General features: G+C 42.3%; 1 protein-coding gene across 1 annotated transcript; it reads left to right on the top strand.

The window, feature by feature from the left end:
• The first annotated feature begins 25,629 nt into the window (after positions 1-25,629).
• Akr1d1 (aldo-keto reductase family 1 member D1) lies at positions 25,630-64,640 on the top strand. Its single transcript, XM_051151721.1, has 9 exons — positions 25,630-25,829; positions 29,332-29,496; positions 31,979-32,095; positions 50,028-50,105; positions 55,143-55,265; positions 57,826-57,935; positions 58,827-58,992; positions 62,058-62,140; positions 64,420-64,640. The coding sequence occupies exons 1-9, from the start codon at positions 25,734-25,736 to the stop codon at positions 64,460-64,462; spliced, it is 981 nt and encodes a 326-aa protein (XP_051007678.1). The 5' UTR covers positions 25,630-25,733; the 3' UTR covers positions 64,463-64,640.
• Positions 64,641-71,628: the final 6,988 nt, after the last annotated feature.

The following is a 71,628-nucleotide window of genomic DNA, read 5'->3' as shown; positions in this document are numbered from 1 at the left end:
CGGTGTGAGGTTCCGACACACTGAGGTGGGAAGTCATAGCTGCGGGAGTGTGAAGCAGCTGGTCACATCGCATGCAGAGTGAAAATGAAAAAAAAAAAAGAATGCAGTCTTGTGCTCAGCATACTTTCCTCTTTTTCTTCACTGCAGTATCCCAGCCCATGGAATGCCACCACCCACAGTGAGTGGGTCTTCCCACCTTAATTTACCTGATAAAGACAACCCCCCCAAAGACATGCCCACAGGCTCACCTTTCAGGTGGCTCTTCATCTTATCAGATTGATTATTGAGGTTAATCATCATATTTTTAATGTGCTCCAAAAAGACAGCAGATCTTCATTAGGTCCCTGGTCAAAAAAATAAATAAAAATATATATATATATATATATATATATATGTGTGTGTGTGTGTGTGTGTGTGTGTGTGTGTGTGTGTGTGTGTGTGTGTGTGTGTGTGTGTGTGTGTGTGTGTGTTGATGACACTGCTTGCATAAGGCCAAGTTAATATCTTTCCTTTTAAGGTTTATGGATCAAATTTTCCCAGTTATAAAGAGTACATCTGGGTAGTGAATCCATGTATCAGTAATAGCACGTCCTCCCCAATTCTGGGATGACCTTGATTAGTGAGGACAAACTTCTCTGGTTGTGAGAGAAAGACAAGATTGTCACGTTTCCTGGGAATCAGTAGTAGCATGTTCTGCCTGATTCTGGAGTTGCTTTCATCAGTGGAACCAAGGTCCATAAGTTTTCTGGAAATCTGAGGTAGCATATGCCTCCTAATGATGGAGTTACCTTCATCATCAGGGACCAGATCTTTCCTCTTCTGATTCTCTCTGTTCATGTCTCTGTCTCTGTCTCTCTCATCTATGTGTGTGTGAGTGTGTGTGTCTGTATCTCTCTCTTTCTCTGTCTCTCTCTGTCTCTGTCTCTGTCTCTTTGTCTCTGTCTCTGTCTATCTCATCTATGTGTGTGTGTGTGTGTGTCTGTATCTCTCTCTTTCTCTGTCTCTGTCTATCTCTGTCTCTGTCTCTGTCTGTCTCTGTCTCTGTCTCTCTCTCTCTGTCTCTCTCATCTATGTGTGTGAGTGTGTGTCTGTATCTCTCTCTGTCTCTGTATCTCTTTCTCTTCTCTGTCTCTCTGTGTGTGCTTCTCTCTGTGTTCATTTTATCTCAGATATGGAATGAGTTTCTTTCCTGGAGAAGGACCTGATGAGATGCAAAGAAAACAAACAAAACAAAACAAAACAAACAAACAAAAAGAGCCTCTTATTCACACCATCACGTCAGAGGCTCATAGTCACAGCAGAATCTTTAAGTCCCCTTTTGAGCCAAATAGTACATTGTGGGAAAAAAAAAAAAAAAAGCAGTGCCTCAAAAACAGCAGAGCCTTCTGTCCGAGGTCTGCTATTACTTCTTTGATCTGATATAGAAATGCATTTACCTTATTGCATAAAACGGAGATTCCCTGGGCAGTTACCCACCTTCTACAGAAGGCACTAATTCGGATCAGCATGTATGCAGCCGAAGTACAAATGGACTAGATACTCCCCCAAGTAGGAAAGTAGGGAAGGTCCTGTAGCCAGACACAGACACACATAAACCAAGGGAGCAGGGTGTGCCGTGAAGTCCGTCCTCGCCCGCCTTGCAGCTTACTAATGTCTAACTAGATACTTATCCAACAGCAACTCCTAATTCATTTTAGCGATTTTCTAGTGAACTTAAAATGTTCTATGTGTTCCCCACTTACGTTTCTAACTATTGCAAGTCATTCTGTTTAAATTTCATTTCATGTACTAAAAGGTTCTCTTCCGTCTCAAGCTTTGACCAGGTGTCTTTCTATTTTCATTACCAGATTCATTTCACCCAGGCCCTATTACACTCTATAAATGCATTTTACCCACATCTTTCTTAAACTGTCACCTTAAAGTGGCAGTAGCTCATGAAATAAAATGTATGAACATAACTACCATTTTTTTTTTTTTTTTTTTTTTGAGAGAGAGAGAGAAGGTCTCTCTGTGTAGTCTTGGCTGTCCTGGACTTGCTTTGTAGACCAGGCTGGCCTCGAACTCACAACAATCTGCATGCCTCTGCTTCCCTGGGTGCTGGGATCAAAGGCATAAACTACCATGCCCAGCTTAATTCCCATAATTTTCAATGCTTTAAAAAGCTTAATTCCAAAATAACATGATTGAAAAAAATTTTAAAGAACTACTACCATCTTATATATTTATTGTGAAGTTATGTGACAGATCTCTTGGTTGTGAGTAAGCTATGTTAGAAATAGATACAGACATATCTGTGTCTTTACACAATGTCAGAATTTGCTGAATAACAATAAATTCATCACCATATTAGTTTCTTTGGCTGCAATTTGCCAAGTAGTCCTGAGTTCTCGGCCTGATGGCAAACACAGCTTCTTTTACTTTAGTCTTAACTAGTAACATTAGCTCTTAAATTGCTGCAGAAATAATGCTTCCCAATGAGAAATCATCCCATGCATACAGGAAAACAAGGGCACAGTGCTTTACAGATTATGCATGTATCTCATTGTAGTTAATGCCCAAAGAGGAAGTAGCCTTTTACAGAAGATCAACTAACTTATGCACATTTTAGGAATATGCATTTCACATCTGTTGTCATCATTAAATCGCTTGCAGGTCCTGACCCAGGTTACACTTTGAATGACTTAAACAGAGACAGGAGACTGCAAGTCTAGTTTCTTAGGCAGATGGGAGACAAAACAGCAAAGATATTGCCAGAATTATTTTTAAGTACACTAGTGTAGGTGATGGTCTTTTTCCAAAATAGTTGCTACCCCGGGGTCATCCTGTTGTCCACCTGGCAACATTATGATTTTCTCAAAGAAAGAACTGAGGACTTTATGGCAGGACAGGACTTAGCAGTGGTTGTGGCCCTGTGTAGCCCCTTGAGCTGCCTGTTAGAGGGACCTTATTTGATAAGAGCGTGAGGCTTGTGGTGGTTTCAATAGGCATGGCTCCTGCAGACTCATGTGTTTGAACACATAGAGAGTGGCCCTATTAGGAAGTGTGTCACCGTGGAGGCGGGGTTTTGAGGTCTCCTGTGCTGAAGTTACCTCCAGTGACTCAGTTTTGTTCTGCTGCCTATGGATCCAGAGGTAGCACTCTCAGCTCCTTCTCCAGCACCACGTCTGTCTGCACACCCACCATGAGAGAAAGAGTGTGACCTCATCTCGTCTTCAGCAATGTAAGACAATAATTCTCCAAATGTCCAGTTTGTCCACAGTTCAGGCTGGGCCCTAGAAGAGAGCAAGGCATTGGGGGCAGTCTTGCCTAGCTGTTAACATACCACACAATCCAGAGTTGAAATCATCTGCCTTGCCCAAATCTTCTCAGAGACTTTGGGGATCAAACATTAGGATTTGGGGGTCCCTCTGTTTATTACAATAAGTTTATGTATGTTAAATGTCATATTCAGCAGATCTCCGTGAGCTTGAGGGTTAACATATTTGAGTTAAGCAATCTTACCCTGTCTCTAGTTATTAACTCTAAGCTACATCTTGAAAACATAAAACAATGTTATGATCTTATTTTTATGTTTGACTTTAAAAATTGTATAGGAGTCTAAATAAAGCTCAGTCTTGGGGCTGGAGAGATGGCTCAGTGGTTAAGAGCACTGGCTGCTCTTCCAGAGGTCCTGAGTTCAATTCCCAGCAACCAGATGGTGGCTGACAACCATCTATAATGAGATCTGGTGCCCTCTTCTGGCATGCAGGTGTACATGCAGGTAGAACACTGTGTATATAATAAATAAATGAATCTTTTTTTAAAAGCTCAATCTTGTAACTAATTACATGGCTTTTTAGCATGACTAAAATATATTTTTGAACATGTCAAAGGATTTGATCATTTACAATATCTTAAACATTAAAGACTAAGACTTTAGGTTTCATCCCTGTTACCCTGCAGTCTTAAAAAACAATAAAGTGAGAACAACAGTTTCTTGTATGATTTAGTTTATAAAAATTCCATAGCTTTTAAAAGGCCTAAAACTATATTATAGGTTAGCAAAAATAAGGCTAAGCATATTTAAGGCAGTGATGTTTTACCTTTTGAGAAAGGATGCAGGGCATAATAAACAAATGGATGTCTCTAAAATTAATATAATTTAATGCAAAATAATTTTTGGAATTATCCATTTTTAGAGTCAGCAATACAACAGGACCTTGTAGAACAATTTTTAAATTGTATTTGAATTTATTATATCAAACCCACTGGCCAGGAAGCCTTCAGGTGGACCCAGAGAAACTGGCAACAGGAGGAACAGCATTTATTCATTAATGCATCTAAGGACTGATAAAGACATAACTGTTAGACATATATTTTAAATTAGCTTTTTAATTTGAATAGGCCTTTATAACCTTGAAATAGAGCATAATATAAAAACATTTTGACCTAGGGTTGAGTCATATATGTAGCATGTTGTAAATATATAATTTCAAATATATATAAGTGTTTACTTGTTTAAAATGAGACTTGTTGGCTTTCAGTTACCCGTTCCAAAGTGAGATCCACCTGCCTCTGTCTCCTGAGTGCTGGGATTAAAGGGGTGTGCCACCATGCCCGGAAACATTGGGAACTTTTAAGACAGGCCTAGAACTCTCTATGTAGACCTGGCTAACCTTGAACTTGAGATAATCCTTCTGCCTCTGTTTCTCAGCTGGTTAAATGGCATTAATTGATAAAGAGCCTGACACAGAAGGCTGGAGATTACTGGCAAGCCCTATATTTTACTGAACAGTTTACACAAGTTCTGGTATCTTGACCAAGAGAAAAGAAAGTTATCCATGCTGGGTGGCATGGCACATGCCCATAACACCAGTATTTAAGAAGTAGAGACTTAACGAGCCTGGAAAAGTACAAAACCCCCTACTGGGGCCTTAGTTTATATTTTTAGAATCCACTGAGATTTCTGGCCCAGATCTTGTGTGATCCAGAGATGGGGGTGTTCTGAGTGAGAGTATGGACACTAAAAAGGTTAAGTGGACCCTCTTTGACAATAACATGGCCCAAGATCTTTAGCTGTATATGGAAACATATTCCCTAAATCTGGTAAGCCCTCTCCAATTACTCAACCTGGGAAAGCATCTCATTCTAGCACTCTTTTTATGATTAAACTCGCATTGAATTTTTGGCGGAGATCATCAGACTCCACAAAGATCTATTTTTTAAATGTCCAAAAACAAAACAAAATCAAGACTGACATCCTTTCATTAATTTGTAACTATTCTGCAAATGTTTTTGTTGCCAAATACGAAGGAAGAGACAGACAAAGTTCAAGTTAACCTGTTCACATTGATGATATGGAAGCAAAGCCCATTAATATAAATACATTTCAAAAAGCTATATGTTTTTCCATTTAAAAGAAACATAGCCATCCAACTTTTTGTCTGTTTGTTTGCCTGTGGGTTGTGGATATTGTTTGATTTTTGAGGTAAATATTCTGTGTTGCCCTGAATGAGTCTTGGCCTGACTGGCTCAGCATTTCACGTTACTGAAGCTGACTTTGAATTTGTGACGAGCCTTCCAACCTCGGCCTCCCAAGTCCTAGGATTCCCTTGGTTAAATGAAAGGCTTCTCTCCCAATTCCCAAGAACTTTAGGCTTAAATAGTCACTTTAATCAGAGGAAAGCATAATATGCTTAATGAAGCAAATAAAAGACCCTGGATGCATCGCTTAGCTCTGCTTTCCGTATCACTGTCCATCATATTATGAATCTATCAACTCTCCTCCTCTACCTGAGCAAGAATGATTTCTTAGCCGGACATGGTGGCACATGCCTGTAATCCCAGCACTTGGGAGGCAGAGGCAGGCGGATCGCTGTGAGTTCGAGGCCAGCCTGGTCTACAAAGTGACTCTAGGACAGCCAAGGCTACACAGACAGACCTTGTCTCAAAAAACAAAACAAAACAAAACAAAACAAGAACGAGCTCTTGATTATTTCCCTGTGTTTGGAAATGACCTGTAACCTGTCTGTACCTTTGACTAGCCTCTATTTACAATATGTGTTAGTCTCAGTGGAGCTGAGTTGGCCTAATGTTTAATCTCTGAAATGGCTTGGAACATGACATTGACGCTCTACTAACTAAAGGTAAACAATCCTATGTAACCACAAGTCTGAGGGCTGTGTCATGGTACCACATACTAACTAAGTCTGTCAGGAATATTTAATACTAATCATTACACTTATAATTTGCCCATACTTTGGAATGGAACTTGGGGGGACTAAGGCTGGTCACACACTAAATTCTAAGAAGGCCGGTGTAAGTTTGGGGCTTCCTGGTACCAAGATAGTTACTCATGCCACCCAGTGGTGGTTCAACAACCAGGAGGAACAGTGTATCCGGCACATTCAGATGGTGGAGGGTGAAGGACCTACACCTGAGATTACACTTCTGCCTCCCACGGCTACTTTATCCCTCACCTCCAATGACGTGATGCCAGGCATTCGAACTGGGTCCTGCAGATCCTTTTGATAATAAAAAAAAATTTTTTTTAAAGAATTGATAATTTATACTTCACCCAAACTGAAGCTATCGAGCTGTGATCCACTAAGCCAAAGTGACCCCCTGGCACACAAATCTTCAAGTTGCTTCCAAAGTCAGCTGCCCTCATCTGCATCTGCCAGTTACATCATATTTTTAAAAAAGGAAAATATTGGTACAATTGATATTTCTATTAAGTTTTTAAAATACCTCTTTGTTTTTAGGATAGATCTAAACTTTTTCTTGTCAGAGTGTTATTGAAGAACTTTAAAGGCTTTATGTCAGAACCTTCATTATTCTTTTTCAATCCTTAGTGGGGAAAACAATGCAACAATAATGAAGGAATTCTTAAAATTCTGTGTTTCAGTGGTGCTATAAATCCTGCATCCTGAGTCTAAGTGAGGTATCCCATCCCCGCTTATGATACAGCTCCCTCCAGTTCCAAGGTCTGTAGCGACACGCCCCTCCACAAAACACTCTTCCATGTCTAACCCCATGTCTAACTCTGCCAGGCAACAAGTCCTGATGACAAAGTGCTATGAACCATATTAGCAAACAGGTACAAGTGGGTCTTGCAAAGTAGCCAGAAAGGCAAACTTTCAATTACCTGAAACTTGGAGACTCTGTCTTCTGAAAGGAAGACCGAAGAACAACCTGCCTTCAGTGTCGATTGGTCAGACTTAATCAGACACTATGAATAAATAGTTGATGAAATAGTGAAGTTCTAAGGTGGCATTTTGCTTTTGAGAAAGAGTTTTACTGTCCAGTCCAAGCGAAGCTTAACCTTACAGCAACCCTCCTTTTTCAAGCTCCTGTGGGACACAGGAACTGTGCACTGGGGAAACAGGCATGGAGCTAGAGTGAGGTGAAGCCATGTCCAAACCTTGAAAAATCTGAATCTCAAGGATGGCAGGACTAAGGACCGCTCCCTCCCTGTTCTGTGCCTGCATGCCCTGGCATTTATAGCCCTGTGACCTCCACCCTCTCTATTCTCAAGGCAGTCACACAGTCTAGCACCTAGAATTCCTCTCCACGCAAATGAAGCATTCCCAGCCAATGATGTTCACTCACTCAAAAACCCCTCCCCACTTCCCCAGGGTTTGCATAGCCCTTACTCCCCCTATAAAGAGCTGTTGTAATGCTATAAGAGCTGTGATGCTAAAAAAAAAAAAAAAGACTGTAACACTGGAAAGCTGCGTCAGAGAAGGCTTTCTCCCTCCAAGCATTCCTTGCTCTGACAGACTCAGATCATCCTGCAGACACACCCTCCCAACTAAGTTTTGTTTCTTTGAGCCCAGCACATGCGTACATTGGTGCCTGGATACCCCAAGAGAAGAAGCAGACCCTAGACTCTGGACTGACAAGCTCCTCAATGCTGGATTACAGGTGTACACCAACCGTTGAAGACTACAGGTCATTTTCTCATTGGCAGCCCTGAGAGCTAATGCCTGGTTGGGTTGAAACACTAGACATAGGGTCCCAACACTGATCTAACACAACACCAGCCTCAGATGAGGATGCTTCATCACCTCCACAGAATAAACAAAACAACAAACAAAACCCTAATTCCTCTTTTTATTTTAGCTACTTCTGCATCTTCAGATTATTAGGGTGAAAATATTAAAACACTCAATTACAGACTTGCCCTCACACTAAGTGGGTACAAACATGCAAAATAGACTTGTATCCTGAATTTCGCTCCAAATCACTCAAATTCCCCATTTTCAAGCAGGTCCTCTGTCTCCTTCATTCTTCCTCATAGAATGTGATATGTCTGATTGCTGGAAGTTTTTGTAACAAAGCTATTGTTCCTCTGAATGTTCTTATTGGCTGTTGGCTTGCAGCACTGGCAAATTACTGATTAAGTGGGGTTTGAATGCCAACTAAAATACCTGGCATAGGACACAGAGATGACTCAGCAGGTAAAAGCACTCATTATGCAAACCTGAGAACCTGAGTTCAATTTCCAGAATCCACACACAAGTGGAAGGACAGAGCTGACCCCACAAAGCTATCCTATGACTTCTTCCACATGGACACACATATGTCCTCTCCCAATAATAACAATGTTTTAAAATTTAACATTCCTGATGTAAGTTATATCCAAAACGCTAGGCAGAGTGGCCCACGCCTGTAATCCCAGCACTCAGAGAGGCAGAGGCAGGCTGTGAGGTCAAGGCCAGTCTGGTCTACAAAGAGAGTCCAGGACAGCTAAGGCTATACAAATAAACCCTGTCTCCAAAAAAACCAAAACCAAAACCAAAAGCAGATTATACCCTAAAGCTGTTGTTAGAAACTATCACTGTTACTAGCTACCAAATAAATTAAATCAACTTTTATTTCTGACCTCATCAAAAGGAAAGATTTTTCTAGCATTCTATCCATTGAGGCAAGACCATCTAGTTGGCACTATGCACACATTACACATAGAGGTCTCAGTGGACTGTTAGTTAAGACCTGTTTCAATTTGTCATTTTTAGGAGACTGCAAGTATATAAGTAAAGTACCAGCAGGATCACTCCCTCAGGAAATTTTAGGGAGGAGTCCCAGTCAGGGTCCTACTTTCATTGCTGTTTCTGTGGTAAGATACCCTGACAACAAACAACTTAACAGAAAGGATTTATTTTAGCTTATAGCTCTAGGTTGCAGTGCATTGCAGGGAAGTCAAGCAAGAACTTTGAAATAGCTGGTCACCTTGCATTCATAGCCAAGAGCAAAGAGAGCTGAACGCATGCGTGCTAACTTGTTTGCACTCAGCTTAATTTCTCTGCACTTATATGATTTAGAAGCCCTACTGAAGAAGTGGTGCCTCCCATGGTGGGCTGGATCTGCCCACATCAATTAACTTCAGACAGTCTCCCACAAACATATTCATAGGCCAAACTAATATAGACAGTTCTTCATTTAAATGTGATTTTCAGGTGATTCCAGGTTGTGCCAAGTAGGCAGTAGGCAGTTAAAGTTAGCCATCACGGCTGGTAAAGTGTGGCAGTGCACACCTATAATGGCACCATGGATGTGAAGACAGGAGAATTCCTGGGCCAGCTAGGCCAGCTAGTCTGGCTAATTGGTGAGCTCCAGGTTAAATAAGAGACCCTATTTTCAAAAAAAAAAAAAAAAAAAAAAAAAAAATAAGATAGCCAGGCATGGTGTGGTGCATGTCTTTAATCCCAGCACTCAGGAGGCATAAGCAGATGGATCTCTATGAGTTCAAGGCCACCCTCGTCTACAAAGAGAGTTCCTGGGCAGCCAAGGCTATTACACAGAGAAACCCTGTCTTAAAAAACCAAAACCGACCTAACAAAAAAAGATGAAGAGAGATTAAGGAAGATACTTAGCACTGACCTCTGGGCTACACACACACACACACACACACACATACACACACACCAGATACACACAGACACACACTCATACACATGAGCACACTTACACACACATACACACAGATGCACACATGATTCTATCAAGGACCCCATTGTCTCTTTTCAGCTGCCATCCTTGCCATCTCTTCTCAAATTCTTTGGCTTTGCATTCTCCTCACTCCAGTGCCAGGCATATAATCTTCCTCTCTCAGGCTTTCTTTTCTCATGTCCTAAGGACACCGGTTATTGGATTGAAATCCACCCTTATTCAATATAAACTGATCTTAGTTAATTATATATGTAAAGACTATTTCCAAATAAGTCACATATTGTTGGAGTAGACACCAACAATCCAGTACACATCACCATGTAAGATTGTTTTGAAAATTAAATTAGAGGACATGGAATATACATAAGTAAACTGAAAAGTAAACCTCTTTGTTACATTATTTCAGTTGCAAATTTGGGGCTACTCGAGAGAGTATAATTCATAAGCAATTATTTTATTGAATATAAATAGTACTTAGTTAAAGCAATGAAATCAGTGAATGGTTCCTGGACACCAGAGTATTTTTTTTTTTTCAGTACACCAAGTGATTCTTCCATGTGGCTAGGGTTAAGAGTTAACTTCCAATTATGCTGGAGAGCCACTCTCATTAAGTAAATGTATGTGTGGCTACTCACCCACAAACACACAACAGGGAAGAGCCGAAGTAGCAATGCTTAGCTGATGCATCTCTCCTACTTTGAGCTGTATGGCAGACACCGCCCCACTGGTGGCTAAACAGGCCCCTCATAAAACCTCACCTTCACCTGCTCTAGAAAACTCATCCAGTCAGCAGATAAGAGAGACTGATCCACTAGGCACAGGTGCAAATAGAGGCTCACAGTTTCCCAGGAACTGTCTATAGACTGGGAATACAGCAGGAGGAGGGCACAGGCACTGCACTGAGAGCTCTGTGCCCTTAAGGTCAGTTCTCTTAGTGGTCCCACCAGCAGTGGTCCAGTCAAGTGTTCTGACAGATCTGTTGTGGTGAGAGCCCAGGCTTTTGGCATTTGTCCCTCTCTGTTGCTTATGTCTATGCTCATGTTATGGCTGTTTCCAGCTTCTAGAGAGACCAGACAAAGGTGGCCAAGCTACGTGTTAGCACAGGCTTACCTAAGACCTCCACCTTCAGCAAGATTGACAGCAACCTCCCGAACAGAGACAGTAATGAACTTCAGCAAAATAATGAGGAAATGCTAAGGTTGGCAATGCTTATTTCTTTTGTATTTAATATAACTTAATTGTAAGTTTACATAATTAATATTTGGTTTGCTTTGTTATTTTGTCTGGTTCTTGATTTTTCTGAGACAGGGTCTATTGTTTGTTGGCATTTTGGCTAAGACCAAGTTTTGAGATAGTGTCTTGTGTAGCCCAGGTCAGCCTTGAACCCTGGCTTCTCCTGCCTCCAGCCTCCTTCTTATGGAATTGCAAGTGTGTGTTACCATACACCACTCACTTGGTGTTTGGTTTTTACTAATAACCATAATGGTGTATTTTAATTGGACTCACACATGTGAGTATTTAACAACAGTCTCTAATAACACTTGGTGTTTAGATTAATTTGAAAATGCTCAGTATACAAGCCAGACATAGTAGTGCATGCCTTTAATACCAACAGTTGGGAGACAAATACAGACAGATTTCTGCAAGTTAGAGGGCAGACTGGTCTACATAGTGAATTTGAGGACAGCCAGGGCTATATAGGAAGACCTTGTCTTAAAAGAAACCAAAAATAATACAAAACAAAAGAAAGAAAAGAAAAATAAAATATCAGAATATGATTATACAAAAGGTAATTTCAGCCATTTCTGACAAGAAAAGAAACCTGATATTTAAATGTACATTAACAAGTAATACATTAAAAATCAATCTAAGAAATGTGATTTAAGAATTTAAGAAATTCTAATTTAAGGCAGAATAGAGTTGGCATAGTATACTATTGGAGGTTTGTTTGATACTAGGCATTTTAATTTTAGTTATTGCCCCTCAAGATTTGGTCCCTGTTCAAATGAGCACATTCTTGTGTATATCTGTCTTTGTTCTGTAAACCTTGGTCCACCTAACTTAAAGTTGATTGGTTAGTAAAAAAATGCTGAAGCTTGGGATTTGGCAGAAGAGAGGGGGTGGAGTTTGGAGGTTGTGAGGCTGGAGGTCAAGGGACTTGAGGAGGAGAGGAGGAGAATGGACTGATTCCCAAGAAGATAATAACTCAAGTACTGGGGATCTTGAATGGGAGGAAGATAAATTGATAATGGGATAATAGATTAGTTATTATGTTCACCTTTATGCTTAATTTTGAATGAATCATAGTCACAATGTGTGGTTATTTGGTGGAAATTATTGATTAATGAATAAATAAGGTTTTACTAAACATAAAGACTGAATATTAATTATTAATATTCATCAACAAATGGTGCCCAACGTGGGGCTTGCAGCTAAGTTTATACCCTAAAAAAAAAATTTCTAGGTGAAAGTCAGTTCCTTGGTTGAAGAGTGGGAAACCCAAAATGAATGCATTTCACAAAAGCTGCTGCCTGCTGCTGCCCGTGAACTCAGCCCTCACAGACAGCATGGCTGCGGAAACGTGATGGGAGCTGGAGAAAGGAAACTGGAGGCTGGCGGCCTTCCAGACGAAGCTAGGCCTAGAACTGCACCTAAAATGGAAAGCGCCATGGCAGAGGCAGTTGGACCTTTTCTGGCTTTGTTTTGGTTTTGTCATGTACCTGATTGCAATGTGTTTAATGGTGGTCACAGTTTCCCATGATTTCTCTACAAAAATTCATGGAGAAAGTGGGAAGAAAGCCAAGGGATGAGGCACTAAGTGACAAGCAATAGAAAGGAAGGAAGGAACAGGACTCTTCTTGATAGAGTTGATGGTGGCTGGAGCTCAGAACTCTCTAGATGAGAGATGTTTGTTGAGTATTTCCGGGAAGGACCCACCAGGACACTTTAACAATGCCTAGATCCCAAGGAATAATGGACAGAGCTTCACTGTTATGGTCTGAGATGGCACAACCGGCCCAAAACTTAAATTTTTGTTTCTTTGCTTGACTTTTGCTCAAAAGTTTTTGTTTTTCCCTAAATTGAGAAATAGAGAGGAGATGTTTATTGTTTGGCCTTGCTAAAACAGGATATTCTTTTAAAGGTTTTAACTGGATTTGAGAGCTTTTAAAAAATTGAATAGAGTGACTATAGCACACACCTTTAATCCCATCAGAAAGGAGTCAGAGACAGGCAGATCTCTGAATTCTGGGATCAGCCTGGTTTACACAGTGAATTCAGGCCAGGGAACCCCCTGCTGATACAATAAGCTGCTTTTTGAAGCCCTTGCTGAGGCAGGGTGGGGCCCGGGGGTGGGGGTGGGGGAGAAAGGTCATTTAAAAATCACCTGTCGTCATCAGCACAGACTGATGCTTCCATAAGCCTGCTGCCATTGGCACAGGTAAGTAAGCTACATGCCATCGCACCCAGCTACATTCTTGGGAAGTCTAGGATTCAAAAAGACACATTTTTTTTTTCTCTTAAAGTGACCATGTAAGTTTGTTCTTAATAATAGATAATAATGTCCTTACTGATCTAGAAGATTCCTATCAATCCTAGGTTTATATGAGGAGAAATGATGTCATACTGCCCTAAAAGGCCAACAAGTCTCCTTAGGAAATAGAGCTATCATGGGAAAACTGATGCCAATAAATATTTTGGCCCCAAAGTGATATTATATTAATCAGCATAAGGTCCCCAAAACACAAGGCTATAAAGACATAGAAACCCTTTCCATATGGTAAAAGCCCAGGTACAAGACACTAGGGTATGCTTAAATTCTAAAGGTAGAAAGGAATTTATATAAAGTTTGGCTATAAAGGCATAACTGCCCGTTCCATATGGAAAAAAAGGAAAGACAAAAGTAGCCACAACAAAAGTAGAAACCCAGGCCAAAGCCTCTAAATAGATGCAAGGTGCCTAGGGTGTGCTTTAGCATTGAAGGTAGAAAGGAATTTATATAAAGTTTATTTAAAAGGTAATGCCTGTTCTGTTGCTCAGGGCAACCAGCTTGTCTCTGTAAATGTGAGGCCTTCTCTTGGGAGACAGGTAGTAGCTTGGCCTAATACAACAGATACCCAAGAGCCCGGAGGAGGGTATTTGAACCTATACAACCTTGTTTTGATTTCAACATGATCACGAATTTATATGTATGGCCAATAATTCTTGTTGGCTACCATGTCCCCATGACATGTATATGCCATCCTTTGATATGGCATGAATGACGATTTACAGATGCCTTTTCTTCTGCTCATACAAAGGGCAGAAAATTATCCATAATTGATCTATGCATCCTGCACATCTCATACATATATAATTTTAGGACTGTAGACTGTATAATGCTTGTGGGAAATTATATGTTTTCAGAACAAAAGAACCAGACACCGATATGCTGGATCAGACCTAACAAGATTGATCTTCCAGCATGCTAGAAGCTGACACTTCTATTCCAGAATCCTGCATGTTCCGGCTTCAACTGATGTCCCTCATCAGAGCTGGCTCCCAGGAGAGCTTTGAAGAAAGCTACTGATTTCAATTGATCCAGCATTTCAGATTGTTCCAAACAGGACTTATAGTAAGCCTGAAATTTCTCAACATTTAGAGACTGGACCACAAATGCTATTGCTAGTTTAGCCATTTTTCCAATTTTATTTGAGCCCCCCAAAAGATGTTCTTTGTCCCAAAATCAATGAAGAACAACCTTGAGAATTATGCTCCACTTTCCTTAAGGGGGGTTGGATAAGTTTTTGGTTGTTTTCTTAGACTATGGATATTTATTATCATTAGGAGTTGGTCATAAGTTATTAATGGTCTTATTCAGAGAGAAAACAAGGTTAGACTAAAGGGTTTCTTCCCTATCTTTTTCTCTTCTCCATCTTTGTTTCTTTATTAGGTATGGAGTTAGGGGTTGAAAAGAAACAAAGGGGAATAGAGAAAATATATATAGAGAGGTGATAGGACAAAGGGTAGATTATTGAATCTATTCCTCAACTTAAGGCTCTAATTATTACTCTCAAATAAGGTTATTTTTAATTTATTGGTATAGAATTTTGTGTATTTATAAGCTTATTTTTGATACATTGGTATAAAATCCAAATTTAAGGTTCTCTCTCTCTGTCTGTCTGTCTGTCTGTCTGTCTGTCTCTCTCTCTCTCTCTCACACACACACACACACACACACACACATACACACACACACACACACACACACGTAGGCTTTGCCTTTTCCAATCCTACTTTATTTGGGGGCTCTTTAAATGTGTATTCCTCCCTTCCAACTCATCTACCCTAGAGGGGAGAGAAAAGAGGTTAATGAGAACAGGAAAAGTAGACCTTTTTGAATTTAGTTGCTGGGAGTGATTCCCCTGGCATAGTCGGCAGGATTTCAGCAGTCCGGCAATTCCACCAACGTTGCTCCTGGAACCTAAAGCAACCGGAACCCAGACCCTCAGCCTGAGCCCAAAGCCTCGAAGCCTTTGCTGGTGCAGTTCTCTCTAGGAGCATCTCTAAGTGGAGCGATGAACAGCCAAACACAGCCAAGACCCTAAAAGCTCCTATTCCTTTTGTGGGCTCATATCTATCTATCTATCTATCTATCTATCTATCTATCTATCTATCTATCTATCTATCTATCTATCTATCTACCTACCTACCTACCTACCTACCTACGTATATCTCCTCTCAGAGTCTGTATTAGGATGTGTTTCAGCTGGTAACAACCAAGTGTCCCCCGCCACTAAAGTGGTTCAATTTCTAAGTGAATAACATCACCTGCTCTCTCACAAGTCTGTTCCCCATCCCATTCTTGGGATCCTGGCCACCTGGCACGTGGAGCTGGACACGGCAGCAATTGTGGGAATCACTGGCTCTCAGTTGCCAGGTGTTGTTCCTTTACCAACAGTGCTTTTTGTTTTCCAAATGCTTCAACCTTCACCTGCAAATTCTCTAGTTGTACGGCCAACCCTGTAACCCTTTCCAGAACAATAAAACTTACTGACCCCTTCCAGTTTTCATATCTTATCCTTCTTTCTTCCAATCTTTTAAAAAAATGTTATACTATAAAAAGACCAAGAAAAAAAAAACCAAAAAATTCCCTCTAGGTGTAAAGCAGAAAAGAACTTTGCAACAGCAGCTACAATTCTGCTGACACCCTGAAAGAGCATCGCTATATCTTGAAAACCTGTATCTTCCTCCACAACATTAGGAGTTAAGTTACCCATTATGCTCAAAGCATGTTGGCCCAACCTGTAGGCTCCAGCTTTTTCAAACCTACTTTATTTGGGGTTCTTTAAATGCTTATACCTCCCTTCCAACCCACCTAACCTAGATAGATAGAAGAGAAAGGAGACTTAGGGGAACAGGAAAAGTAGACCTTGTTGAATTCAGTTCCTGGGAGCGATTCCCCTGGTGTAGTTAGCAGGATTTCAGCAGACAGTAATTCCACCAAAGTTGCTGCTGGAACCTGGAACAGCAGTTGGAGCCCAGAGCCTTCACTGGTACAGTCTCTCTTGGAGCAAGTCGAAGTGCAGCAATGAACAGCCAGACAATACCAAGAACCAAAAAGCCCCCTCGTCCTGTTTTGCGTACTGTTAATTGGATATAAACATGTTTTTGTTTTAGCACCAGTGTGCAGAATGGGGCAGAGAAAAATACAAAGCCAGAGAGGTTGCAAAGATTCTAGAGGAAGGGGAGAGAGCACACAGGCCAAAAGGGCTTTGTTGTTGTTGTTTGTTTGTTTTGTTTTGTTTTGTTTTGTTTTGTTTTGAAACAGGGTTTCTTTGTATAGCCTTGGCTGTCCTGGACTTGCTCTGTAGACCAGGCTGGCCTCGAACTCACAGCGATCTACCTGCCTCTGCCTCCCGAGTGCTGGGATTAAAGGTGTGCGCCACCACGATGCCTGGCAAAAAGTACACTTTTAATAGTTGAGCTGGGGACTTTTTGAAGTTATGAAGCAAGAACAATACCCCGATTAGCACTGGCTGACGTAACGATCACATGGAAGCTGGCCTGGTGATGGTTAGCATTGGCTGAGGTAACGATCACACGGAAGCTGGTCTGGTGATGATTAGCATTGGCTGACGTAACGATCACACGGAAGCTGGCCTGGTGATGATTAGCACTGGCTGACGTAACGATCACATGGAAGTTGGCCTGGTGATGGTTAGCTTATTGTACCCACTTTGCCCTCAGCCTGCTGATATGATTTAATGAAAATTATTAATGAGTAGATGTGGATTTAAGGTAGAAATGACTGTTTTAAATATAAAAGTTTAGATTTGTGATTCTTTTAAGATTTTTTATAAGATTATTTTTAAAGATAATTGATTCTTTCTTTGCAGCCTGCTAGTAAAGGAAGACTGGCTGGAAAAAAAAAAATGCTTGCCTGCACTTTGTTAATCTATAACAAGTTGCTTAATTGCAAGTGTATGTGGGTTCTTGGGAATAATTTGTTTTCATGCATAATGCATAAAATATTTGATCATGTGAGGGTATTGAGGAACCTGTTTTTCTTAGGTATACTCATTGTAATAGTTCACTTAAAGAAAAATAGAATGTAATCACATTGTGATTTTTGTACTGTTTGAAAGGTTTTGCTCTGATATATAAGCTGTGAGAAAAAATAGAGTTGTTGGAGCTTGCTTGCTGGAGTTTTGTTCTGTCCACAAAAATGTTTATATCTGCAAAAATACTTGGAGCCTTTGAAGTTTGCTCCATCCACCCAATAGTGTGTGAATATGCACGTGCATGTGTGAAGTTGTTGACACTTGTTGGAACCTGTTCATAAGGGCTTGTTTTGCTTCGTGTGTGTGTGTGTGTGTGTGTGTGTGTGTGTGTGTGTGTGTGCGTGTGTGCGCGTGCTATCTCTTTTCTCCTTCTTTCTTTTTCCCTAGTCTCTGGGTACCATCAGTAGCAGTCTACTCCAGCTCTGAGCCTCCACCAGTTACAATCAGTTCTGGCCTACACTTGCCACCATCAGTAGAAGCCCTCATTGAGAAAAGCTGAAGCTGGCCTTCAACACCCAGGACAACTAAAACTATCATGAACACTGAAAGAACTCCCTGAAGTATCACCATCACTGATTTCAAGCTGTACTACAGAGCAATAGTAATAAAACCCCACATAGTATTGGCGTAAAAATAGACACATTGGCCAGGAGCAGTGGCCCATGCTTGTAATCCCAGCACTTGGGGAGAAAGAGGCAGGCAGATCTCTGTGAATTTGAGGCTAGCCTAGTTTACAAAGTGAGTCCAGGACTCCACGGCTACACAGACAAACCCTGTCTCAAAAAAACCAAAAAACAAAACAAAAAACAAAAACAAAAACAAAAAAAAAACCAAAAAAAAGAAGGAGGAGGAGAGGAGGAGGAGGAGGAGAAGAAGAAGAAGAAGAAGAAGAAAAGACACATTATCAGTAGAATCAAATCAAAGACCCAGACATAAATCCATATCTTTATGAACATCCGATTTTTGATAAAGGAGCCAGACAGAAACATACAATTGAAAAAAGAAGACATCTTCAGCAAGTGGTGTTGGTCTAAATGGATAGCTAACTTGCATGTAGAAGAATGCAAATAGTTCTATCCATATTAATCACCCTGCATAAAACTCAAATCCAAGTGGATCAAAGAGCTCAACATAAACCCAGACACACTAAACCTGATCGAAGAGAAGGTGGGAAATGGCTTTGAACATGTTGGTACAGAAAACGTCATCCTGAACAGGCACAGCACAGGCACTAAGATCAACAATCAATAAATAGGATCTCACAAAACTGAAGAAGTTCTGTAAGGCAAAACACAACATCAATAGGACAAAATGACAGCCTACAGAGTGGGAAAAGATTTTCACATACTCCACATCCAATAGAGGGCTAATATCCAAAATATATAAAGAATGCAAGAAACTAGATATCAAAACAAACAAACAAACAAACGAAAAAAAAACCCAACCCACTTTAAAAATGGGGTACAGATCTAAACAGAGAATTTTCAATAGAGGAAAACAAAATGGCTGAGAAACACTTGAAGAAATGTTCAGCATCCTTAGCCATCAGGGAAATGCAACTCAAATCCACTTTGAGATTCCGTCTTACACTTGTGAAAATGGCTAAGATGAATAACACAGGTGACAGCTCATGCTGGGGAAAATGCGGAGCAAGGGGACTACACCTCCACTGCTAGTGGGAGTGCAAACCTGTACAACCACTATGGATAACAATATGGCAGCTCCTCAGAAAATGGAATTGATCTATCTCAAGAACCAGCTATACCACTCTTATGCATATACCCAAAGGGTACTCCATCCTACCACAAAGACACTCACTCAACTATGTTCACTGTAGCTTCATTCCTAATAGCCAAAAAACTGGAAACAACAGAGATGTCCCTCAACTGAAGAGTGGATAAAGAAGATGTGGTACATTTACACAACGGAGTGTTCCTCAGCTGTTAAAAAAAAAAAAAAATGTCATTTCAGAACTGGAAAAAAAAAAAATCATCCTGAGTGACATAACTCAGACCCAGAAAGACAAACATGTTATGTACTCATTTATAAGTGGATATTAGCTGTTAAATCAATGGTAATCATGCTACAATCCACAGACCCAGAAAGACAGTTTTAAGATACATATGTCTCCTTGAGAAGGAGAAGTAGAATAGATTTTGTGGGTGAAGTGGGGGGCAGGTGGGGATGGGAACAGGAGAGATCAGGCAGGGGGAGGAGGGAGGACTAGAATTGGAAGGCATTTGGCTGGACAGGGGTAAGGATGAGGGAGGTGGAGAATGAAAGCCTGGTCCAGGAGAAATTCTCAGGACTCTATAAGGGTGACCCTAGCAAGGACTCCTAGTAAGGGAGGGAGGATTCGGAGTCTGAACCAGCCACACCCACAGAAGTGGGCCTGGGACATCAACCCAGCCACAAAACCTTAGACCTATAATCTATCCTGCCTGCAATGTGTATTGCGGCAGTGGAGACACAGAGCGTGTGAGGGTAATCAACCAAAGATGGCTCTAACTTAAGGCCTACACTACCAGAGGGAGCCCAAGCCTGACACCTCCTAGATGACTAGAACTGGAGGCTCGGTAACCTATGATAGCAACAAAGATCAATAAAATGATTCTTAATGATATTCTTGTATACTCACAAATGGGTGCCTAGCACAATCATCATCAAAGAGGCTACCTCTGGTAGCTGATAGGCGCAGATGCAGAGACCCAGAGGCTACCGTTAGGGGGGAAAGAGAGCCCAAGATGGAAATTTCCATCAGGTCCCTCCCCTTGGACCTCTAGGAACCCCATGGAAGACGGAGAAGAGACGTAGGAGCCATTGTGATGGAAGATTCCAGGAGAACAAGTGTCACAGACTTCTGAAAGAGAGAAACCTGTTCTTTAGGATCCCAAGTGTGGGATCGAACGGCCTAGTAAGAGAACAGGTGATGTTAATTCACTAGAAGAGCAACCACCTCGTGCAAGAGCTTAATTGCTACCAGATGAAAAAGATCCTGTGAATAGACTCTGGGAGGAGATATATAAATGAGCCCAGAACTGGCGGCTAGGCGGATTGGAGACTTGGGATAGATTTAGTTGTTCATCGCTGCCCTTCAAGACGCTCCTAGAGAAATCCGCTTGAGGGAAGGCTTCAGAGCTCTGGCTCCTGCTGAGGCTCTGAGGTCTTATTACCCCCCCCCCCCCCCCCCCGTTCCAGTGGAAGAAATCCTGCGGCTCCCAATCAGAGAATCGTTCCTTGGGACTGATATCCTTAAGGTTTTGTTGTTGTGTCAATTAATCTTCATTTCCTACTGTTTTGGTTAATCTGGTTATAATTGACGTAAGCTCAGTCAATAAGTTGTTAATAAAATAGTTTGGTTAAGAAAATTGAGTCTACAGACTTCAACTAAGGCGGGCTCATAGGGGCTCACAGAGACTGAAGCAGCAATCATAGAACTTGCATGGGTGTGTGCTAGCTCCTCTTCATAGATGTTATGGTTGTTAGCTCGGCGTTTTTTTGTGGGACTCCTAACGGGGGGAGTAGGGGTGTCTCTGACTCTTTGTCTTCTGTTGGGACCCTTTTCCTCCTGCTGGGTTACCTCGCCCAGCCCTGATGGGAGGGTTATGTGCCTAGTCTTGTTGTATCTTTTTATGCTGTGTCAGTGGATATTCTGAAGGGAAACAAAGGAGGAGTGGATCTGGGAGGGAGGGAAGCTGGGGTGGGAGGGAATGGGAGGAGTGGGGGATGAGGAAACTGCAGTCAGGGTTATTGAAACCAAACAAACAAGCAAACAAACAAGAGTGCATGTTTGCTTCCCAGCACCCACATCAGGGGCCAAAACTGCCTTTAACTCCAGCTCCAGGGAACATGATGCTCTCCTCTGGCCCCTGTGGGCACCTGCCTCCTCTCTGTCTGTCTGTCTGTCTCTGTGTCTCTGTGTCTGTCTCTCTCACACACACACAGACACACACACACACTGAAATAATCTTGAAAGCAAAGCAAAGCACTAGAGAGTAACAAGGAGATGAGGCAATGGAGGGTTTAGGAATGCGATCCTCCGCATGAAGATGTCTTTGAGAAGTCGCAGCAGGTGGACCACTGACTCAGCCTGGCTATCAGTGCTGTGTGCGCAGGATAGGTTGAAAGGTTCCATCAGGATTTGAGAGCAGAGCAGGTGGGGAACCAAAGTGCATAGAGAGAAGCCAGTGGCATTTGTTTTTTTGTTTGTCTGTTTTTTTTTTTTTTTCCAATACAGGTGTTCTTTGTACTCTGCTGTCCTGTGTAGAACAGGCTACCCTGTAATTCTTAGAGATCCTCCTGCCTCTGCTTCCCCAAGTGCTGGGATTACAGGCGTGTGCCAGCACGCCTAGTGCCCATGGGATTTGTAGTCTACAAAATGTATAGTGTATAACACTTAAGAAGGACCCAGACTTACAAACCTAATATTCAGAAAGTCCTCAACATGATCTAAGTCCATATTGACTGTGAACAAGGAGGAGAATCCAGCACCCAAATGCATTGGGTAAAAGAGAAGAGACGCCAATGCTGAGACACCCCAGATGGTATTCTTCTGGTTGGTGATATCTTCAGAGCAGCAATGACGAAAGTATCTAACCTCCTCAATGCCAGAACAAACACAGGATTCTGCAGAGAGGCCTGAGAACATAAGTCATCCAGTGAGCACTACTTAAGAAATGTCTTCAAAAAAATCATATTTGACCACGTCCCCTGAATGGGGAGACCCAGTGGCATTCAGAGGAAGGATAGCAGGCTACCAAGAAGAGACTTGATACCCTATGAGCATATACAGGGGGAGGAAGTCCCCCTCAGTCACAGTCATAGGGGAGGGGAGGAATGGGAGGATACAAGGGAGGGGACAACCAATGAGATGTAATATGAATAAATTAATAAAATAAAATTAAAAAATAAAAAAAGAAATGTCTTCAAAGAAATCAAACATTTATCCTAATTATGTATTTTTAATGTACTTATTGTGCTCAAGAGATGGCTCGGTTGGGGCTGGAGAGATGGCTCAGTGGTTAAGAGCACTGACTGCTCTTTCAAAGGACCTGGGTTCAATTCCCAGCACCCATAAGGCAGCTCACAACTGTCTGTAACTCCAAGATCTGACACCCTCACACAGACATACATGCAGGCAAAACACCAATGTGCATAAAATCAAAACCTAAAATTTAAAAAAGAGATGGCTCAGCACTCAAGAATACCGACTGCTCTTCCAGAGGTCCTAAGTTCAATTCCCAGCACCCACATGGTTGCTCACAGCCATCTATAACTGTCATCCCATGAGATCCAAAGCCTGTACATGCAGATATAACACCTACATGCATAAAATACACAAATAAATAAATCTCCTTTTAAAATGTATTCATTTATTTAGTGTGCTGTGGGTGTATATGTGGAAGAAGTGTGCATGTACGTGAACTTGTGGGAGCATTCAGGACAAGGAGTTTGTGTGTGTGTGTGTGTGTGTGTGTGTGTGTGTGTGTAAGTGGAGGCCAGGGATCGACCTCAGATGTTCTTTGTTAGGAGCTATCTACCTTGTTTTCTGAGGATCTCAGGGTCTCAGTGATTAGGCGAGGCTGGCTTACCAGCAAGCCGTAGGGGTCCTGCTGTCTCTACACCCCCAGTTCGGACATAACAAGTGGGGTACCACCACGTCCTGGAACGAAACTCACTCAAGCACTTTACCAACAGAGCTATCACCCCACCCCTAATTGGAATTTTGAGAATGAAAATCACAATAATTAAAGTTAAAAAAAAAAAAAAAACTCACTGTAGAGGCTGGAGAAACGGCTCAGTGGTTAACAGCACTGGCTGATCCTCCAGAGGAACCTGGGTTCCACTCCCAGCGCTCACACAGTGCCTCATGATGGTCTGCAGCTCCCATCCCAGGGGACCCAGTGCCTTCTCCCGGACTCTTCAAACACTGCATGAACATACATAAATGCAGACAAATCACCTATACATAAAGAAATCATTATAACAGAAACTCACTGCAGAAGAAAAATGCCTAAGCCCAGCAAACACCAGGCAGTGTCAAGCTGGACCAGTACCAGTATCTACCATAACATGACAGAAGCTTCTGGAGAGAAGAGGGAGGAAGATAAAAGAGATGACTGGTAAAGACTTCACACATCAAGAAGCTCCCAGATTTCAGGGAGGATCAGCACAAAGGGATCCGAGCCGCAATGCAGACAGAGGGTCAGACCCAGAGAAGGAAGTGCTACCACGTACAGGAGATATTCTAGAAACATAAATCATTTTTTTCTCCAGATGAGGTGGCCTTTCATCTAGTTCCCAACAAAGCCCTTGTTCCCATTGGGGTCAGACAACAAGCCACCTGTGCTGCACTCAGAGAATTTATAGGCCTGATTTGTCTAGCAGAGAAAAACTTGGCCTGCAGCCTGGCCGTCCCTGGTTGTTTTCAGCCATGCTTGTAGTAAGAACAGGTAGAATTATAGAATTTGCAGTTTGGGCTAGGAAAGGGTGCAGCTGCTCTTGCTACCAAGCAAGGCATGGCCATGGTCACTAAAGAGAGCAGCACTAGAAGAGGAGGGGCGCTTTGAGGGCTGGTGGGGATTCCACAGGACCACAGCCACTGCTGGCTTAGATGCCCCATGAGGAACAGCTCATGAGGATAACAAACACGTGAAATGCATGCAGTCGCTTCTGCTTGGGTTTCAAAAGGCGGTCTGGGGAGCCAGCAGCAGGCGGCAGGGTTGGTGGTGTCACTTCAAGGAGGCGCTGACAGGATAAATGAATCCGCCAGCTCAAGCTGCCAGGGAGACCTTGGGAAGTTGGAAATGCCAAAGACATGGAATGTCTGTCAAGGAAAGCTGAAGGCAGCCACGGGGCGGTTGGGGGGGGGGTATGGAGGGGGAGCTGAAACCAGCAAGGCCATAGTGGTGCGGCTGTCTCAGCTCCCGGGGTCACACCATGTGTCAGACTCGGAGCTACAGGATTGAGTGTGTGCCTTGCTGGGTATGAGTGTCACATTGGTCTCTTCATGATTAGCCTGTTTCTCTCTTGGGAATGGAGGCAATGACTCTGTCCTGGAACTCTTCAGAAGTAGAGTCTAGTCAAAGTGAGTCTGCTCTCTCTCTTTCCAGTTTGGCCACCTTGCAGGAGTATGCTACATGCTCCCACCATCATACACCATGCTGCCACAGGCCCAAAGTAATGATTGCTGAAAGATACGCCTTTCTTCCTTAGCAGTTGACTTATCTTGGATATTGTGTTATAGAGTGAGAAGAGCTGATTACACATTAATTACTTGGTAGCCACCTCAGGCATCTAATTGATCGTTGTAATATTGATTTGATTTGACTTGATTTTTTTTTTTTTTTTTTGAGACAGGGTTTCTCTGTGTAGCCCTGGCTGTCCTGGAACTGGCTCCTTAGACCAGGCTGACCTCAAACTCATAGACCCACCTCTCTCTTCCTCCCAAGTGCTGGAATTAAAGGTGTGTGCCTCCACTAGCCGGCCTGTTGTAATATTAACATGCTTAAATTCAAATAGATCTTACTTATTCATCTTGACTCCAAAGTAAGACAACGGTGATTCTGGTCATTCAAATGCCAAAGAGAAACTGTAAAGTGGTTCCTTTAAGTGAAAAGACAAAAGTGTGACATATATAGGTACAGGAAATAGCATCCTCCATGTGCAGTTTCAGACATTTATTGTGGACCTTGAAAATGCGTCTCTCAGAGATAAATGAAGGACTCTATTTGGAGATGGTGTTTGGGTAGGTCATCAGCTTTAATGAAGCGTGAGAGTTAGGATATCACAGTGGACTAGTTAGTGTTCCTATCACTAGAGACTAGAGAGCCAGCCTTGCCACCTCCCAGCCAATATGAGCTAAGTTCTTTATAGTTTAAGGAAGTTTAGGATGACTCTGTTATTTGCCAATAAACCCCCCTGACAGAAGCCAGAGAGATTGCTTTCCTAAAAAAAGAAAGAAAGAAAGAAAGGAACCAAGTACATTTTTTCCTTTGAAGAACACCAAGTACAACGCATCAAGAGGCTCCCTTCAAGCTGATGATCACCTTCAAAAACAACAGCCCTGCTGACAACTCCATGTTCCAGGGGAACACGGGGAATTGAGAAATCTATTTGTTTATCTTTTTCTCTGCCCCACTCCTCCTCCTAGTACTCAGTTCTTTTTATGCAATCGGCCCTAGGATATCTTCTCAAATAACGCATCTCCCGTGCTGTTCGGAATCACTGCTAAAACTAGATGCTTCAGGTCCCTTCTCTATGATGAACCTCAGTGCCACAGACCACCGGCTACCTCTGAGCGATGGCAACACCATTCCTGTCATTGGGCTTGGTACCTACTCAGATCCTAGACCGGTAAGTCCGTGTGTGTGTGTGTGTGTGTGTGTGTGTGTGTGTGTGTGTGTGTGTGTGTGTAGCAGACTTTAAATCAAAGACTGAACTTTATCTGGTCACATTTTAAAGTTTTTCAATTGCAAACTGAAATTGTTTTTCTTTCTTTCTCCTTAAAAATCAACTGAAGGCTTACAACCAGAGTGGAGTGAGGGACAGGGACTTGTGAATTTATGATTTATAAGTTACTTTAAAAATTTTACTCGAAAATTTTTAGTTCAGTCTAGAGGGTGTTTTATGAATAGGTGCCAGGCAGGCATATCCAATTCTAGATTTTTGAACTGCAACATGGCGTCATCACCTATAGAGCTCATGCCTTAAGAAACTGAAAATAAAATCACAACATTTTAAAAGTAAGTTTGTGAATTTGTGTAGAGATGCATTCATGGTCACCCTTGTTTAGATGTGGTCTGTGGGCTGCAGGCTAGATTCACTTTTAAATATAAGTTTGTAGATGCTTTCAGTATGAAGAAAACTGTCTTGTTGTGTGGGCATGTAAACTCTAAGAGAAAATTGTAGACTCCTTAGCAACCGTAGAAGCAGGGAAAGCGGCATCTGGCTCTAGAACTATGCCCAGTACCAGAAAACAGAAATCAGAAAAATAAAAATCACCACACAGATAGGTTCTGCTTAGAACAACCCTTCTCTCACTGAAATTCAGAGCCACGGTTGCTTACCAGAGTCGCTTTGGTTCTGTGGTAATGCCAACTCTCAGGGTGTTGAGCATGATGGAGCAAAACTGGTCACTTCATGGTGACTGGGATGCCAACTCAAAGCGAGGGTGTCAGAGAAGCAGCTTTCAGGGTCTTTCTGTGGTCATGTCCCACTTCCAGTCATTATCAACAATAAACTCCAGATCTGTCACCCTGCATTGCAAGCCTTTATATGCTAGCTGACTTTCAGCCCAGCTCATCAGCCGCCACTCTCACTACACGCAAATCATGATCTCCAGCTGGGGAGATGCTCACTGACTAGTGCATTTGCTTCACAACCATGAAGACCCGAGTTCAGACCCCTGACACCCACAGAAAAAGCCAGGCATGGTGGCATGTGCCTCTAACCCCAGGCCTGCGAGGGCAGTAACAGGCAGATCCCAATGCCAATGGCCACCCAGTCTAGTCAAAACCTAGAACTCCAGATTCAATGAGAGACCTTGTCTCAAACAAAGCAAAACCAGTCAACCAACCAAACAAAAACATAGTGGTGCAGTATGGAGCTGGCAAATCAGCTCAGTGGGGAAAGAGACTTGCTACCAAGACTGATGACCTGAGTTAAGCGACCTTAATTCAAACCGTGGGACCAGCGTAGTAGAAGGAGAGAGCTGACTCCCACAGGTTGCCTGTCCTCCACAGTTGTACAGAGAGTACACCTGAGATTGATCCTGACCTTCACACACACATCCACAGGTGAGTGTGTGCACACAAATCGATATATACATATAAAATGCGCACATGTACGCACACAGAGATCCAAAACAAAACAAAGAATACAACCTGAGTTCCGTAGCATCTCTCTCACCTCGGTACCTTTGACTGCATTGTCCTCTGTTCCTCTACCTGCCTCTCCCTGTCTTTGTACTTGCTCGTTTGTCTGCTACTAAACTTGGTATGTGTATGTGTGTGGATGTGAGTGGATGTGTGCATGAGTGTGACTGTATGTGGAGGCCGGAGGTTGACATTGAGTGTCTTTTTTTTGGTTGTTCTCTGCTTTATTTTTTTAAATAGTTTTTATTTTTATTTTTTATGTACATTGGTGTTTTGTCTACATGTATGTCTGTGTGAGGGTGTCAGATCTTGGAGTTACTGACAGTTATAAGCTGCCATGTGGGTGCTGGGAATTGAACCCAGATCCTTTGGAGGAACAGTCAGTGTTCTTAACTGCTGAGGCATCTCTCCAGCCCCTTTGCCTTAATTTTTGTGACAGGGTCTTCCATTGAACCTAGAGCTCACCAGTTGGTACAATGTCAGACCAATGAGCTCCAAGGATCAACTTGCCTGACTCTGCTCCGCAAGCCAGCACTGGGGATACAGACTCTCCCCATCATGCTTGGCTTTTATGTGGGTGCTAGGGATCCAAGCTCAGGTCCTCATGTTAGCATGGCAGACAGTTTACCAACTGAGCCATCTTCCAGCCCCCTATACTAAACACCTAAGGATCAAATCAAAGGGGATGAAAGGGTACTTCTTCCCACTCTCCACGCCCTAGCTTACACATGTTGACACACAGCCCCTATTCCTCAACTCTATAGCACTTATCACACTCAGTTGTAACTACTGACACTCCCTCTCGTCCTCAGTAACCTGACAAGTCTACTAGAAAAGATCATTGCAATGATAAGCATCAAAGAACCTCCTGATGGAGATGGCTTCAAATGTGGCAAATCAAGCACTGGGCAAAATGTCCTCGTTCCTGCCACAAACAAAATTCTGCCTAAAAATGGGCAGCTCAGATACAGGCAGAGTCGACGGCCAAACTCTGCCAAGACAGGATAAGCAAGTCCTCAATAGTTCCTGCCTTGTAGGCCAGAAAGCTGAAGATGAGGCTCCAACGTTATAGAGAGTGTTGGGTGATGGCTCAGGCAGTAAACTGTCTCAGTCATTTTGTTCATTTTGGAAGCTGCTAACCTGCACTGCTGGTTCACTCAGGAATTTAAGTCTTGTCCCTTCTCAAGTCTCTGAGGGGTGTTGAAGATCAGATAGTTTAGTTTTACAATTAGGTTTAGTTGGTTAGAGCATTTATAGAACTCATGATTGCCATGTGGTTCTCCCTTAGTGCATGTAGTTTGTTTTATGCATGTGTAATCAAATAAATATATATGAAAAAACAAAAACAAAACAAAAACAAAAACAAAAAAGAAAAGACCGTTGCTTGCTCAACCCTAGAGCCTCATAATAATACTTAAAGCATGTTTAAGCAGTACTTACTAATCTAGTAGACACATTTGTGAGAGGGACATCAGACTGTTTGGAGATATAAGTAAAATTTAAACCATAGCTGAAAGTGTTCTAAACACTTAACTATGCACCAGATCTTCATGCATTTTTCTAACATAATCCTCACATTAAAAAATCAGTACCAGTTCAGCCCACTGACAGACAGGAACACTGAGTGTAGAGAGGTTAAATACACCGCTCCAGATTAGACTGCTAAGGCCCAGAGCTGAGATGTGAAATGAACCCCTATGGTTTTACATCCAGATCTTTGATTCTGCACACTGCTTTGGCAATACCGATGAGTTCACATTTCTGAAGGTGCCGTACCAAGGACAAGCTGAGGTGGATAGATGGAACGCTGAATCAGGCAGTTCTCTTCAGTTTCTCCTAGCTCCATGATCTCCCAACCATAAAAGCATGGAGTTGGGAAGTGCTGTGTGAGCTATAAAACAATGTATCGTGGGATGTCCTTTAAAACTCAAGTTTAAAACCCATTTCTCTTCTCCCCGCACTTACCATCTCTATCACATAAGGTCCCTGGGAAGACCCGTGAGGCAGTGAAAATAGCCATTGACGAGGGATACCGGCACTTTGACGGGGCCTTCCTCTACCACAATGAGCATGAAGTTGGAGAGGCCATTGCAGAAAAGGTAGCAGAGGGGAAGGTAAAGAGGGAAGACATTTTTTACTGTGGAAAGGTGAGTCATTTCTTACTATGTGGATACAGTGAACCTGACATAAAGTGGGGATACGGCTCAGTAAGACAGCCCTTACCTATCATACACAAGGCCCTAAATGTGACCTCAAACACTTGACAAAGATAAAGGAAGAAATGGGGAAGGGGAGGAGGAAGGGGAGGAGGAAGGGGAGGAGGAAGGGGATAAATTAATCTTTGAAATCCTTTCATTTGCTGAAAAGTATACCTGTGTATACATGCACATCAGTTAGACATAAGAAAGCACACACAGCAAAATACGACCACCCATAAACAGCAGGCCAATGTAACTGAGTTCAAGGAAGTGCTGGAAGCTTCGGCCTATTAAGGTCTGTGTTCGCTACAGCTTTGAAAAACACCCAAGGGCACTATGCGGCAGTGAGTGAGTGCACGGACTTTGGTGATAGGTTTCAGTGGTGGTTTAGATAAAAATGACCCCCTCAGTTGTTGAGTTGTTTGGAAGGAGTAGAAGGTGTCCTTTGATTTGAGGAGAGGTGTCCTGGTTGAAGGAGGGGTGTCACTAGGGGTAAGCTTTGAGGTTTCAAAAGTCCAAACCAGGCCCAGGACTCTCTGTCTGCTGCCTGTGGATCAGTTAAGGCTTTCAGCTACTGCCTATGTGATCGCTGTGAAGAGACACCAATGACCACGGCAACTCTTATGATAGAAAGCATTTAATTGGGGCCTTGCCTACAATTTCAAAGGCCACGTCCATAATCATCGTGGTGGTAGTCATTACAATTACCCATGTCAGAAGACATTCCCCCACAACATAATACCAATGTGTTTACAAAAATAACTGTACAGTCCAGCTGGGAGGTGCTTAGCATTTATGAACCTTGGTTGCCCTCTGTAAGATGGGAAAAATGAAACCAAGCATTTTGTAAACATATGAATTAGCATTTACAAGGCACTTCAGCTGTACTGAGCACAAAACTAATATTGTATGTCTTTATTGAACAAGAACAAAAACCACTAAACAGGGCCTGTAATCCAGGCTACTCAGGAGGCTGAGGCCGGGGGGATCACCGCTCAATGCCTGCCTCCTACAGATGGAGTTAAGATAGCCTAAGTAACCTAACAAGCACTCATCTCTGTTGAGGCCTGCTCCTTTTGAGTAATATATTTATATTTTTACTTCAGGCCCACGAGCCCCATTGTCTTAGCTTGTTGCTGATATGAAGATGTCTATACAAGACCAGGTTGGCTATGTTATGATCAGCATAGCCTATGGCCTTATAAATCAGCAAAAATTCCCCCAAACCACAAGCCCAGCTGCCCCAACTGCCAGGCACACTTTCAAGGTTAGCTAGAACTTATTAGCCAAATTACCTGAGCCAGAGCTGACCACCCTGTTCCACCATCCACACCCTTGTATGAGCTAATTGTGAGGTTCACCTTTTAATACGTCATGCAACTTCCTCTCAGGGCTGCGTTTCAGATCGCAAACTGGTCGCCTCTCTGAGCTCAGAAAATAAAGATTTATTTTAAGCTTCTGTGTCTGAAGTGAGTTTTCTCGGCTTCTACTCTGAACCCAACAGTGTATATGTGAATATATGCATGTTCACATACGTGCAGGCCCGAAGCCAACCTCAGCTGTCCTTCCTCAGCGGCCATCCACCTTGCGTTTTGGCACAGGTCACTGATTAGGTTAGGCTAGCTGGCCAGAAAGCCCCAGGGATCTACCTACCTCTGCCTCCCCAGCACTGTAATTGAGCATAGGCCATCAAGACTGGCTCTTTTACATGGGGCCAGGACATTAAACTCAGGGCCTCTTACTTGTATCTCAAGCCTTTTATTGACTTCACTGCCTCACCAGCCCCCTCCCTCCGCCCTCCCATTACCGACTTACCCTTTTGTAAACTTTAATTTGAGACAAAGTCTTGCCAAATTGCCTAATTTGCCCTAGAACTCACTCTGTAGTCCAGAGTGACTTTTGACCTTTCTGCCACAACCTACCAAGCACACATTACAGGTGTGTGTCGCTATATTTGTTTTTTTTTTTTTTAATTTTCTGTGCTTTTAAGACAAGAACAAAACTGGGGGAGTCTAAATTTTCAATTTTATATCCTGTGATAAATATAAACAGTCTCTCCTGGGGGGAAAAAACAACAACAACAACAACAAAAAAGAGCCTTGAGCAAAATTTATGCTACAAAAGGACGTACTAATTTTTGTGATTACCACTCAGATTTCTGCATTAGAATAAAAATCTGACCTTACTCATCCATCATCCAACAGTTTGAGCTCAGAGTGAAGCCTTAGCAAAAGTTGGCAAAATTGCCCTGGGGTATAAGACCCAATGCGACTAGACTGAAAAGCAGTGGACAGCCATGGTGATGTCAGAGGCCCATCAAGTCCCCCTATGCTCAGGTGTAAACACAGGTTTGTGACATGAAAGAAGCAGAAGCCATGTGAATGTGGGAGTAAGAGGATATTATTTCCCAGCCCTTGATTTTTCTTTCCAGTTGTGGGCTACAGAGCATGTCCCAGAGATGGTCCGCCCAGCCCTGGAGAGGACGCTCAAGACCCTCAAGCTAGATTACGTGGATCTTTATATCATTGAGATACCCATGGCATTCAAGGTGAGCTCAGGTGCCCACCGTGGAGGGCTCTGCTTTCGGTTGAGCATTCTTCAGTAGCACAGAATGCTATAATGTTTGCTACCGTAGATGGAGGATAATGGTCTTGTCTGCCTGATAAAAACCCAACAAATAATGCTAACAGGTTTGGGCCCAAGTCTCTTAACGAAATGCCTTTCTATGATACATGTTTTAACAACTGTAGCTGTTTTCCATCAAAATAACGTTATGCTCCACATTTTAGAGGACCAGTGTATAGACATATCCAGCTTTTAACCCCAGAGCCATAAAAAGTCTTTACATACACACACACACACACACACACACACACACACACACACACACTCACTCACCTACCTCTCATCCCCTCCAACAGAAGACAACCAGAAGAGAGGTCAGATCTAAAAGCAAGGATGTCACTTATTCCTTTAATACAAGTGCAGTCCTTTTTGGAACTTTTCCCATCTATAGACACACTGTTTATTTAACACCGTGATATACACAGTTGCTGGGTTGCAAATGCTTTAAACTTTGAAAGAAAGAGAACTCAAGAAACAGAACTGGACTTTGGGAGACTGGGCCCCTCACCTCACCTGGGCAGCACAGTAGAGCTAGCTGGCTGTGGTGGAGGGGAGGTGGGTGAGCTGGCCCCAAGAAATAGAGATGGCTCTGCCCCTAGTCTGCTGTGTGTTGGCCTGGGCGAAGGAGGGATGCTCCACCCTGCAACTGAGGGAGACAGTGAGCTGTCCCAGCCCCTCACAGGCTGCAGCTCTCAGGAGAGTGGGCCCAGCACCTCACCTGGGCAGCACAGTAGAGCTGTTCCTGGTGGTGTATGTGAGAGAGAGCTGGCTCTCGTGGTATGGGCCTGGGACAGTGGCTAAGCTGACCAACTCAGCTTTCACCCAGGCCCAGATCTAGGGCTTTGAGTTTTCCCACCCCAAAATCCACCCCATCTATAAACTGCTTGGGTGCATCAAGGGCCACTTCTGAGGATCCAAAACTGCAGGATCTCCATGACACAGGGCAACAACAGGATATAGAGATGATTTAACAAACAAGACAATATAGCTTAAGTTTGATAGGTTTTCAGTAAATGCACATTCAGTTAGCTCTGTGAGTAATTAAAATTAGAAACCTCTCAGGGTCCAGGTTTCCTGTATCTAATCCTTGCCTGTGTGTTTCTACCTGGGAGTAGAGCACCTACCTTGTTCTCATCTGCTTGCCCTGAAGTTTAGTGGCCTCCACTTATTCTCTGGCTCAAATAACACAAATAGGGATGCAAGACAAAGAATGCATTTCCTGGTCCGTTTGCACCTCACTAGATTGTATGCTTTTGTCCAGCAGGGCAGTTGTGGTCTAAGTTCTTGCCCTCAGAGGACTATGATTTTCCTCAGACTCAACTGCAAAGCAAGTACAAGACATACCAGCCACTGGCCTGGAACAGAGTTGTGACACCCAGTGCACCTTGAGCTACAGTTTGCATTAATTGTACAAGACTGGAAGGAATGAACATTCTTACTCAATGAAGCGACTTTATTACTCACAGATAGGCATCAGGGACACTGGCAACATAGCATTCATAGCAGGCTGATTTACATGTGTCTGTTATAGGCACAGCTGGAGCTGGAAAGCTTCAAAATGCTGGGTTTTATTCCCCCGGGACATGATGCCAAGCTGAGCTAAAACCTTGTGGGACACTCTGTTTTAAGAATGACAGGATCAGGGTCCAGGCTATTCCAGCATGTTCCTCCTGATCTCAATCTGTGGCGGGCTCACTGCGTTCTTCAACTATTCTTGAGAATTCCAAATGGAAAAAGAGAGAAAATCTGGATCAGCCACTGTCATTTAGCCACTTGTCCTGTACCAGTTTAAGTTCCCTGTTTCTTAACCTTCCTGCCTCAGGTGACACTGACTTAGCTAACTCTACAAGGGTCAGCTATGACCTTCTGCCATCTTGCATTGTATCCAAAAACAGAACGATTCAGCGTTAGCAAAACCTTATTTTGTTGGACATCTTAAAAGCCCAACAGCAAACACATGCATTTACCTTCCTTATAGGACCCTAGAGAAGGTTGTGAAAATGGCCAGCAAAGCTTCTGAGGTCCTGGTAATTCTCCTGTTGAGCCTCAAGGCACAACAATGGGAAAAGTGTTTTTACCAAAGGGAGCCCTAAAAAAGGAGAGAAGCTAGGAGGGAAAATGTAGTAATAAACTGAAGAATAAAACGGGTATTGTGGAGTCGCTTCATCTCCTTTTCTCTCCGTTTTGTGAGGTAATGACAATATCTGTGGTTGAGCAATTTATAGTGCACAGAAGTTTGTTGCCTCAGGGAATGGAGGCTCAGAAACCCAAGCAAGATGGCTCAGAAGGTGCTCGAACCTGCTGCCAGGCCCAGTGATCTGAGTTTGATCCCTTGAGCCCACATGGTAGAAGGAAACCAACTCCCACAGGTTGTCCCTTGACCTCCATAGAAATTCCATGGCATAGGTACACACACACACACACACACACACACACACACACACACACACACACGCATGCACGCACATACACGCATGCATGCACGCATGTACATGCACACACATACACACATCAATTAAAAGATTAAAAAAAAAAGAACAGACCCACAGGTGGGCTAGTGAGGTTTAGAAACCTCATGCTGTGCCTAGCACCTAGTGGCTATCCTAGCTACCAATGGCATTTTTACTTCCTTCCTTCCTCTTCCTCTTCCTCCTTATTCCTCCCCCTCTCTCAATGTTTTACATTTTTTTAATTTTGAGAATTTCATATATCTATATACATTCAGAGTGTGTTTGTGTATGTGTGTGTGAAACCTACTGACTCCAATTATTATTGCCTTATTTGCACGAGTCTTGGGTTAATCACTTAGGATTGGGTTCTCACACAAAACCCAAAACCAACCAAACAAATAAAAAACCAATAAAACAAAAAACCTGGTTCTCTCTTCCTCAGCTGCCACTGACTGCTTGTACCTCTCTACTGCTTAGGCCTTATGAAATTTTCTTTCATCCATGTCAGCATGTTGCAAGGGGTGGTCTTGTCAGATCTTGTGCAGAGGACTGCACTTTTCTTCACCGAGGAGTTTCTCCTCACTCTTCATCAGAATTTGGGTTTCTTAAAAGAGGAAGAACTCTGTAGCCTCGAACTGCAGACAGAATAGACTGCTAGAACCCTGATGCCAAAAGCCCTCATTCTCAGCCACCGTTCTTTTCTCAAGAAGGCACACATGGCTATTGTTAAAGACTGGAAACATCCACCTCAAAACAAATGTCAGACAAGATCATGCAAACAATGTGCAAAGGCACTGGACAAACAAAACTACCTGGAAAGTATCACAAGGGAGTAACTGTATTAACTATACTTGACTAATTATACAGAGAAGGCAAGAGGTCCTTGTACACACAGATACACACCGGAGAAGCCATGAAAAGTTAAGCACACAGGCTCATCTCTTCAAAGAAAGGAGATGTTTGCCTGTCTTCTCAGAATGCTGAGAAGGGGTGCAGTTTACAACTGGTGGCCCTTTGCCATTTGAAGAGTCAGGCTTCACCCATAACCCCCAGAATTTGTTTTGTTTATCCCAGGCCCTTTCCCCCCAAATCTTGAGCATTTTGTTGGACCCTAGAGTCCACTCGGGTAGGGGGGTCGTCGCGAGAGACCACTCATGAGGACCACAGTGTCGATGCAAAAGCACAAGGTTTATTGCTGATGCGCGTCAGGGGACCTCAGCACTCACTCGGGAGGGAGGCACACCGAGTCACTGTTACAGGCTACTCTTAAAGGCTAAAACCGCAAAGGTTAGGAAAGGCTGTGTGCCCTATGTTAGGATTGGCTCTGGTGGTCGCTAGGGGTGCTTGTCTAAATGTTATTGGCTATTGCAGGGGTCATTGGTCTTGGGGGCTATTCTTGGCAGGGAGGGGTGTTGGGGAGTTTCCAGAGAATTTCCAGATGGTACTTTCCTGAGAATTGTTTACCTTAGTTGAAATTGTTTATCTCGGTTGGCCACCTTGATCTCAGAAACTGAAACTGGCCTTCAATTCTTTTTGGGTCACTTTCCCAAGCTTGTCTGGGTCACGTTCCCAGGCTTAGGCTGAGAGAGAGAGAGAGCCTTACAGTTTCTTCTAAGTCCTTTAAATCCATCCTTATGAGAGATGCTACTTGTGCTTTACAACAGCCTAAATGACTTCTATGATATTTTAGGCCAGGCTAACCCTGACTCCCACAAGCGTTAGTTTACCTCAGTCATTCTCCCCAGACCCTAAATCTTGAGCCCTGTTTCTGAGGCAACAGAACGCATCTTAATGGAAGAAGCAAGTTGTGCTTTGTAAAGAGTCTCAAAGTAAACATGTCTTAGGTTTGTTTTTCACTTGAAACTTAGTCAATTGTCATCGGGAAACTTTTTCCCGAAATTGTCCTGTGCTTAAATATAGCAAAACAAACAAAGCAAAACAAAACAAAGCAAAACAACAACAACATCCAATGGGGAGTTTGGCTCAGCAGCAGCTGACTAAGTCAGGCTGAACCACGTGTCATTCTTACCTCACTTGGATCATTTCCCTGACAGCTGGCACCCAAATGTGGGGCTCACAATCCTTGGAGAAGGCAAGAACATTTTTCTTTAAATAGAAATTTGGGGTTTAAGAAACTTAGGCCTCAGGCTGGGCGTGGTGGTGCACGCCTTTAATCTTAGCACTTGAGAGGCAGAGGCAGGTGGATTGCTGTGAGTCCAGGACAGCCAAAGCTACACAGAAAAACCCTGTCTCAAAAAACTAAAAAAAAAAAAAAGAAAGAAAGAAAGAAAAAGAAAAGAAACTTAGGCCTCTCACCCAAGGGGTCACAATGATATACATGACGGAGTGAAAATTAATATGGATTCTTTTCAGTCTTTTGAAACAAAGCATTTTGTAAAATTATTGAGATATTTGTTAAGATCCAGAGGCTCAAATTATACAGAGCAACAACAACAATCTACAACTTTATACACATAGGAACTAAAGAAGAGTCTAGGTAAGGAGAGTTAAAAATCCCTGTGAATTATCTTACCAGCTGCAGTACGGTAATGGATTGCTTAAACCCTCTCAGGTGCATTTGAAAAAAATAGCAAAAGCAGATTCTGGTAACTTAGGTTTCCTGGTGGTTGTAGAACCACATCAGGGCTCACCCTCCTGAGGGATCTGGCTAGAACTCAAAGCCATAGGTCCCCTTCTCCCTCCGCCGCCCCCCCCCAACCCCTCCCCCACAGCCTGTTCCATTGTCAGGACCTGGCAGGGCAGAGCAAATTCCAAGGAGTAGTGGGCGGGGCTCTACTACCCCAAGCTAGCCTGTGGCTGCCCCAGAGTTTAGTTTTATCTTTGCTTGTGTGTGTGTGTGTGTGTGTGTGTGTGTGTGTGTGTGTGTGTGTGTTTTGTTTGTTTTCCCTCACAGGGTAAATAACTCGGTGCAGATCAATTGTCCCTTTGTGGGGAAAAATTAAAACAGGCCCAGTTTCCAGCACAGGAACAATTGTAACTAAGAGAGAAAGTGCCTGATCCGGTGCTGCTGGAGTGGTCTGAGGAACTGCTCTGTCAGCGAGCATATGGAGGGTATTCTCCTCGCTGCCAGCCGAATCAACACTTCCACGACTGTAACTTTCATGGTAAATACAACTAAGGAATAAAATTTAAACATAGCTCCAGATAAAATACAAAAGCAACCACCTTATAGTTATTTAGGATCTATTATTACTCAATAACAAGTTTGCCATCAGCCTCTCATAAAACTTCCCACACAACGTAGCCTCAATTACTTACAAAGAATTTTGAGTCATGTCAACTGGTCCCTATCTGCCTTTCACTACTGAGGATTTGGCTCTGCTCTTTAACTTGCTTTCTGATCTCGGTTAAATTCTATAAGAAATGTAACCTCTGAAGCTGAATGGGTTATTAGCTTAGTAAAAAATGCTGCTACTAAAACAGTAGCTCATAGAATTAATCTCTTACTTCCTTATCAGTTATTTATCCTTCCTTCCTACTAATCTCTTACTGAAATTACATACCAACAAGGTAATCATATTACAAAAATCTATGCATATTATAATTCTCCACAACGGTCTGTAGCTCCTTATTTACAGGGAGTTAAAGACTTAATAATGATGGAAAGGACATGTCTTTAACTTACTGGAAAAGAGCCTATAGAAATTATTGTGCCACTAAACAAGATACATGTCAATTACTTGTTCCACACTGATGATGATTAATGAATGGCTTCTCGTTGCTGCTGCAATAAATCCAGTGCAGCAGAATTAAAAAGCAAAAGGCAAGTTTATTTAGGAATTAGTTGCTCCTGGGAGAGTTCATGGTCTCACAGTAGGGCGGCCCATGAAGTCTCACAACTGGGCTGAGTTAGGGGCTTTTTGTAGGAGACGAGTGTGGGAGGCAGTGATGTGTTTGATAAGGTATTGAAGGATTGCCTGGGCTTGGGGGGTTCAGTAGATGTGTCTTGTGCCCAGTGGTCACTTTGGAACCCAGAGCTAAGTTTTCTCTTTGTCCAATGTTTTGAGGGACACCGACTCAAGTCTGACTACTTCCTGCTGAGCTGGGATAACAGGAGGAGATGTCGGGACTAGGCACAGAGATGCAGTGATGTAGGAGCATTTGGTGAAGGACCACTCTGGAATCCTCCCAGATGTGCTCCTGTAGGAGGCAACATTCTACAAGAAACAGTGGACACATTATTACCACTGACCCTGTGAACACAGGCTAGCCACGGGAAGAGTGAGGGCTGCCAGGAAGAGTGGACTGGAGATGTGCCCTGGTTGTATTGGTGAAGTTCTTCAGGCAGTTTCCGGAGTGACTCGATATTAGTTTCCACTAGACCAGATTCGTTGATATAGTAACAGCACTCTTTCCCCAAGTCTCATGCTTTCTGGCTCTGCATGGCCACCTGGGCCACCAAAGTCATCTGGTGCTGGAGGGAAGCCAATAACATTGCTGAGGTATCAACGGCCCTTTGGAGATGGCCAGACACCCATTGGATCCCCAACTGCCACGTATCCTACTATGCCTGAGCTTAAGCTGGTTGCTATTATTAAGGCGACCACAGCAATATCTGCCAGTGCCAAAACTGGGACCACCCAGGCTGGGAGGTGTCAGTAGGAGAAGAGAGCTTGGCCATTTCAGTCTTTCCACAAGGCATTAGGTCCGGTACCAACATCCCTGGGACACATAGAGAGGAGAGACGACCAGGGACAAGGTTTCTTTTTATATATAGAGAGAGCCAATGCATCAAAAGAAACCCCTGGGGATGCCCAGGTGGATACCAAAGCTATATTAGTAGTATTGAGAAGGAAGCAAGGTCCCAAGGAGCAGAAAGGGAATTGAGTGTCTGGAGAGCCCCGGAAAAGGCTTGTGTAGTAGTAGTCCTTGGTTGGAGGTCAGCCCTTGGCCTTAGGAGCAGACTAGGTACTGCAAACAGAGGGATTGACTCAGAGCAGCACAAAGAAAGAAGCTGGAGGCTTTAGTAAGGTTAAGTAGGTTTGCTCCCTTCTGGATGAGGCCCAGCCAGGAGAAAGGTTTTTGTTTGTTTGTTTGTTTGTTTGTTTTAGTTTTCACCTGAGATTGGGAAGAGTCTCCCAGGGGTGATTGGTGGGACTTCTCCTGTTGTTGTATGGCCTGGGTGGTTTGCCAGGTTCTGGAGGGCAGAGGGCAGAGGGCAGAGGATATTAATGTAATGTTGTACTTAGGTGGGGAATAACCAGCCAGAGGTTTGGCCTGTCCTTGTCCATACTTGCCAGCAGTCTTTTTTGTGTTTTTTTATTGCACCAACTTAGGATGTTCTTTTTATAAGAACTCCATAGGCAACACCCATATTCTTTGACTGCCCCCCTTGGGTGTGACAGGCCTTGTCCATGTGGTCATAGGTAAAGCAAAGCATAAGGGAGCCATATCCCTCTGTACCTTAAAAACAAAAGAGATACTGGGATGGACATAACATCATGGCATCCCTTAGGAGGCCTGTCTGCTTGGTCCATGATGTCACTGTGGGTCTCACCAGCTCCAGCAGTCCAAGTTTCCTGAACATACAAACATCAGCAGCATGTTGGAGCTGGCACAGTTTCTCCCAGCTGGGCCAGGATCGGGACAATTGTAAACAAAGAGGTAACCTGGCAAGGGTGTCATCATGCCTAGTGCCTGCAGTGACAGAGAAATAACGTGACCTAGAAAAAGAAAGATATAAAGAAAGGGAATGTAGTCAGGTTTTACCGTTCAGACCTGTTTTTTGAGGATCCTTGCAGAACCTGAGAGTGGTAGGTGCCAGCTGCTGGCCAGACCATCCATCTTGGGCCGGAGCCTTTTGAGCCTGGATAGATGGTGCCAACACTGATATCCTAGGAGTTTGGCAGCTAGGCGGGTGGTGAGAGTCACAGCGTAGGGTCCCATCCACCAGGGCTCTAAAGACTTAGAAGATAATTATTTGAGAAGTACCCGATCCCCTTGGTAAAGGGAAGCAGTTGGCATCGGTTGAGTCCACTGACATGGGGGTGGGGAGATAGTTGTCAGTGTGCCGGCAGAGAAGGGGAGCATAGGGGAGAAAGATAGGGTAAGTGCTGGCCAGTGGGGGAGTTGGGGCCAGGAGATGGTGATTGAGGAGAAGCAGCCTTCCTTACAAGAGCTCAACAGGGCTGAGGCCTGTAGGAGAACATGGGGTAGCTCAGAGGCAAGTGGAAGCAATGCAGCAAAGGGAAGACCAATGTAAGCTAAGCTCAGGTGAAAGTCTGGTGAGTTGCTCTTTGATGAGGCCGTTGGCTCTCTCTACCTTTCCCGATGACTGTGGACAGTACAGAACATGAAGTTTCCAGGAAATGGTCAAGGTTTCAGAGATGAGCTCCATGACCTTGGACGTGAAGGCTGAACCGTTGTCTGTTTGAATGGTCCTTGGCACGCCAAACTGAGACATGATATGTTTAAGGACACCTGGGCTGCCATGTCTGCTGTTTCCCTGGAGGTGGGGAACAGTTCGATGCGCCCTGTGGAAGTTTCAACAAGGGTTAGGAAATAATGGAGTTCTTTGTGGGTAGGCATGTGTGTGGAGTCAATTTGCCAGTCTTTGCTAAGTTGGTGTCCTTGGAGCTGGTGTGTCTGGAGAGCCCCCTGCTGGTTGATCTTGGCACACGTTTAGCTGGAAGCATGGGCCTATAAACTATGGGCTGGGGGGCTTGGTGGGATCAAAAAGGGACTCTAGAAATTGGAATAGGACCTTGGGGCCCATATGTAGGCTCTGGTGGATGTCAGAGATGATGGAAAGTGCCTGTCTGAGAGGAAGAATAAGGCGTTGTTTAGGTAAAGCCATCCATCCTTTGCCTGTGTGGCCCCTTTGTCAAGAAATTTGTTCCCCCCCCACACACACAAAGCTTATACTGATGTTTGTAGGAAGATGTCAGGAAAAGGATGTACCCCATGGGTCTGGAGGAGCTTGAAGCCAGACCCTGGGCCACTGAGTCAGCCCTGGCACTGTCCAGAGCCACTGGATCCCTGGAGGTTTGGTACCCCTAGCAGTGAGTTCTGACCGTCTCTACTGGGAGTTGGAGGGCCTCCAAGAGCTATGAAGGGACCATTGACAACAGGAGTGCCCTTGATGGTGGAGAAATTACTTTGCTTCCACTGATCAGAGTGGGCATGAGCTATAAGAAAGGTGTTTCCTTACCATCAAGGGCACTCTGCATATGCCACCTGGCAGGTTACTGACTTTTCTATAAGGGAATGTCCACCCACAAAAAGGATGAGTTGAGGGTTTGTCAAAGGTTGGTCTAGGAAGCCAAGTAGGAGTGAATGTAGGGCCTCCCCAGCCTCTAGGAAGGGGTAGGAAGGGGTATTGGACGAGGACGGAACAAGAAGAAGGGTTGCCATGTTTAGGCCAAGGTGACCTGGAAGTTTTCCAGGGATAACAGAGAGGTGGTGTGTGGAGGATACAGTAATAGGCTAGAGTAAGGTGATCTTGAGGGTCTCTGGGGTAAGTTAGGCCCCAACTAGGTCTCGCAGACATGGCTGCTATCTGCACACAGTGGAGTCCAACTCTTTAGACAGAAAATCAATGGCTTGATGGGAGGGCCCAATGAGTTGGGCCAGGGCACTTTTTGCTAACCCCAGTCTCTCACTGGTGAAGATGTGGTAGGGCTGAGTAGAGTCTGGAAGGGCCAAGGCTGAAGCTGTTTAAAAAAAAAAAAAGCTTTCCAGAGTAGAAATATATATATTGTGTGTGAAGAATAATCCTAAATTTGAATTCTATACCAATGTAAAATTTATACTCTATTGTGCGGTATTGTACCCGTACAACTCAATGATAATACAAGTTTTACTTCCAATATTTTGAAAGTGCTATTGCAGGATGTTTAGGATAAATAAGCTATACAACTTAATTATTAGTTGACCAAATCATGGTCATGACAATTACTAGTCTATTTTATCACAAGAATATACATCCCAGGTTTAACAGATAGATACGTACAGAATATGGCATTTAAGGATTTTTTATTATTTTAAAGATTCATTGACAATGAGACAGGTTAACTCCTGGCAATACCAAGCCTACTTTAAACAAGATGATGAGCATCAAAGAACTTTCTTATGGAGATGGCTTCAAATGTGGCAAACAAGTCCCTGGGCAAAATGTCTTTGTTTCTGACACAGACAGAATTCTGCCTGAAAGTGGGCAAGCTTGGATGCAGATAGAATCGATGGCCAAACTCTGCCAAGACAGGTTAAGCAAGTCCTCAATAGTTCCTGCCTCAAAAATATGTCTGTCAGATATACTGGTCTAGAAGGCTGAAGATGATGCTCCAAGGTTGTAGTTTTGTGTGACTGTTTAGGCAGCAAACTGTCTCTATCATCTTCTCATTTGGGACATTGTTAACCTGCACTTTGGTTTACTCAGGCAGTTTTTTATTCCTTCTCAGGTCTCTGATGGGGTTGAAGACCAAATAGTTTAGTTTTACAATTAAGCTTAGTTGTTTAGGGTTTAAGATGTTTTTAGGTCTTAATAGATGTTTTAAGTTGATAGAGATGAGATATGATAGATATTGATTTACATTCAGAATTTTAGATGCACCAAGATAGGAAAGATGTTTTCTTCAAGGCTGCCAAATACAAATAGCCAAAACACTTTGAATGTCACATTTATATAATTCCTGATTGTTTTTGTGGTTCTTCTTGCTATAGGTAGTTCATTGTATATGTGTGTAATAATATAAATGCATATGTAAAATTTTTTTAAAGTTTCCCAGTATAGGGAAAAATGGTGAACTATATCTAGGTGAGTGAGAGGCCCATGGGGGGTGGATTTCTTCTTGCCTGCCTGGTATAGCAGCTTAGCAGTGACAGCAAAGCTGGGGATCCAATATCTAAAGAACCCCACCAGGCTCCAAAATGAAAGAATTTTATTTCACATAGTTGGGGCTGTAGATCCCTCAGGGTCTGCACCCAGTCAGAGAGGAGGGTCTTCTTACTTGGGCTAAGCTGGACCCCTGCTATACAACTGTGGGAGAGCATAGCTGTGCTTTGGAAGGAGTATCCTAAGGAACCAAGAGAGTTCAAGAGTTGAGAAGTGGCCTTTTGGGCTAGGGAAAGGGAGGGAACTGCAAAGTAAGAGGTCATCCACACACTGGAGTAGGATACTGGAGCTGAGGTCAAGGGAGGATAAATCCCAGGCCAAGGCCTGGCCAAAGAAGTGGGGGGTATCTTGAAAGCCTTGAGGGAGTATAGTCCAAGTGAGCTGCCTCAAAGACTATGTGTCAGGGTCCTCCCAAGTGAAAGCAAAGAGGAAATATGAGTCATGGTGTAAAGGAACTGTGAAGAAAGCATGTCCACTAGGAAAGTGGTGGACTTATCCACTGCCTAGAGTCCCCTTTACCCTAGGCTTGCATAGGGAAATGGCCTCCTCCAAACTGAGAAGCTCAAAGGCCTGAGGAGTTTGAGATGCCTCCAGTGGTGAGGTTGGGTCTTGATGGTGTCAAACTCCCATTGGGGGACTCTGGTTTCCTGCCTTTGTTGGTGGGTGGGGATTAAGACAGACACTGGACCAGTGGCCTTCCTGGCCATATGGAAAGTAGGCTCTCAGTGGAACTGACTTTGCCCCAGAGAGATGTTGTTGGCCTTAAGGACGCCACCAGGGCTTGGGCATGGTGGATAAGTTTCTGTTGCACCTGAGCCTGTTGGGACAACTATGATACTTTGTCTTGGGTGTCAAGACCTTGAAAACCATCTTAACAAAGTCCTGAAAGGTGTTTGAGGACCATCCTCAACCTTTTTGAGCTTTGTTTTGTTTTATTGAATGTCTGAAGCCAATAAGGGGGGGAGGGAGAGAAAGAAAAAAAAAAGAGAGGCAAGTACTGCCGTGGCACCTGCTGGAGAGGTCGAGGAAGGAGAGTTTATTGAGTCACGGCCTCTTGTAATCTGTTAAGAAAAACTGACAGATGTCCATTTGTAGGGTAACCTGGTGGAGTCTATCAAAGTAACCACCTTGTTAGAATTTGTTTCCAAGTTGGGTGAGATGGTGCATGCCTGTAATCCCAGTGCTTGGGGAGGCAGAGGCAGGCAGATCTCTGTGAGTTCAAAGCCAGCTTCATGTATAAAGTGAGTCCAGGATAGCCAAGACTACAGAGAGAAACCCTGTTTCGGCAAAAAAGAAAGAAAGGAAGAAAGAAAGAAAGAAAGAAAGAAAGAAAGAAAGAAAGAAAGAAGAGAGAAAAAGAAAAAATGTCTCCATGCCTCCCAGGAGGCAGGGAATCACAATGTCCCTCCTGTGGTGGTCCTCCTGTCCCCGCTGGTAGCCTCAGTCAGGGTCCTGGAACAGAAATACATCATGACACCCTGGAGTCTCAGGATCTGCCAGGTGGATCCCACCCACACACTGCCTGACCACCTCCTAAACGTCCTCGCATGTCATGCGGAAGAGTAGAGGACTACATGACACAGAAATGGTGACAGGTTAAACCATAGATTTGAGATAAGTGCCAGAACTCTCTCATGTAGACAGAGGGATTAGTGGAGAAAGAATCCAACCATTCTTTGATGTTAGCAAGATCTTGGAAAGAGAAAGGACACCTTCAACTCTAGGCACCTCCCATAGCGGGTGGAGGTGAGTGGGTTTCTGTTGGGACCATGTGTGGGCAGCCACAGGGAGGCCCCTGGAGGGACAGGCCACTTTGTCATTGGAGACCAAGAAGACAGAAGTCCAGAGGGAGGAGTCTTGAGTGCCCAGGGGAAGGAGGGTGGACACAGTAGGAATTAGGTTATTTGGAAGTTTCTACCTATTACATTTTAACAAGCCTAAACATCTGTTACACTAGACTGTCTACAAAATGTAGTAAAAACTAAAGCTGTCTAGCAAGCTCTTCTTCTATGAAACTGTTATGCTTTGATAGCGCTCACATTTTTGTTTCATTTGCAATATCAGCTGGATATAAACTATCATGATGGCATGGGAAAACTCAGTTGTTTTCTCTTTCAGGATTCTCTGCAATTGTTTCTCAGGTAGTTTTGGATGTCCTGTTACTTAACAGGAGAGTCCTGAGCTCAAAATTAAAATTTCCCTGAAATTTAAAGATCTCAATTTTTTTTTTTTTTTTGGTCTTAAATTTAAGCCTTTAAAAGCTATTGACCACTGTTAAATAAATAGATTTCGGTTGTTCTTTAGTTTTATGCTTGCCTTTAGTCTGACAAATGGTCAGACTCTGGCAAGAAAAAGAGTTTAAAGGAGGCTCACAGGAACCCACCCTCTATTACAGGCATTATTTTACACAGTATAAAGAAATTATTTTATAGCATTCTAAGCTTCTAATGCATATGTAATGGTGAGTGGACATCAGCTTGACATCTGCTGCTGTCTGTGACTGGGGCACACTCTGTCATCATGTATGTGGAAATCTATGCTCAAAACGCACTACAGATATGTACTATGTCTTTCCCTGACTCATGCCTCCATTGTGTCATATCTAAAACTTGACTTTGTCAAACAGGTCTTTGCACACGTCCTTTCTGAGACTCCCATTGCAACTGAAGCCGATAGCTGCCCTTCCTGATGTGTGTGTCAAATAATAAAATCGAGAGTCTCATCAGGGAATAGGGTCCCAACATCATGGCAAGATTATGCTTTTGTCATTCCAGAAAATAAATAAGACCCTATGACTTCCGCATTGATGGGTCTCTGGGATGTGGCCCCGGAGACAAGTGAAGTACCTGAAAGTGAAGGACAAGCTCGTCAAGAGGAGATGTGTGGTGACGTGAAGGAAAATGGCTCCCATAGTGCCATAGGGAGGGGTACTCTTAGGCATCCCATAAGGCCATAGGGAGGGGCACTCTTAGGTATCATGGCCTCTTTAGATGATGTGTGTGGCTCCCATAGTGCCATAGCGAGGGGCACTCTTAGGTGTCGTGGCCTTGTTAGATGATGTGTGTTACCGGCTGTGGGCTTTGAGGTTTCAGATGCTTAGGCCCAATGTCACTATTTCTTCCTCAAATGTAAGCCAGCCTCAATTAAATGTTTTCCTTTATAAGGGTTGCTGTGGTCATGGGGTCTCTTCACAGCAATAGAAACCCTAACAAGATGGAATAGTAAGCCTACCAATAACTTGAGAGAGAGAGAGAGAGAAAGAGAGAGAGAGAGAGAGAGAGAGAGAGAGAGAGAGAGAGAGAGAGAGAGAGAGAGAGACTTTAACTCATTAACTGAGATGTTGGGGGAAACAACAAGGATACTGATAAAGGACGCTATTATGTTTACTGACTGTATTGCACAGCCACTCTCAGCTTGTCAATACAAAATTTAAGTGTTTTTTTTTGGTCAGGGTCTTAAAAAACACACCTCTAAGAGCAGACAGTATGATGTTGTTTGCCATGCTAAAGATTGTTATTGTATTCTTTTATTGCCAGTCCCAGGAATGGTTACAGATATACACCGAGAAGTCTCAAAGATGGCCTATGTGATTAGTAAAACCATTAACATTACAGCAAAAAATATTAGCAGAAATTCATTGAGGACCACAATTTTACAAAATTTAGCCACCATAGATTATTTCTTGCTCAATCATAATCTTGGTTGTCAGAAATTCCCTGGCACGTGTTGCTTTCATGTATCAAACTTTTCTAATACTATTGGTGGTCAAATTAATGATTTGTATAAAGAGGCAAAGTCACTCAAGTCACCTTGAAATGGCCATCATGCTAACATGGCTCTGCCCTTTCCTCGGTCCTCTCTCAGCTATTCCTATCACTTCTCTTATGCATGCCTGTATAATTAGACTAGCCATAGAGACAGTGAATTCAATCATGTCTTCTACTATGGACATTGTTTTTTTCTTTCTTTAAAAAGTTAGAAGTGGTCCCTGTGCATACAGATAAATACCAGAGAAGCCAGGAAAGTTAATCCCTCAGGCTCATCTCTTCAAAGGAAGGAGATGTTTGCCTGTCTTCCTCTTGGAATGCTGGGAAAGGATGTAGTTTGCAACCTGGTGACCGTTTGCTATCTGTAGAGCCAGGCTTCACCCGTACTCCCTAGAACTTACGTTTTGTTTGTCTCAAACCCCTCCCCTGAAGTCTTGAGCATTGCTTCTGAGTTGGTGGGGCCCACCTTTATGGAAAAGGCCATGTTGACTTTGTAAAGAGTCTCAATGTAAATACGTCTTACATTTGTTGTAACTTAGAACTGAGTTCATTGTCATCAGAAAACTTTTTTCAATGTTAATGCCCAGCTGCTGCTCTGGAGAGGTCCAAGGTAGGGTCTCTGGTGATGGATGTGGATGCCCTTCCAGTTTGCTTAATCTCTTGGGTGGCCAGAGCTGATGGCTCAGGCAACCGATCAGGATTGAAAGAGAAAGGAGGGAAGGGGAAAAAGAGGCTAAGGTTTCCTCTCTAGTGACTGGCTATACTGCAGCCATGAGGAGAACTTAAACTGACCACAAGTTTCCTATGGCTGAGGCTGTAAAAGCGGCTTCTGGCTAGAAACTGCACTGGGGTTGTAAAAGGAGGCTCTTTGATCTGTAGATAGGCCTCTTTGCGGAGATCTCCAATAAGTTGGTGTAAACTTAGGCTTATTAGCTGTAGAAGGCTGATGGCCCTGAGTCTGCTAACTTATTTGTGAATCTACAGAGAAATAAGAAGTAAGAGAAAGATAGAAAATAAACCACTCACACACATACATTCAAGAGAGAAGGTGATGAAATTAGACATCTCAACTTCAATTGAAGTCAGTTTTCCCAATCTCAACACATGTATTCAAGAGAAAAGGTTCAAGAGAAGAGACAGATGAAATCAGGCTTCCCAATTTTCAGCACCGTTTATTGTAGATGGCCACACTTATACTTCTGAGGAAAGGGAATTACCTCATAGTCAAAAAAGTACAATTAATCACAAAAACAGATGAATTCTAAAATATAACAGGTTACATGTTTTAAATCTAAACATTTCTTATCTATATATCCATTACATAAGTTCATAGTGAGTTCAGAATGACAAAGGTTGACAGGGTCTAAGGTTAGTAGGGTCTGAAACTCACAAGAGTATATGCCTTATCAATTAGGATGGACCTAACTATACATTATCTGGCTATCTCTTGGTTCATTATAACCTCAGGACAATAATGTTATCTGTATTTCATTCTAAGAAACAGAGTAAATTCAGAAATATCTAGGGAGCTTCATTCCACTTAGGTTCATGGAAAGTTTAAACAAACTTGCCTATATTGATGGTGAAATACCAGGATTTGTGGTGCCATCTGGAGTGGGGCCTTATCTGAAGCCACAAATCTGCTACAAGGCTATCCTTAGTGAGGCATCTGGAGGTCCACAAAGGTATTTATTGCAACCATAAACTAACTTTAACTTTTAAAACTATTTGAATCAAGTCAGGAATTCCATAATCAGGGATTAATTCATCTAAATAACAAACAATACATCTTCAACAAGATCCTGAAGGAAGTTTGCACAATCAGAGCTGGTCAATAACCAGAAAGTAACAGTTTGCACCAATGCCAGATATATTTACTTTTGGTTTTTCAAGACAGGGTTTCTCTGTGTAATCTTGGCTATCCTGGACTTGCTTTGTAGACTGAGCTGGCCATGAATGTAGTCCTGGCTATCCTGGATTCACTTTGTAGACCAAGCTGGCCTTAGACTGACAGTAATCTACCTGCCTCTGCCTCCCTGGGTGCTGGGATTAAAGGCATGTGCCACCATGCCTGGCTCTAGTGCCAGATTTTAGAGAGATGCAGCAAAGCATAATTGACAGGGTAGTAAGAGGCTGGAAGCAATTCTGGGGTACATCACGATATAGACCTTGCAAATACTGGATCACCTCCAGAGATCTCTCATGTCTACTGAACTTCCTCAAATCAATGGCTCCTGACAGCATGTCAGAGGCTGGAAGCAGTTTGGGGGAGCGTTGTGGTATAAGACCTTGCAAACACCAGATCACCTCCTAGACAGCCCACATGCCTAGTGAGCTCCCTTAAAAGAATGACTCTTTGCATTCCAAAGTTGTGGTGTGCTTAAGTACAGCTAAAATAAACCAAGTGATGTCAGACTCCAAGAAGTTTGGCCCAGCACTGTCTAAGTTGGGCCGAGTCGAGTGTCATTTTTACCTCACCTGGACCATTTTCCTGCCAGCTCTGACACTTGCAGGGACTCCCACAATGATAAATATCATGTTCTGTGATTGTATAATTACATATCATATATTATTAATAATATCATAATGTATAAATGGTATATAATTTTATGTACATGAACATGTTTTATATGATATCACAACACTATGTGTACCTATAATATTTATTGGAAAAGTATATAAATTGGTAAACTTGAATTGCAAGGCCATGGTATTTACTATGTTGACAACTTAAATTCTCTATTTTTAATTCTTAGGTATAAATAAATGTTTTGTGTTTTACAGCCTGGAAAGGAAGTTTATCCTAGAGATGAAAATGGCAAATGGTTATACCATAAATCAAATCTGTGTGCCACTTGGGAGGTGAGTTTCACATGGGCATCTATTGTAAAGGGTGGATAGCTACTGAGAAAGGCCTGCATTTTAACCTATGGCCCCTATGATTCCTGCGCAAGCCCTGACAGCTGACCCTTTACATTCAATAACAAGTTACAGAATTTCTATCCACATGTACAGGCATATGAAGTCTCCCCCTGTAGGTATCTAATAAGTCCTAATTTTAGTCTTGAAATTGTGTGTGTGTGTGTGTGTGTGTGTGTGTGTGTGTTATATGTGTGCTTGCACATTTATACCATGGAGGTCAAGGCATACCTTGTGGGACCATGTGGGTCCTGGAGATTGGATTCAGGTCATCAGACTCGGCAGCAAGCACATTTATCCACTGTGCCGTGTCAGCCAGCCTTGGTAGTGAAGAATTCTTAATTTTTCCTTATTGAAGATAGCAGTTCCCAAGAATGTAAAAAGAAATACAGAGAACATGTTCTACTAAAATACTACTTTAAAACATAAATGAGATAATTCACTAGCTTAAAATTGAGTTTTAAAAATTAATGTGATGTCTAAAAGAAAATGAATTCACAATAGCTCATGAAAGCTAAAAATGATTCCACTTCCATTTCTGGACTATCTAACTGGCTCTTTCCCTGGAAGTACAAGAGTGGAAAGGTCAGGAATATGAGAACACTGCTGTGCATGTGTGCAGGGTGGGGATGTTCCGTGCTGGTCTGCGGTGGGTAGCGCAGAAGGTTTATTCTGACACAGTTTACCTCTCCCTGTGCTCACCTCCACCTGCCAAGGAAACAAGGATGAGTGTGAAGCTCTAGTTCCTCCTGAGGGTAACAGCTGAGAGTCTGAGGCACAGAAGTGTCTAGAACGGTTAGAAGAGGGTTTTCTGATACCCAGGGCCTGTATCCAAGAGGTCATGCACTTGCTTTATCGTTGTGATGAACTTGGGGCCTGATGCTCCCTTCTGCCCCAGCCTGCGGGGTTCGACTAAAACTCGGGATGAAGTTCACCTGTTGAAAATGCAAGACACAAAGAAGGAGAGCAAGTCTGATTGATCAAGCTCTCAAAGTTTATTAGTCAGGCAGCAGCTTTTATAAGTCAGAAGGCAGGGAAGCATATTGCTATAGTGACCAAACTGCAGGCCTTTCTCAAAACATAAGGAATTCCAGGCAGGGTCATAATGTCCTGCCACACAGGGCATCTTGCTCTGACTTCATCTAGCTTTAGTCTAACTGCTGACTCACAACAGGGCCAGCTAGTTTCTGGTGAAAGGCAAGCTTGGGGAAAGACAGAGACTTAAAGGTGCAGACTTGGACAAGATGGCTGAACATTGGCCATATGGCCTGTCATCCCTAACACCCTTCTAAAGGACCTGCTTGGAAAAGAAAAGGAGCTAGCCATTTGCTTCAGAAGAAGCATATCTCAATTATATATCCCAGCGTAAACAGAACAGAGGACCAAGAAACTTTGTAATAAAAGACATTAAAAAGCAATAATCAGCTACACAAATAAAAAGCAACAGCAATGAAAAACAAAAGCACTTAGGCAAACAAGCAAAAACACTAACAAGGAAACACTTAAAAACACATGGGAATTCATATTAGAAATAGCCCAGAATTAGAAAGGATATAGTATTTAAGAATCAGAATGAGGACATGTCCTAGCATGAAGAAGAGAGAAAACAAAACAGAAGCCACTTCAACATGAAAGGAAAAGCTAAGCAATAGAAAGAGTAAAATTAGAATCCCAGAGAAGACAGCGCTATTTAGAGACGGAAAGATACTGAGTTGGTCATAGAATACAGAAAAGGAAGAAAGAAACCCACGCCTGCCCGGTGCTGGGAGTAGGGCCCTGGGGCCTGAAGAAAACAACCACACAACCCAAGATACTTCATCAATGCAGAAAAGGTTCCTCCTGCAGAAAGGCGTATCGGTACTAAAGCAAGTAAGCAATCGCATCAGCTTTAGTCCTAACTTGTAGGGTCCCGGGCCTCATCTGATGGACACAGTCAGGCCCAGCTTTACACTCTTATGCGATTGGCTGGCTTAAAAGCCAATGAGCAGTTGAGAAGCATAACCCAGCCTTACACAGAATGTAAACTTGAACATATATGTAGATTCCAGGAAAATTATGACCTGAGAAGAGATTTTTTTTTTTTTTGCTAAATGGTATTATTTTTAGAGTTGTCTTTTAAAACGGGTTTCCCTTGTCTTATTTAACCCTCTAATGGAAAAGACAACACATTTCTTTTAAGTTTTCCGCAATAGTTATAATGAGGTCTCAGAATACTAAAGGAGAAATACTAGGTGAAAAAAAAAAAAAAAAAAAAAAAAAAACCTTAAGCCTTCCAGAATATAGTAAATACAACAGCAAAGAGGAATAAAAGAGAATAATAAAAAGTTAATAATTGAAAAAGAAGGGAGGGAAAGAAGGGAAACAAAAACTTAAACCTTCCAGAATATAGTAAATACAACAGTAAAAGGACAAAGGGAGAATAAATAATTAAAAAAGAAGGCAGGGAAAGAAGGGAACAAATGATGGAAAAGAGAAAATGAATGCCCATTTAGAAGACTTAGTGGTGTCAATAACCGTAGAATATGTGCGTTGTAAGTGTCTCAATGAAAAGGTACAGTTTGCCGAAATGCAGAAAACCAAGTCTCACTATGCGTGCATGTGTGCATGAAACACAATTTTAAGTAAAAGACAGAAGCACTTTGGTTTAAAAAAAAAAAAAGCTATAGAAAAAATATATCAGGTTAGTCTTAATTCAGAGAAACCTGGGGGTGCTGTTAAAGCTCCTAGAAAGATGTTTGGGCAGGAAGCCTCCACTCACAACAGAACAGAGAACGTGAGCAGTGCATGTTTATAAGTAAAGATTTCAAAACCATCTTACTACTTAAGATAATAACTACACATAAAACCTGTGGGATTTATGAGATTCATGCATGTTCAACCTCTTGACATAATATGCTCTCACAGGACACTTCACCAAAATGCAGGACAGGCACGGGAGAGGTGGCTCAGAGGTTAAGAGCACTGGTTCCTCTTATTGAGGACCCAGGTCTCGGTTGCAGCCTCCTCAGGGCACCTAACACCTGTCTCCAATTCTAGCAAATCTGATGCCCTCTTCTGGGCTTTGTGGGCACTGCACACGTGATGATGAGATAACTCGCAGGCAAAATACTCATACTCATAAATAAAAATGAGTAAATCTAAAACAAAACAAAACAAACCTTACAACAGAATGCCAGTTTCTTAGTACCCACAGAAAATGTGACCCAATGACCTGCTTTCTCATCCACAAAACATCTCTAAGTCTTTAAATATTTCACTTATGCAAAGTGTGTGGTCTTATTAAGCTGGAATTAAATCTGAAACTAAGAATCAAAAGATATCTGAGAAAGCATCAAATATTTAGGAACAGAGAAACACATATAAATAATTCATAGGACAAAAAGGAAATAAAACCAACTACACGCAATCCATATGCTATCCTCACACAATTAGAAATTGAATCTCTTAAAAAACAGTATTAAATATTTAGCTAGAAGTTTGATAAAATATTCATAAGCTTTCACCACTGAAAACTATAATGCATAACTAAATAAATCAAGGATCTAAATGAATGGAGAAATATACCACATCTCTTAATATTCAATATGTTATGATGTTAATTTTCACCAGACTTGCCTGAAGACTCAATATACAATCCTGGTTAAAACAAAACAAACAAAAAACTCATTGAAATAAAATTTTTTTTTAAAAAACTAATGCTAAAATTTATATGCAAATACAAATATTTGCAATGCTTTCAAAGAACTTTTTTTTTCATTTTTTTCAAAGAACTTTAAAAAAAAAAGAAAGGAAGGAAACATAATGAGGAAACATTGTATACATGTATGAAATTTTCAATTACTTTCCAAGGATTTTTTTCTTGTTTTTATGTGAACATATGCCATGCGTGGAGGCCTATGAAGGCCAGGAGAGCGTTGGAGTTACAAGCAGCTGTGATCTGTGTGACATGGCTCCTGGACAGTGAACTTGGGTCCTCTAGGAGCCATCTTTCCAGACCCATCAGAAAATAAATTTTAAAATATTAATTAACCCCTACCCAGATCTAGCCAATGGACAGGACATTCTCCACAGTTGAGTGGAGAGTGGGGACTGACTTTCATATGAACTTTGGTGCCTCATATTTGACCATGTCTCCTGGATGGGGAGGTCTGGCAGCACTCAGAGGAAGGACAGCAGGCTACCAAGAAGAGACTTGATACCTTATGAGCATATACAGGGGGAGGAGGTCCCCCTCAGTCATAGACATAGAAGAGGAGAGTAGGCAGAAAGCGGGATGGAGGGAGGAATTGGAGGATACAAGGGTTGGGATAACAATTGAGATGTAATGTGAATAAATTAATAAAATATTTTTAAAAAGAAAATATGATAAAAATAAAAATAATTAAAAAAGAAGTTGAAAGAGTTACAATAAATTTAAAAATTATTACATTGTTACAGAGATTATACAACACAGCACCTGAACCAGTGGAACAGTGCAGGGAAACTGAAATAGATCTATAGAATAGGATGCCAAGATTGTAAAAGGAAGGCCAGAGCAAGTCAATGTCGGGGAGATTGTGTTTTCAGTGGTGTGCTGAAACTAGCTCACACCAGTTTGCAAAACTTGACTCTGTGAATCTCTTTCTAGCTCCACGGTCAGGGATGTCACTCTGCTAGCTTGAATACAGCTTAATGATAAAGTGACAGCACAGGACTTGACAAATCCCATAAATTGGGCTGTTTTTGTTTTCCCTGCCCTGGATAGCTGCATGTTAAATAAATATTTATCAGCACTCCACTGAAGGTGTTTATAAATGAATAGTGTAAATGATTCTTACTAGCATGTACATACAATGGAATCTACCAAAACGCATTTTCTGTTCTTTTGATTTTTATACTATGTGTCTATTTGGGGGTGGGGGCGGGGTGGGTGTGCACACGCACATGTTCATGCTTGCCTCCTGAGAATGCCTTTGTTGACTGTTGGTGTTTACCCTACAGGCACTGGAAGCTTGCAAAGATGCTGGCTTGGTGAAATCCCTTGGGGTGTCTAATTTTAACCGCAGGCAGCTGGAGCTCATCCTGAACAAGCCAGGACTCAAGTACAAGCCAGTCACCAACCAGGTAGGGCAGAGTGGCTTTCACTGTGTTGGGAGGAGGTACCCAGTAGGGTTTTTAAATGATAACAAGGCTTCTAGGTTTTATAGCAGGAAGTCTTCCTGGTGCTCCACAGAAATCATAGCCTAAGACTCTAGACCAATCTTCTTTCAGTCTTAAGAGAAAGGGCCCAATACAAGGCCAGCCTGGGTTACACAGAAAGTTAGGTGCCAGTCCAAGCTGTATAGTCCAAGGCCTGCCTTGATGCTATAGAGTGAGACCTTGTCTCAAAAAAGGCATGGCAGGCACATCTGGAGAAGGGTAAGTTTGAGGCCAGCCTGGGCTGCAAAGCAGGAGAGTGTCTCAGCCAGACATGGTGGTGCACGCCTTTAATCCCAGCACTCAGAAGGCAGAGGCAGGTAGAGCACTGTGTGTTCAAGGCCAGCCTGGTCTATAAAGAGAGTTCCAGGACAACCAGAGCTATTACACAGAGAAACCCTGTCTCAAAAAGCAAAAAACAAAACAAAACAAGAAAGAGTGGTCTCGAAGAAACAAAACAAGCCATTTTGAAAGTTCAAATCTAGGCAAATGTAAAAAATGTAAAAATGTTAAAAAAAATTTTTTTGAAGAAGAAAAGTAATAAGAAGAAAATGAGATTTGCCAAATCAAGACATAATATAGAACATTTAAAATAATACAAGGCTCAGGAAACTGAGGTAGTAGTGTTCCTTCAGGCCAGGAGTTTGAGACCAGCAAATATCAGTACCCTATCTCAAAAATTAAATGATATATAAAGGGTGGAGTGTGAACCAAGATGAAAATTAATAAAAGAAAACAAATACTTAAAGGCTGGAAAAGGTATACTAAAAAAAAAAGCTACTTTAAAAATTAAACAACACAAACTAGTAGCAAAGGTGCGAATCTTTCAATGGTCTGAGAAAAATGGTTAGCTCTTTAGAAACAACCAGAGCTTTTCCTCACAGCACACTCCAAGGTTAAAAGGCAGAAATCTTTTGTAAATACAAGAGAAGAATTTAGTTTTCTGGAACAATGAATACAAAAGGAAGAGTTATAAAGAAAACTTGGAGGCTAGAGGGATGGCTCAGAGGTTAAGAGCACTGCTTTTCCAAAGGTCATGAGTTCAGTTCCCAGCAACCACATGATGATGGTTATCTATAATGAGATTATAATGATTATATATATATATATATATATATATATATATATATATATATATATATAATATGTGATTATATATATAATTATTATAGTTATCTATAATGAGATCTGGTGCCCTCTTCTGGTGTTCACGTGTACATGCAGGAAGAACACTGTATACATAATAAATAAATAAATAAATCTTAAAAAAAAAAAAAAAGGAAAACAAAAACTTGGATGAACGTAAAAACACTGGAAGGAGAAGTGGGATGTAGCCGAGTGGCAGCATGCTCATCCAGCCTGCCCAAGGCCCCGAGTTAAGTCTCTAGAACTGAGGGTGAAAAAACAGCTGGAAACAAAGAGCAAACAAAAACAGAAGCTGAAATTTTTAAATATTATATCATTTTTTATATTTTCAAATATTAAAAAATCCATATATTTTCGAATTAAAAGAAGAATACAAATGAATCAAAATACTTGATGGGGGAAAAGAAGCCTCTAATACTTAACAGAAAATTAGCAAAGTAAACATGAGAATTCACAGAACACTACTCCCAAGAATATTAAAGTTGGAGAAAATGTTCAGTTCACCGTCAGAGAAGGCTTATTTTAAATGTGATTTTTCTATTAGATGCAAACACATTGGTATCAGACTTGTAGAGAACCCAGGTTTAGTTGCCAGCACCCACACAGCAGCTCAGAACCATTTGTAATTCCAGTTCTAGAGAGTCCAACACTGCCTACTGGCCTCCGCAGGCAGTGCACACATGTGGCTCGCTCACATGCATGCAGGCAAAATGTTCATACACATAAAATAAAAATAACATAAGTCCTTTAAAAAGCTATCACACTTAGCCAGGTGTGGTGCTGCATGCCTTTAATCCCAGCATTCAGGAGGCAGAGACAAGCGGATCACTGTGAGTTCAAGGCCAGCCTGGTCTACAAAGCAAGTCCAGGTCAGCCAAGGCTACACAGAGAAACCCTGTCTCAAAAAAAAACAAAATACAAAACAAAACAACAACAACAAAAACCAAACACTATCACACTTTTATTTAATGTGTTTTACAATGTCCCTCTATGTAAGGGATAGGGTATCAATGAGAGCACCTTGGTTCAGCCTTTCTGGGTAACTATTTATGCTTGTGGTTTTTAAATTTTTCAATTGCTTTTTTAAAATTATTATTAGTGTGTGTGTATGTGACATGTGTGGAGGTCAGAGAACAACTTGCAGAAATTGATTCTATCCTTTCACCATCTGTATACCAGGGGTTGAACTCAGGTCACAAGACTTGGTGGCACGAGCCTTTACCACTGTGCCATCGCAGCAGCCCCCGAATAGCCCTTTGAAAGCTATGTGAAACTGCATTTGATTGTGGACATTACTCTTATTCTCTGCTTTCTAATGCAGCTCTCTAATATAACCACACAGGTGGAATGCCACCCATATTTCACCCAACAAAAACTCTTGAAATTTTGCCAGCACCATGACATTGTTATCGTTGCATATAGCCCCTTAGGGACCTGTCGGAACCCACTGTGGTAAGTAATACTGCATTCTCTTCAAGAATTGTCTCCTGGGAGGATACAAGGGATGGGATAAACATTGAGATGTAACAAGAATAAATTAATTAAAAAAAAATATAATCTAAATAAAATCCAAGCTCCACATGATCTGAAAAAAAAAAAAAAAAAAAAAAAAAAAAAAGAATTGTCTCCTATGTGGATGGGGCGCAAAACCAGCACGAATTAGTTGAGTGGGAGGACTCTGTTTGCCTGTGGGATTTAAAAAAAAAAAAAAATGGCCTTTCAAGTCAAGATCCCCATAAACAAATAAGAACTCATGACACCTTCCTCGGTGAGGGGTTCACTTGTTAATTACATTAAACGTGTGGCATATCCTGTTACTGCCTGACATGTAAGAAATGCTCAGGAGATGTTGAAGCACTATTGGGCAGAGTTTCTGCCACCGTGTTCTGAAAGCTTTTAAGCTGTTGCATTTGGCACACACTGGCAATGGCTCTGAGGGAACCCAGTGAGCTCTAGGAAAATGTCTACCTTGATTGCAAGAGCTGAGCTACTTTCCTCTATTCCAGTCCTTTTGCCTTTCTACTGTAGACCAAGCTCTCTGTAAGACTCTTCCCACCACGCACACACACAAAGAGAGAGGTGTATGTGTGTAAGCACACGTGTGTATGTGTGTATATACATATATATTATTTGCCCTCTGAATCAGCCCCACCCACCTGCCTCTCTATCTGCTATGCTACAAGCAACCCTTTGTTCCATGATTTACATTCAGAGAAATTAACCGTAGGTGACTTGAGTGTCCTGGCAGGGACCAAGTGAATGAGGACACCAGCAGGGTGATTGGTGAACTCTTGCCTCTCATCTCCAGATGACATGTATTTTTCTTTTCTCCACACCCCCAAGGGTGAATATGTCTCCTCCACCCCTGTTAAAGGACAAACTCTTAACCTCACTGGGGAAAAAGTACAACAAGACAGAAGCTCAAATTGTGTTGCGTTTCAACATCCAGCGAGGGGTGGTTGTCATTCCTAAAAGCTTTACTGCCGAAAGGATCAAAGAAAACTTTCAGGTGAGAGAATTACCTTTGGAAATGTGGAGTGATGGCGGTGTCTGCTGTCTTGCTCCTGGAGAGTGTTCTTGGGTGTTGTGATGACCCACTTCTAGCAGCTCCTGACATCCTCCGTCTCAAGGATCTCCCTTCTGCGCTTTTATATTTTGCTAACAATTAGGTTTTCTGTGTACAATAATCAGATGTCCCATAACAACAAAGTATAAAAGCTAGGAAAAAATAACAACTGGCTAGTGAGCAGGGTAAAGACACTGGTTGGCAGAATTTTCATCACTTAAAAAAGAACTCATAGGAGCCAGACATGGTAACCCACACCGTTAGTCCCAGTGCTCCAGAGGCAGACGCAAGGCAAACCTGGACTACACAGAGTGAGTACCAGGACAGCCTGGTCTACATAGAGAAACCCTGACTCAAAAAACAGAACAAAACAAGCAAAAATCTAATTCCCAGAGGCCACAGGGTAGAAAGAAAGAATCAATTCCTGCAAGTTATCCTTTGACTTCCATTTGTGCACCAACATGCATGCGTGCATGTATACATGCATACACACACTAAATACATAAATGTGAGAGAGAAAATAATTGTAATAAAACCTAAAAAGAGTTTTAAATGGTGATAGAAGCTGAAATAGTGGCACACACCTGTGACCCCAACACTCAGGAGGTTGAGGCAGGAAGATTGTGAGGCCGAGGCTAGCCTGAGATACCTAGCAAGTTCCAGACACGCTTGAGCTGCAAAGCAAGACCTTGTCTCAAAAAAAACCACGAATAATAATTATTATTAATGTAATTGTTATATTATAATGTATTGTATAACATAATAATTATATATCATAATATAGAATACATTGTTATATATTAGTATATAACATATTATTAATATATAACAATAAATTATTATTAGGATAAAAAGAATAAGCAAATTTATTCCCTTATTTAAGTTCTTCTCTTATAGATTATACCCTGACAGCAGTTTCCCTCCCCTACCCCCTTCTCCCCACACCTTCTCCCTCCCTCAGATTCAACCCTCCTCCTCTCCTCAGAGAAGAGCAAACCTCCCAGGGACATCTAACAAACATGGTACAACAAGCTACAATACGACCAGGCGCACACCATCACATCAAGGCTGTACAAGGAAGCCCAGTAGGAGGAAAAGGGTCCTGCAAATAGACAAAAGAGTTGGGGACAGCCCCTACTCCCACTGTTAGGATTCCCACAAGAACATCAAGCTACTCAGCCATAATATATGTGCAGAGGACCTGGGTCAGACGCCTACAGCTTTCTGATCTCTGCTCTGATGCTGCGTCCCTGAGTCCCGCACAGCTGATGCTGCGAGGCATGTTCTTCTGATGTGTCCTGACACCTCTGGTTCCTCCAGTCCTTCCTCCCTCCTCCACAGGACTCCCTAGCTCTGCCTAACGTTTGCCTGTGGGGCTCTGCATCTGCTCCTGTCATTGCTGGATAAAGTCCCTCTGGTCTCTTTGATGATGATTCTGCTAGGCTCCGGTCTCAGCACACTCTAAAGGCAGGACAATCTGTAGGTCGAAGGTTTTGTGGCTGGGCTGGTGACCCAATCCCTCCACTTGAGGCCTTGCCTGGTTACAGGAGATGACCGGTTCAAGCTCCCACGTCCCCACTACTAGGAGCCTTTGCTACAGTCACTCTCGTAGATTCCATGGAGTGTCTATTGCACTAGGTTTCTACCTCGCCTCCAAAATGCCCCTAATTCCAGTCGTTTCTTCCAGTATCCCCTCATACGCATCTGATCCATCCTGTCTCCGACTCTACCCACCCCCAGTCCACCTGGGAAATCTGTTCTATTTCCTCTTCCCAGGGAGATCCTCCTGTCCGCGCTTAAGCCCTCCTTGTTACTTAGCCTCTCTGATTTTGTGGAAGGTAGCACGATTGCCTTTTACTTTACAGCTAATATCCACTTATAAGCTGAGTACATACTGTGTGTGTCTTTCTGGGTCTGGATTACCTCACTCAGGATGAACTTTTCCAGTCTCATCCATTTGCCTGCAAATTTTATGATGTCATCGTTTTTTTTGTTTTTGTTTTTGTTTGTTTGTTTGTTTGTTTGTTTTAACAGCGGAACAATACTCCATTGTGTAAATGTATCACATTTTCTTTATCCATTCTTCAGTTGAGAGACATCTAGGTTGTTTCCAGCTTCTGGCTATTACAAATAAAAACTGCAATGAACATAGCTGAATGAATATTCTTGCTGTTTGGTGAAGTATCTTTTGGGGATATACCCAGCAATGATATAGCTGGGTATCGGGGTAGCTCAATTTCCAATTTTCTGAGAAACTGCCATAATGATTTTAAAAAGTGGCTATACAAGTTTGCACTCCCACCAGCAGTGAAGGAGTGTTGTCCTTTCTCCACATCCTCCCCAGCATGAGCTGTCACTTGTGTTTTTTATCTTAGCCATTCTGACAGGTGTGAGATGGGATCTCAATTGGACAAAATGATAGCACGCAGGATGGGAAAAGATCTTCACCAACTCCACATCTGACAGAGGGCTAACACCCAAAATGTATAAAGAACTCAAGAAACTAGACATCAACAAACCAAACAACCCAATTTTAAAAACCAGGTATAGACCTAAACAGAGAATTCACAACAGAAGAATCTCAAATGGCCAAGAAACACTTAAAGATATGTTCAACCTCCTTAGCCACTAGGGAAACACAAATCAAAAGAATAAAACAAATTTAAGGACTAGGAAATAGTTTTTTCAGTGTGTAAGGCAATAGTCTATATTTTAAAAACTAATGTTTTATATGAAAAATAAGAATTCTTCACACGTGGAACATTACACTTTTTTCTAATGCATACTGCTCATTGATTCTGAATGGTCCCAAGTGGAATTGCTTCCAAGACAAAAGTGAGGGCAGAAGGTCAAGCTGTCTCCCCATCCCCCCCTTTGCTACCCCCTACTACCCCCCACCCCCGAAAGGACCCTGGTTCTCTCAGACACTCACAGAGATGCTGGGTCTCTTCCTCACTGTCTCCACTCCTTCTTTATAAATAGTCTCTCCTCTATTCCCATTATTTCAGATCTTTGACTTTTCTCTCACTGAAGAAGAAATGAAGGACATCGAAGCCTTGAACAAGAATGTCCGCTTTGTGCAGTTGCTCATGTAAGTGTCCTGGGATCACTAATCAGGTAGTGCCTGCCACGTGGTGCCAATTAGGCTCCTCAGAACCATCACCTGTGCCTATAGGAACACCAAGATGAGAGATGAGCACTGTGTTCTGAATATTAGACATGCCTGGGTGAACAGATGACACTTAGGGAAACAGAGACACAGAGGCATGGAGGATTAACTGTCCATGCCACACCTGCTACAGCAAAAAAAAAAAACAAACTCTGAAATAACACCATTTGCTTCTAACTAAATATCAAAGAAATATCAAAATTGGAGAAAATTCATTTAAAAAAAATCTGCTTGTGTAGTAGTAAAAAGACTATCAGGTTGTGACCCAAGAACCTAAAGTTTTAGTCAAATACTTTCTTGCCTGTAAGATTTAGAACTTTGGGTCTGGGGAGATAGCCAGTGGTTAAGAGCACTTGCTGCTCTTTCGAAGACCTGAGTTCAGTTTCCAGCACCCATATCAGGCAGCTCACAACCATCAATAACTCCAGCTCCAAGGGGCCCAAACCCTTCCCTTGGCCAGCAAAGACACCTACATCCACTGGGTACACACAAATTCACACCCACACACATACACAAAACCAAAACTAAGTAAATAAACTGAGCGTGATGGTACACACCTAAAATCCCAGTCTTTAGGAGGCAGAAGCAGGTGGGTCTCTGTGAGTTCAAGGTTAGCCTGGTCTACCTAGTGAACTCCAGGCTAGCCAGACCTACTTACTGAAGGTCCTGTTTTCAAAAGCAAATACATAAGTAAAAAAAAAAAAAAAAAAAAAAAGGCTGGAGAGATGGATCAGAGGCTAAGAGCACTGGTTGTTCTTCCAGAAGACCTGGGTTCAATTCTCAGCCCAACATGGTGGCTTATAATCATCTGTGTCCCCAGTTCTCAGGACTCTGACACTCTCTTCAAGCTTTACCAGGTACTAGGCATGTATGTGGTACACGAAGCCAAAACACCTATACACATAAAAATAATAAGATAAATCTTTTAAATAATTTAGAGCTTCAAGCCCCACCTATTAGCTATCTTCTCCATGAGACTTTTTCACACTGTATATATGGATGTCGTCAAGCTCAGCCAAGGCACTGAAGAAGCCTCTGTTCCCTAAACATTGCAGATCTTTGATATTAAAACTAGTGTGACTTATGTGTTTGGTACGCACAGACTTTGTTGCTGTTCATCATTTCCCGTTATTCTTTTTGTTTTCTCAAATCATATTGTCCACAACTTTGTTGGTCCTCTCTTTAAGCAAGGAGTTGCACAGCACCCATTAAAGATAATGCACAGAGTTGGACCGCGATTGATCTCACTACCTTTCATGGGTTAGAAAGTATGTTGGACAGAGTGGTATTGATTTTTTAAAATTACTGTAATAAAGCAGCTCCTTAATGTGAATTTTCCAGGGAGAATACTGCTTGGGCATTAAAACATACCACCCAGCTTCGGATCACATGAGAAAATGGAGGCACACATAATGTCGTGCTGGAAACTAAGCCATAAGTTAATCAATAGTTTTTGAAGATATGTTATTTCTACTGAAAAATATCATTCAATTAAGAGCAAATAATATGGACTGAATCTGCCATTCTATTGATTTTCTTTTACTGTAACATTATTTGATTTACATTTGAAATACTACCAATTTTAACAATACTAGAAGAAAATGACTCATTCTTGCAGAAAACAACTAGAAAATCAACAAAGTGATACAAGGATTAAGTTCCATTAATTTTTTTTAAGCCTGTATCTTTGAAAGGTACTGAACTATAACTCTTCTCTGATGCTGTTTTGTCGACCTCTGACATTGGAGAACCCTGTTTGTTTTATATTTTTGTAGTACTTGCAGAGGGCTAAATCTTGGCTATGATCCATGATAGAAATATACACACTCCAGACTGTTGTAGACATTCTCACCTTTATTAATTAAAAAGTAGGGTCATCATCATCATCATGTTTATTATTATAAACAATACAAAATAGGGTCATCATTATCATTATCACAAACAGTAACACTTTGAATGCAAGCAGAGGCAGGCAAGACTCTTGTCCTGTTTTATTCTGGGTGAAATGATGTAGCTGTAACCAGCCTTTCCATATCTACAACGTGTGTGCCCACATCGTGGAAAGGCGCTGCTTAAGGAGAGATGAGCAAGAAGTACAGGGACACAAAAGGCAAGCGACTACAAATAACACAAGGAGAGAATGACCCAGCTGTGCCACCATTAGAGCAAACTGTCTTCCTCTTGGGGGGTTGTCTTGGCAGGTGGAGCGACCACCCTGAATACCCATTCCATGATGAATACTGAACATGGAAAGTTCTTCCACAGAGAAACATTTTTGAGATATTAATCACTTAAAAATGTGATCACCGTGAGTCATTTTGTTCCACTGTTAATGTTAATCATGCTGTTCTCTGGAAAATATTTTACTTGAAGGAATTAATAAAGCATGATGATTTGTCCCACCACATGATCTCCATTCTGTTTCTAAGGTAGAGGGAAGCATCTTCATCAAAGTACATTGAAAGGGCCAAAGGTTGAGCTTTGGGAAGAGAAGAAAGACAAAGGTACAGAATGAGAAATATGCATCCTGTTGTCAGAGCCCTTTAGGATTCTTCATGAGGGGTCACGTGGACACAGGGCTAGGCTGGATGTCTTCATCAGACCATTTCTAAGAAGTAGATACTTTAAAAAGAGCCTGTCTTTTGCCGGGGACATGTTCCTGAATGAAAAGAGGATATGTTCTGCCCAAACTATTGAAGAAATGGAGGAACAAGAGCTGGAGACAGAAAATAGGGAAGTCAGGAAAGGAGAATAGTCTGACAGGAACCTCTGTAAGTCAATTCTTGTCCCATGTCATCTACTACGATATAAAGTATGTCTCTCCCTGCCCCACCCAAAGTTGACGTTGAGACCTCAACCTCCAGCACCTCAGAACAGGACATTATTTTTATTTATTTTTTTGAAGTATTTTATTTATTTATTTTTAATTTTTTTATTAATTTATTCTTGTTACCTCTCAATGGTTATCCCATCCCTTGTATCCTTGTATCCATCAGACTAAAGAAAGATAACCCCTAATCTAAAATGACTAAAGTCCTGATTTTCTTTTTTTCAAGAATGGACATCCGGACAACACACAGGGAGAAAGTCAGATGGGGATGAAGGTAGCAGCCGGGATGATGCTCCCATTAGTCAGGAGACACCAAACATTGTTACTACACATCTGAAGCTAGACAAGAGATTTTTTTTTCCTTCAGGAGGAGTTGACCCTTGGCCCTATAAACACCTTGCTCTCTGACAACTAGCTTTGAGGATTCCAAAGCAACCAGTTTCCATAGGGTAAGCCAAGCTGCTGCTGATGATGATAGTTTGCTGTGGTTTCCCTACACACTAGCACCCCAGGATCTTTTTTGACCTGCCTACCTTAGCTCTTCTGAGAGATATCCATGATGCAGTGTCATCCATAATGACAGTGCCCTGGGAAAGGCCGCAAGGAGGACATGGAAAAATGGCCCCACATTGTCAGTACTTTTTGGTGTGTACATTTTTGGGCCATAATTATGAAGACAGATAAAGGTTGAATATACTTATATGTGTAAGAACTGAGCCCACCCACACCCTGAATTGTCCATCAACTGTTCATATCAAATCTGATACTAACTCTACATATATTCTGGGGCCCAAGTCCTTGAATATGAATGTTCCCAGAATGCATGGCTCCTGCATACCAAATCTCCAAGTTCGTGAACGTCTTCTGCTCTAGCCTTTTACTCTTGTTCATGAGAAACAGGATGTATCATGAGGTGATAGAGACAAAATAATAGATCCCCATGATTGCTGTACTCAGATCCGAGGCCAAAAAGAAAAAAAGAAAAAAACCCACCAGGACTCGATACAGATGCAACACACATGAGGACCTTTAATTGACTCAGAGCCAGGCTCTGACCAGACTCCAACACAGTGATATCCAGAAATGATCTCTGGGCTTAGGGTAAATTTATAGGTTCCTATCCCTCCAAGCACCCCAAAGCAGGAGGGGCCCTAGCTTGGCAAACATCTATTGGTTGGGTAACATAAAGAGGTCTAATGTCTAAAGTGACAAGCTACAGAAAAAGGTGCCAGGACCGCCCATGCTTTAGCTTTCTTTATCTTCTTTGTCCACTACCTTGTCCAGGGAAGTGTCTGGTTTCTTATTAACCTTATCTCCAGTAGGCAGGAAGGAAAGTGGCCATAAAACTGGGTCTCTTATCAACTCTATCTCCGGTGGGACCCTGCGCACCCCCACCCCACCCCCGTCAGTCACTAGACAACGCTATCTCTAGTAGGGCTTTTCTTTGCAGCTGGCCAGATTATCTCCTGTAGGCCTATTTCTTAACCTTTGCCCCAGTAACCCTGGAATCCAATTTTAGTTCTGGTATCTCATAATGAGGGCTTTCATAGAAGCAGAGTACCAGATTTTGCATCCTGCTTTGGTCACTTCAGAGGCCCTGCACCACAAAAGTATAGCACTGAAAAGCAAGGTTCACTAGCTGTGAGCATAGGTGGTAGAAATCAGTCAAAGCAAAAACTCTTCAAAAGTTTAGCAGAATCATTCTCACATGAACACAACATGAAAACATACCAATGATTTCAATATCACAACAATGACAGAATCAGGCAAGCTGATGAAAAAACTACCATGAAGCTGGGCATAATGGCACAGACCAGTAGTACCAGCTACTGGGGAGCCTGAGACAAAAGAAACACAAGTTCAAGGCCAGCCTGCAACTTAACGAGATTGTATCTTAAAATCAAAGATAAAAGCAGGGCTGGGATATCACTTAGTGCCTAATAACATATGATAGAGTCATTCATGCGTAAGAGAAAAGGGAGAAGGGCGGAAGGAACAGGAAAAGAAGTAGGGGAAGTAGAAGTTATGAAAGTTTTGGTTTCTTCGTAAACTCAGTTGTGCTTTGTAAATATATTTTTGTTTTGATCCCAAGTGTGGGATTTTAGTTTTGGCTTTAGTTTGTCCACAGCCGAAAATTGTGTTGTATGGGGTGTGGTCTTTGCCAGCTGGTAAGGCCTACGTCATGCAGCAAAAAGAGGGGCGTGGCCTAGCACTCTGAGGAAGATAAGGGGGCGGGGAGAAGGTGTAATTGGTGGCATGTGGCTTGTAGCAGTTTGGAGATACCAGACTGGAGTGGCAGAGGGAGAGAGACCTTTCAACACAGTGGCTCAGAGGAGACTGCTTGCTGCATTTATTGTTGTCTGAGACTGGTATCGCCTGCCCCCACCCCAAACCCAATTGACCCTAAACAGCCAGGAGAAGTAAAGGGGTCTGTGCCCCCTCCCCCCATTAACGTTATTTCTCATACTCAGAGTTAAGGGGTTGGTGGAAGGGAGGCAGAGGCATCAGTACCCCAAATAAAAGAGAGTTTAAAAACAAGTACCAACAAGTGGGTCAGTGTTCTCAAGAACTGCAAAGCCATGAGACCTCTGAGTTTACTTTTCCTACCAGATTTAATCACTTCACGCTGCATGAAGATCCTTCACCCTTTGCCAAATGATCACCATGCTCGTCAGTGAGAAGCCACTGTCCTCCCCAAGTGTAAGGCTTCTCTCGGGTGGCTGACTCAGGAGGAGTAGGGTGCTCCTATAGCACACATCCCAAATCTGTCCGTTACCCACTCAAGATGACACTGGGATAGCATTCTTGACAAGAATGTCATTATATCTGGGCCATTGGAGGCATTGGGTAGTTTATGGTAATAAATGATGACGTAAGAACTTTCAACCACATGGTCTTAGTGTGTCCTACAGAGTCTGGATACAGATCAGGCTCAGCCATACCAGGGCTGCATGCCTAAGTGGCTGATCAGAAGAAGAACTCTGGACCTCAAACCTCAGATGGATTTCCCTGGCTGGCAGTAGTGCGTATAAATTGTCATATATGGTTGTTTAGGGCAATTAAGCACTATCTGTGCAATCCCACTGGGAGAAAACAGTAGGAGCCTGTGTCTAATTTCCCACATAGATTCTGGCCTATGTTACTTGTACCTTGGCTGATTATAGCCTATACCCTTGCGTTACATTATCATTAGCCATATCCATGAGTATGGCTGCTCTCCTCTGTTCTATGACTTACTGTAAGAGTCATTGAGTCTGAGAGTAGACCTAGGGGTCCCTTACCACAAATAGTTAAGAGAACATCAAGTATACCAGATGGGTATGATGGCCCATTCCTGTAATCGCAACCTTTTGGAGCCTGAGGCAGGAGGATTTCAGTGAGCTTGAAGCTTGCATGGATTGCAAAGTGAGACTCCATCTCAAAAAATAGAATCAAATGAACTACACACATGCACACACGGAGTTTCCTGGGAACCGGGTAGGCTGTGGGAAAGCCTGCTGGACAGTGTTCCATAGCACCCAAAGTGCACAGTTCAGTTCCTTTTCCTCTTTTCAAACACTGGGTGATCCTCACAAACACCTTAAAGTGAATCCACATTCTTGCGTTCTTGCTGACCTGGGGCAGAGATGGAAAGATACAAAGGTACTTTCAGGGTCACATTACACACTCACCTGCTCTATAAGCAGAGGCACTGAAGTGTTGAGGACTCTGCATGAAATTTCCTTACAGGAAACAAGCAAAGAAACTCACAAGAAAGCGCTTAGTAAAAGCGAGTAATGCTAGAACATGCAACAGCCCTGCCTCCAAGTTAAACCACATGCAAGTTCTTCATGGTAAGGTCACAACATACTGGGACATATCTACACAAGAGCAAAGCACATGGAGTCTATGAATTTGCAACATGCAGCTCAAAGATATTTTTCACATTTATAACTATCCATGCTCCTGACATGCAAATCAAGTGATGAGCATTTGCTTGAGTTCAGTTAGTAAAGTGTTTGGCACACAACCATGAGGATTTGAATTCACCCACCACCACCACAGCAGTACAAACCTGCGTACAAATCTCACTGCTGGGAAGCCAAACCAAGAAGAGCCCCAGGGCTTCCTGGACAACCACCAGCTGAATTAGCAAGTTCCAGATTCAGTGAGAGTCCCTGCCTCAAAAAATGAGGTGGAGAATTGAGGAATAGGAAAAGCATTTGACATTGACCTCTGACCTCCACAATGCCCACACACATGAATACAAATATATGTATTCACAATACATACATACATACATATATACATACATACATAAAAATGAAATGCAAAAATGTCTTATGGATGTTTGCCTCAGAATTTTATCGCTGTGCATAGAAAGTCTTTTCCATCAAAGACCAATTTTGCAAACTCATCTATTTCTCACAATATATTATTGTTACATAGAATAGGAAAATAATATTTGTTAATTTGTTCAGCACATATTTTGAGTGCCTAGCTAGCTTCTTCGGTTACACAACAGCGTAGCACAGTACAATAAAAACCTGTGGATAGAACAAAAATCTGATTCTCAACACCTCCATTCTTTCTCCTTAAGGACTATTAATTTTCCTATACCATACCCATTTTTTTCTTTTCTACTCTTATTCTTATTGCTTGCTCAATTAATTTGTGGTTAATTACATTTTTTATTCCTTTCTGTTTTCTTTCTTGGTTTCATTTACAATAAATTTGCAAAAGAAAGGAAAAAATATTATCTGTTCTGTGTTTTCATTCATTAATATTTCATTTTCTCTTTCTAGTGTTTTTCATCTGTCTTTCTCAGCATATCAATAGTATCCTAACTTTGTAGGTTAAATGGCCTTTTGATGAGTGTTTTCAAGTTTATTTTTCTTATTTTATGATATAGGCACTGAACTTAGTGAATTTTTTCTATGTACTGTTGCTGTTAAGATTTCATAAACATGTTTTTAGTTTTGATCCTATGTATTTTCTAAACTCATATTATAATTAATCCATTTCATTAATAGCATTTTACAGAGGGCTGGGGAGATGGTTCACTGGTTAGGACCACCTACTCCTCTTCCAGAGCACCTGAACTCAGTTCCCAGCACCACACTAGGCAGCTCCCAACCACCTGTTACTCTCGTTCCCATAGATCCAGCACACTCTTCTGGACTCCTCGGGCATATGTGCAAACACATCATACACTCACATACAAATAACAAAAGTAAACCAAAGAGTAAATATCTAATAGGTATTTGCAAGATTTTTTATTTTAATTTCTAATATGAGAATTTCATCTTCCTGAGTTCATAGTCTACTTTTAACCATGCTGAATTCAGATATATCATGGACCAGTGTTTTTCACATGAGATTGGGAGAATCTATAGTCTGTTCTAAAGTCTTGAGTTGGATATTCTAGCTGTGTTGTCCTGTGTTATTAGTTTTTACCTCTGATGGTGGAACAGCTACACTGGGTGAATGATTTCACTCCTTTTCTACCCTGCTTCTTACCCAGGAGCAGTCTGTCCCATCCTCCTGCAGAGACACTTGGCAATGTCTGAGGATGTCTCTGCTTGTCACAACTGGAGTTGGGGGCGGGTACATAGAAATGGGATGGGCACCTAGGAGGTAGAGGCAAAAGCATTACTAAATACTTTCCAATTGTCAAGCAGTTGTCTCTTTTTAATTTTTTAAGTTTTTTTTTTAATTTCGTATTTTTATGTGTATTGGTATAAGAGTTTCCAATCCCTTGGAACCAGAGTTACAGACAGCTGTAAGCTGCCGTATGGGGGCTGGGAATTGAACCTGGGTCCTTTGGAAGAGCAGACCATGCTCTTAACCACCGAGCCATCTCTCTAGCCCACCCTCATCCCCACCTCCAACCCTTGCTCGACAGGCAGTTCTTAAAATGAAGAATTACCCAGCCCCAAATATCTGTCAGGAGGAGGCTTCCACACCCTGCTAACACAAACTCTTTTTTTATTATTATTTTTTAATTTATTCTTCTCATATATATTACATCCCAACCTCAGTTTTTTTCTCCCTCCTCCTCACTCAGTCCCTTTCTCCTACACTCCCTTCCTCTGATCCACTCAGGGTAGACTCCAAAGGGTATCAAGCAAACATGGCATGTCAAGTTGCAATAGTATTTGTCACCTCCCCTCATATGAAGGCTGAACGAGACAACACAGCAGGAGGAAAAGGGTCTCAAAAGCAGGTAAAAGATAGCCCCTGTTCCCACCTTTAGCATCCTGCAAGAAAACCAAGCCATACACCATGACATATATGCAGAGGGCTTAGGTCAGGCCCAGACAGGCTCCCTGGCTGTCGGTTCAGTCTCTGTGAGCCCCTGTGAGTCCAGGTTAGTTGATTCTGTGGGTTTTCTTGTGGTGTCCTTGACTCTTCTTCTTGCTCCTATAGTCCTCCCTTCCCCTCTTCTGCAGGATTCCCTAAGCTCCTCCCAGTGTTTGGCTGGCTGTGGGTCCCTGCATCTGTTTTCATCAATTGCTGCATGAAGCATTTCTGATGACGATTATGCTACGCTCTTGTCTACAAGTACAGCAGAATATCATTAGAAACTATTTCATTGACG

This window comes from Acomys russatus, chromosome 10, assembly GCF_903995435.1.
Source record: "Acomys russatus chromosome 10, mAcoRus1.1, whole genome shotgun sequence".
NCBI classification, from domain to species: Eukaryota; Metazoa; Chordata; class Mammalia; order Rodentia; family Muridae; genus Acomys; species Acomys russatus.
The sequence above is the reverse complement of the archived record's forward strand: the minus strand, read 5'-3'. Positions and strand labels throughout refer to the sequence as shown.

Coding starts and splice junctions, on each gene's coding strand:
- Akr1d1 (XM_051151721.1), top strand. CDS start 25,734: ATGATGAACCTCAGTGCCACAGACCACCGGCTACCTCTGAGCGATGGC. Junction 32,096..50,027: donor AGATACCCATGGCATTCAAG/GTGAGCTCAGGT, acceptor TGTGTTTTACAG/CCTGGAAAGGAAGTTTATCC. Junction 55,266..57,825: donor ACAAGCCAGTCACCAACCAG/GTAGGGCAGAGT, acceptor ATAACCACACAG/GTGGAATGCCACCCATATTT.